The sequence below is a fragment of the Paramisgurnus dabryanus genome, chromosome 10 (genome assembly GCF_030506205.2).
Source record: "Paramisgurnus dabryanus chromosome 10, PD_genome_1.1, whole genome shotgun sequence".
NCBI classification, from domain to species: Eukaryota; Metazoa; Chordata; class Actinopteri; order Cypriniformes; family Cobitidae; genus Paramisgurnus; species Paramisgurnus dabryanus.
The window spans coordinates 40,154,407-40,226,495 of NC_133346.1; the positions used below are offsets into that span (position 1 = coordinate 40,154,407).

Sequence of the window (72,089 nt, forward strand, 5' to 3'; positions counted from 1 at the left end):
TGACGTTATAAGTTATATTTTGGTCTCATCTGACCACATGACTTTCTCCCATGACTCCTCTGGATCATCAAAATGATCATTGGCAAACTTAAGACAGGCCTGGACATGTGCTGGTTTTAGCAGGGGAACCTTCCGTGCCATGCATGATTTCAAACCATGATGTCTTAGTGTATTACCAACAGTAACCTTGGAAACGGTGGTCCCAGCTCTTTTTAGGTAATTGATCAGCTCCTCCCGTGTAGTTCTGGGATGATTTCTCACCTTTCTTAGGATCATTCAGAACCCACGAGGTGAGATCTTGCATGGAGCCCCAGTCCGAGGGAGATTGACAGTCATGTTTACACTGCATGAAAAGTGGAATTTTCGTCAGAATGTGGCACTGTAGATTGTTGTGAAACTCCAAGTTTACAACAGCGCACGACAATTTGCAGCCAACACCGAAAACTGCCGTAAGTTGTCAGAAGTTGACGTGGGTCTTGCTTGGAAGTTGTCCCCCTTCCCCTAATTCTAGGGGAGGCTTTAACATGTAAATGAACATGGCCTTCGTCCAATTACGTGTGAGGTCATGGCCACGACCATTACAGCAGTACAAGACGAGCACATAGAGACGTTTGGTGTTTGTAACTCCAAGAACAGAAGACGGGTGCACAATCCCAAGATTACGGTAAGAATAATTTTATGTATGGGCCATTCTACCGAATTCATGCAAATTGCTGTCCCGGAACCAAAAAACTAATTTAAAAAGCATTAACGTAGGAATTTTTTTGATAATATAAAAATATAAGCAAATAGCAATCAAAACCCAGAGTAATATTTGAGGTAGCTGCAGGCTTTATAAAATATCATCATTTATATGGGTCTTTCAATTGAGAGGTGGTTGTCCCAAACCCCAAGGTCTGAATTTCACCATAGAAAAAAAAATATGAAATAAATTTTTTTATAATTTTTTATAATTTTTTTAAAGAAGTATCATTTTGAATACTTTTGTTAATTAAAACCAAAAATATATTTTTTGGATATTTTCAGTAAAAATCATGAATAATCATGTAAAAAAACACTGTCCCGCATTTTCACGTCACTACCGAAACATTGCATAGTTTGGTCAATAATATAATACTGCATTAAGCCACTCCCCTCAATTTTTAACCAGAAACTTTGTCTGTGCCTCACCCCCTCGGGGTGGCATGGTGATTAGATCAGTCCCATGGTTTTGAAGTAAATGTGATCAAAAGTTTGGAAATCAGTGTGTGACGTTTATGAATGTCACTACCGATCACACATTTTCAATGATTAACAATTTTTTTTTTTCTACTGGTCATTTAGGTTTTACTCATGTTTCAATGTCGAGAACTGTGCTGGCTAACTACGTACTAATTAGCATCTTGGCAGTAGGATCAAAGTTAGCTTAAATTGTCACTACCGAAACAGTCACAACCGAAACATGTGTTGACTTTTCGGTTGTGACGTGATTGTTTCGGTAGTGACAAAATGACACTTATTTCTTTATTTTAATAAATAAATAGAAACTTTCAAGTGCACATATATTCTTTTTCAGTACAAATAATTTGTCAGTCAAATTTCTGTAATGTTGTATGTGATTTGTCTAGGACTACAAACTAAGATAAAATGAACTAGGCCAGATTAATTTAATTAATTCATAGTAGCTTGACTCATTATTGAGATAAATGAAGGCTATATGATTCTACCTCTGGTCTCTAGGAAAACTTTCTGCGCTAATTTAGCGGGACTTTGACTGATTGCTTTATATAATTGATATAACAGATAGCACTTATCAGTATCATTGTAAATTGACATGTCATTGTTAAGTTTAGACAGGGCAGGCTCACACTAATAATGTAAATGTAAATATCTTTGGTTAATTTGTAGAGATAGCTACAGAGGGAGAGGAATTGCCAATATGCATAGACGGAAAGATAAAAGTAGAGCAGACAGACTGAGAAAATACAGACAAAGATTGAGGGAGGACCCAGAAAGGTACCAAGAATACTTAAAAAAGGAAAGATAACAAAATCAGAAACGCAGGGAAGAAGGGATGCTGAAAAGTATCAAAGAATTATCTGACAGGGAGCAAAGAAATGTCAGAAAAGAATGGAGGAAAAGACAGGACAAACACAGGAAGATGGTTAAAAGACAGTTCTGTGTGTATAGTTATTTTTAGGGATCGACCCATATGGATTTTTTTTTGTGCCAATACCTATACAGGCTGCCGATTTTCTTGAGCCGATACTTGGAGCCGATACTGCTTTTGCTCACTCAGTTTACATTATAAATGTCTCAATTTAAAAAAGTAACATTTATTGAACTTAAAAAACTATATTTAACAAATAGTAAAAAAAGGTGATGGTTCTATGGAACCATGAACTGCACTCCCCACAATGATGAGGAACTATCAGCAAAGGATATTGATTTCAAGCACTTTACTACTACAAATATATATAAATAAAAAAATTATATAGAAATAAAAACCCGCTTTGTCCAGTTATGATCAGCTGTTAGGCCGAGCTTTCAATGTTGTCACGGAAAGGTTGTTTGTTTTTAGTCACATGACCTGCAATCGCTTGTGGCTTCCAGCACTCTGTCTGTAAATAATGCCAGTGATAAGGTCGGTGAACACAGCAGCCACATATTGGCTAAAATACACATAAACACATAAAATATACACGATACACACAAAACTCGCAAAGACTATCTTGCACCCCTTTAAGGTCTGAACTATCCGCCATCTCTTCAGCGTAATGTCCGTGCAAAGTGCTTTTATGTGGTGTTGCTTTAGATATTTTTTGTGCTGTATGTTTTGACTTCATAATGCCAATCATTTTTGACTAACTAATTACTTTTTTTTACACAAAATATGGACAATCCAATATGGATGTCACTACCGAAACATTACTGTCACGACCGAAACAAATAATGTTTTAGAAAAATAAAATAGGTTTTGTTATCAGAAAAGATGACATAATTTTATTTAGTTAGATATTTAGATAAAGAATTAGATAAAACTTTTAACTAATGAATCCTTGAATTTCAAATCTGTATCAGTGCATGTATGGCAATTACAGAGAAATACTGCTTTCAAAATGCATTTCATTTGATAAACCACTCTTATTGTTTTGTTAAAATTATATTTCCAAAAACAAAAAAATAAAAAATATATATATTTAGAAGGTTAATGTACAGAAAATCAGAATAGGCTATTAAAAACCTATTTTTTATATCAAATGTTGTTGTGTTTCGGTAGTGACACATTTTGGGAGAGAGAAAACATTTTGAAACTGTAAAAACATGCTAAGAAACTAAAGTGTCCAATCAGTAGATTAGTGTTCCTTAGATGTTCTACTATGTTTATGACTACAAAGCTTGCAGGAAAAAACACACTTTTTTCAAGAAGTTTTGAAGTGTCAATTTGCACCAATTCGGTAGAATGGCCCGTATAAGCATATTTTTAAGTAGCCCAAGCTAAAAGCCCAAGCTGTGTGTTTTATAACTTAGAGGTGTTTTTTGTCTTGTAATTAATAGGAGGCTGTACGGCGTCTCTGAAGCACACTGCAGGCACTATGAAACAGAGGCAGGGTAACGTTACGTTACGATTTAAAGAATATATTTTTATTCTTGTTTAAGGAAATAGATACGTTAATAGATCCGAGCTTAAACCCGCACATTTTGTTTTCACAGACTAACGTCGCCTCATGACGAAGCCGTGACCTCCTATTTGCTTGGGGCTATTTCAGCAAGTCCAGATTTAACTGGTGAGAATGACGACATTGTTTGTAAGTATAACTTCTAATGTTTTTCTTCATTTCTTGTTTAATTGTACCGTGACTCTTTTTATTAATACCAGTCTCATTCAATTGTTTTCCAGCTGCCTGTAAGACGTATTATGAGTCGGTACGCCGGAGTTTCAGATACAAACAACCTGAACTCGCATCGCAGGCGGAAAATGCGAAAAGTTTAGCTCGGAGTCGATCAAGAAGAAAAATGGTAAGATTTATTATATTAGATCAGTTTTTTGTCAGTGTGAGTATTTTTCAGGTCACTTATTGTCTTTATTGATTGAATTACAGTTGCTGAAAGCGAGACGAAGTGTGCTGGCTGAGGATAAGATGGACATTTGGAAGTGCGCCAGCCTGGAACTCTCCGAGCTCTGTGCCACGCTGCAATCCAGATTAAAGGCGATACCAAAGTACAGGGCAACTCCCCATATATGCCTGCAAAAGTGACTTTTTTACAACGTTTTTGAGGGGTTTTTTTCCAACACTTTGATCACTTTAAAAAATATTTTTAGGGATCTTTCCCGAATGTCTTGGGCACCTTTTGACGTGTTTGGAGGACAACATAAGAGACATTATGCTGCTTTGTACATAGTTGTGTGTTTCTAATTAAAGAGTAACTAAACCCTAAACCAACTTTTTTTAGTTAGTGATCTGTAAGAATGATGCTTTATTAGTGCTGTTCATTGATTTTAGTAACTTTTTTGCCATTTGGATATAAAGTGTTTTAATACTGCAATATATGGTGTAAAAACGTCTGAGTGCTGCCCTCTTCAGGTTGAACGGTGGCTACTGCAGTTGAATTTTCCTATTGGGTCCAAAAAATGACTCGTGACGTAAGCAGGTTTAAGCTCACCACGCCCTTGTTACGATCTCACCACACACTTGATACGAGCTTAGTTCGTCCACTCTATCTCCGTTGGGATCTTCCCACTTTTCTTGCATTTTTCAAATATTGCCAGTGGGCGGAGGCAGGCTCTGACCAGGGGTTTAGTTACGCTTTAAAGCTCTTTCTTTGAATAAACAGCTGTGTGTTTATAAATAAACCTCTTTGTTTTCTCTTATATTCCTTGATGGTGTGAATAGTGTAGTACATAGCACACTGACATTAATATATAATAAATTATTATGACATAAATTATATATTTATTATTATTATTATTATTATTGGGGTTTACATTTATAATGAGCCAGGGTGCCCAATAACCCCCCTCTTTAGAGTAACGGCCCGACTTGAATGTACTCACTCAGTATTGGCTGAATCCACTACTTTTAAACAAGAAAAATCCCTTGTGATTGGTTTGAAGTGATCTGCCAACCATTCACGGGGGATTTTACTTGTTTAAAAGTAGTGGCTTCAGCCAATACTGAGTGAGTACATTCAAGTGGGCCGTTACTCTAGTTTCGCTGCTATTCACATGCTTATTAGACCAGAGACGCTCTACCTGGCCGGCAGAGGTTTCGCTGCCATTCATATGCTAATTAGAGGCATCGCACCCGCGTGGGGCTCTCCACCTACGTCATGGTTCGTTAACGACAATTTGTGACACAGACGAACGCGACGCTCGCTGCCTGTAAATTGAGGAAAGCTGCCGAAAATTAGGGAAATTTTCGGGAGCCTACAGGCGCTTACGGGGATGAAAATCCTACTTTTCATGCAGTGTTAGCTTCTTCCATTTTCTAGTGATTGCTCCAACAGTGGACCTTTTTTTCACCAAGCTGCTTGGCAATTTCCCCATAGCCCTTTGCAGCCTTGCGGAGGTGTGCAATTTTGTCTCTAGTCTCTTTTGACAGCTCTTTGGTCTTGGCAATGTTAGTAGTTGGATTCTTACTGATTGCATGGGGTGGACAGGTGTCTTTATGCAGCTAACGACCTCAAACAGGCGCATCTAATTTAGGATAATAAATGGAGTGGAGATGGACTTATTTTAAAAAAACAGACTAACAGGTCTTTGAGGGTCAAAATTCTAGCTGATAGACAGGTGTTTAAATTAGGGATCAGGGCTGACATTAAGGCTTGTCCGCGGACAAGTTAAATTTCAAACAATGTTACTTAACGTTATGTGCCGTTAACGACAGAGCAGAACGCGCAGCGCAAACACAGAGCGGAATATTGAACAGAAAGCGGAGCGCGCCGACACACACACACGTTTACACCTTACTGTTTATTGTTACTAAACAAACCTGATCGCCGAACACGGAGGGGCGGGACGGCATGGAGCGGAGTTGAGAGTGATGTTTCTTTAGGCTCCGGCGTGAATATAAATGACAAGACACTTCAACCGCGTTTTCATCCCTGTGTGTCAAAAAAAGCCGATTTAAGTCCGTATTTTTTTCTCTTCCAAAGTTCGGTAAAAACACATAATGGGGTTTAAATCTTGTTTAAGAATCTTTTTTATAATGAGAATCTCTTTTTCAGCGCCCCCTAGGTGTGTGTGCACCTCGTGACAGCCGATCTGACAGAGTTCGTCACTTCAAGAATCCCACACAAACATTACAGCGTAAATGCTAGGATTAAGATTGATTTTATTTATAAACGATAATCTAGATACATTTACCCTAATACGTTTTTTAAAACATGGTAATTTTTTTAATGTTTTGCTTTAGTGTTTTAAAGTCAGACAATCATTGAAATGTGGGAAAATGAAGAGAGAGGCAGCAGATATAGCATCCTTCTTCAGAAAGAGTAGCAAGAAGCAGCCAGATGAATCTTAGTAAAATACATTTCAGTAGCCTACAAAATTCACATGATTTTCTGGTCTCTATAGTTTTTTTCAGCAATGAGAGATATAAATTCTGGTTTCAAAGTAAATTTAAAAAGTTTTATTTGATTAAATAGTTTAAAAAAACATGAGGTTGAATTATGACTATAAATTGTATGTTAATCTCAATTCATTTTAATTAAAATTAAAGTATTGTAGCAATTGTATGTTATACATCATTGTGATTAACGCACCTATAATACTTAATAGTATTTTAAGGTTGGATGATAGAGATTTTATGTGCCACCCCAGAGTAACTGCTGGCCCCTGCCTGGCCACCCCTATAAAAAATCCCTGGCTCTGCCACTGATTAGCAAAACCCAAAAAATACATTATATTATAAACCTTTACCCGGGCAAGTGACTTTTGTGCATGGACAAGTGAAACATAAATTTACTTGTCCGAAGGACAAGTTCCTCAAAAAGTTTATGTCAAGCCCTGGGGATGCACCAAATCCAGATTTTTTGGGTTCGGCCGAATACCGAATCCACTGTTTAAGATTCGGCCGAATACCGAACCCTATTCGTATCCTTATTCCATTAACACAGTAAAACACATTAATGAAGTAAACAACGTCCACAGCAGTGTATTTTTATTTTATTTATTTTAACTGTAAAAAAAAGGATAGGCAACATTATGCCAGGATGACAAGTGGGAAAAACTATTTTGACAATTACCATAAGCCTATGCATAATGAAAGCTGTGAGGGTTTGGAGGACAAATGAACCCAAGAGCAGACGATGTCGGGGAAAAAACAGAAAACACTTTATTCTTACAAACAAAAACCCACGAGGGGGTGCACAACATGAAACATTTAACTGACAGATAACACTAAGACTTTGTCTAGATAGCTTGACTAGATAGCTAAACTGGAACGAACACGAAACACGAGAACACGACACAACACAATGATCCTGCACAGACCTAAAGATACACTGACATTAAATAGAAGAAAAAAGATAACGAGCGGGAACAGGTGATGGGAGAAAACCAATGATTACTAATAAGCAGGAGAACGAGGGGGCGGGGTCACAGGACAAGACACCGGAGGCACATGCCAAACACAAAAACAAGGCATAAACCTCCACACAAGGCCAGGGACTGCCAGGACTCTGCCACCATGACAAAATACAAATATAACAAGACTTCAAGGCAGAGTCCTGACAGAAAGCGATGCGGTGCGACACGCTCGCGTCCGCGAAATGTGACCCGCCCCTAAGGCTCACCGAAAGAAAAAGCTTATCTCCATGTCAGCACCCGATGTGTGTAATCAACGGCCCGCGTGAAGTCGACCAGCGTAGTGCAAGCCTAGGATTCGGTTCGGTGGAAAAAAAATCTAGGATTCGTCCGAACCCGAACCCCGTCAAAAAGCCCAGTATTCGGCCGAATCCGAATCCTGGATTCAGTGCATCCCTAATTTAAATACTTATTTGCAGCTGTATCATACAAATAAATAGTAAAAAAAATCATACATTGTGATTTTTGGATTTTTTTTTAGATTATGTCTCTCACAGTGGACATGCACCTACGATGACAATTTCAGACCCCTCCATGATTTCTAAGTGGGAGAACTTGCAAAATAGCAGGGTGTTCAAATACTTATTTTCCGCACTGTATATGGTAGTTACTGAACCTGTGTATTCAGTTGGGCTGGTGGGTGGGTATTGCTTTCCAAAAAATGCCTGGGGGGAATGAGTTAAGCGTGTCAGAAGTTATTCGAAATCACCAAATATGTTAGTCAGTGATTGTAAATTAGTTCTTCACACATTTGTGTGCAAATCATTTTGTAATTTCAAGGAACGAATCGATTGTATATGCAACTGCATTAAGTGCTACACTGAAGTGCTCCTCTGTCTGAACTGTGAAGACTGCACGAGCCAAAATAAAGCAATAGAACAATGCCTTCCGCCACTGACAAGAGTTCAATATGATTTTTTTTAGGGGAAATTCCTATAAATCTAGGGAACCAAATAGTACATCTTGTTCACCCACCAAGTTGTAGATGGTCCAGGGGTTTAAGCATCTCCACCTCTCTGGAGCTGAGAGGTTCATCGAGCCAGGCGTTGAGGCCGGTTAGATGAGCCTCATCCAGGAACTTCCGGGCGAAGGACAGAACTTTCCGCACCCTTCTGCTGCATGCCAAACAGCCGGTGGACGTAGCAGCTGCGGTGGGCAACAAAGGACAAATCCATAAATTTTACTGGGTTCTGAGCTGCTATGTTTTTTCTGTGAGAAATAGTTCGGAACAAACCCAAGCATGGGACACTTTCATTAGGGCTCTTGACTTCTGTCTAACACCAGGCTTAGCAGGTTGTACGGTTGTACATGGGGTGACCAGACTTAATGATATAAGTTAACCCTGCAACCTTTGATTAAGATCAGGCTGACAATTAAAGCCTTGATTAGTATTAAATTGTCATAACATTCCTTTAGATGGAGCAGCATTTAATACACAAAAAGTTAATTTACAAGAAAACATGCCAGACGCACTTAGAGGGTTTTGCATCTGAGCTCATGATTACAAATATCTATAAAGGAAAAGGTAAAAACAATGTTGCATCAGAGTGGAATGAAAAAATAATATCCATTGAAAAACAATGTTGCATCATAGTGGGTGGTGAATGGGTTGGTCAGTCTGATTTAGATACTGTATAAATTAAAGAACAGTAAGGAGATCAGATCAAACTCTTGACAGGAGGAGACTTTACTTATGGCCATTGAGACAGAAGATCATAAGACTCAATACTGCTTTCCTGCCATTAACTCATCATGCATCAAGACAAAACGCTCCACATATGAACACAACATCATGTATGTGTTTTTTTCATTGCTGTCAATATGCACTGTGTTTATGAATTTGCTGGTGATCATCTCCATCTCTCACTTCAAGAAGCTTCACACTCCAACCAACATGCTCATTCTCTCTCTGGCTGTGGCAGACCTGTTGGTAGGACTTATTGTCATGCCATTGGAGGCGATTAGGTTGATTGAAACATGTTGGTACTTTGGAGACATTATCTGTAAACTATTTTTATTTATCTTGGGATTACTTCTCTCTACATCTCTGAGTAATTTAGTTTTAATAGCTATTGACCGTTATGTGGCTGTGTGTCACCCTCTGCTGTACCCACAGAAAATAACAACAACTAGAACAATAATTATTATCTGTGTTTTCTGGTTCTGCTCTTCAGCTTATAGCATTCCATTTATTGTAATTACCTCACAAAGAAAATACACATGTTATGGAGAATGTACATTTATGCCTACTTTTGCCTGGGCAATCACTGACCTGTTTGTGTCTTTCCTGTTTCCTTGTACGGTCATCATAACTTTATATTTAAGAATTTTTTATGTTGCATATCAGCAGGTTAAAGTTATAAACTCTCTGTTGAGAAGTGGAAAACATCTAACAGAAGGTTCAGTGAGGAGGAAATCTGAGAGCAAAGCCGCTCTGACATTAGGAATCATTGTGACGGTTTATCTGTTTTGCTGGATTCCCTATTATAGCTTAATTTTAACAGCAGACACAAGAATGATTTCTGTTATAGCCTATTTCATGTTATGGATGTTGTATATTAATTCAGCTCTGAATCCTCTCATCTATGCTATATTTTACCCCTGGTTTAGAACGTCAGTTAAACACATCCTAAATCTATCCAAAATATTTAAAACAGCATAACTGCTATTGGACTTGTTCATTATAATAATTAAGGTTCTGGATTTACTAGCATTGTTTAAAACAGTCAATGATGGGTTTAACACAAAATATTATGTTCACATTTGTGAGAATGTTTTGCCATATTACTAATAAATGTGTAGTTAAGTTCATGCAAATGTCAACCTTATTATAAAATGTTGTTATCCATAGTTTTTAACCATACTGAGACCCATAACGTTACTTCTTTTTATTTATTAATGCACATACAAAAACTAAAATAAATATTACATGTTTTTTAAGGGATATCCTTTCTTCATTTGCTGGGTATTATTGCATCTGGTTTGCCTCCATGACGCTTCATAATGTTTCCCTCATCAAAAATAAAAAACATGGGTATAGACTGATATTTTTCTAATGTCTGAACTTTTTCATCAGGGGTGTAAGAAAAAAATAAACAGATGGTAATAAAATTCTTTGTGAATTTATATTTCAAGTTCTAACTAAAAATGTCACATCCATAATGCTCAGTTTGAACTAAGGGAACACACATACTGTTATATAATTATAGACTACATGTGTAAAGATGTATACCAATAAAAACAGCCTATAATGTTTAGCCTTACTACTTAAGCACAATAATGCCATTTTATAAAATGTCTTATTTAGTTTGATTAGTAAAAGTTGATAAATTATTTAATGTATTATTTTTATGTGCATAAATGACTGTTGGCTTACTGAACATTTCTCACATGACCGTGCAAGACATGACACAGACCTGCATGAAGAGCAACTATTGCAAAAGTCTGTCAATCTACTTGCATGTGAATTTGTTTCATATTTTGAATGATGCTTTGGTGGATTATCTTTGGATGCAGCATATAGGTGTTTACAAGACCCTTAAGACCCTTTGAACATCTCAGATGTAAACTTATTCGCTGACAAAGTGACCAAAAACAGCAGGTGGGGGTCCGCTAATCAATGGCGACGGCCAGGGAAGCTTCAATAAAATATGAAACCCTGCCCCCCTGACGTTTACATGGTGTAAATAGAAAGTATCACTATTTGCACTTAGTTCATATAGCTGTTTTGATGAAAATTATTGATTTTCTCTGTAAAAATACATAAATGTTTTTAATCTCTCTTTCTCTCTCTCTAATGCAAAAGATGCAAAACTTTAACATCTTCAGTTGTGCAGGCAGTAGTGTGGAAGCCTCATAGATCTGCCCCTGGTCTAAATACAGCTTTTGCCAAGCTTGCATCACATATCACATCAAAATATATTAATTTTCAACAAAAATGTTAAAAAAGTGAAAGTAAAGTGCATAACAAGTGTAGAGACCAGTATAGAGAGGCCTTTTATTCTCTCAGTAAGCAGCATCCATTTAATAATTTTAATAATTATAATCATTGACATTCTATGTTAACCCTCTGGGGTCTAAGGGTTTTAAGTTTTGACCTGCACTGACATTTGTGATTTTTTCAGTTGCTTAAAAACATAATAATGGCAAAAGTCTCATAACACTGCATTCAGCACAAACTGTATGTACATGTTTGGATTTTTGAGAGAAAAATGTTTATGCGTGGTTTTTAAAAAAGCTAAATTTTTAAGTGACCACAAAACTCATTCTAAAAATGTTTTCCCAAGACTTTTCAAAACAGAATCTAGTAGTCTAGAGTTTTTCTGTAAAATGATGTGACAATCATTCTGCCTAGTCATTCACAAATAACAATATATTGATTTACAATTTCTAAGTCACTTTTTGGTTAGGAAGGCAATATGCAAGGAGGTTGGAAGCTCTGGAATAATCTTTGATTGACAGCTGAGGAAACAAAAGACCTGCATAATGAGCCTTTAGGCAGTAATGTAAGAAGACGCCATTATTGTTACGCGTTTGTTTGTGAAAGCAACAGAAAATTAATGCCTTTGCATGCCTGATCCTGCGTTAAATAAACTTAATGTGCAGAGATATATATGAATAACCAAGGTATAAGATGTGTTTAGATGCGTCTTAATATCACAAAGCGTGTCAAATATGAGGCATCATGTGTTTGTGTGTGCGTTTGGCCATTGATCGAGTCACACTGTCTGATGAAGCACACACATTCGCGTCTGTCTGGAGATAACTTTCAGTGACAGGTGCAAGGAAACAATTTAGATGTCATGTTTCCAGCACTCGGATTAAAACTCAACACAGCACTGAATGGTTGCAGAGATGGAGTCTCCATTGACTGTGGGGTTGACTAATGAATATGGATGATCTCTGCTCTTCTCTTTAATGGAGCGGGCATGGCTCATTATAGATAATGCAGTTACAGGAGAAAGATGGTACGTCTCCTAATACTGTTAACAACAAATGACAATATTTGTTTTATCGATTTCACTTAAATCATTTAAAAGTAGACGTTCCAAGCATTATGTAGACATTTGTCTTTCGTTTGTCTGACAAGTATTTGTTAAGTTACAGTTAATTTTTCTGACACGTTTCTGAAAGGAGTTTACTGAGGGAGAGAGAACTGAACGTGCATCATGTTTATTTTCTTAATTTTGCGAAAAGCACAACATTTTGTTTTTATTAGGTGTGGACACAAAAAATAGACACTTTACCATTTTAAATGATGTATAAATCATATATGTATGCAAAAAATCAGAGTAATCTAAGTCTTTTTTTAATCTAAGAGTTTAAGGCGCGACCCCAGAGAGTTAATGTAATGTTGTGGCTTAATCAGTCAGAGGCAGAGGATCCAAGTGCAGTATTTAATATAAAAGTAAATCCAAACAGGCAGGTATAAACATAATCCGGAACAGGAAACAAAAACACAGACAAAGACACAATCACCGACATTAGACAAAGCAAACACTGGGATTAAATACACTGGGAAATTAGAAACACCTGGGGGAACAATAAGCACACAGACCAATGAAACAAAAGAACTACAAAGAACTAGAAAACATAGCAGACACAACTTCAAAATAAGAGACATAAACCCCATTCACACAGACCTTTGGTCCCAGAAAATACCCGCAAAATTGCCAGACAAGCGTCTGTGTGAACACAAACTCGTCCCGTTAATCTTCTGGGATCGTTGCTGGAAAGAGGACCTAATCAGATATACGGAAAACCCTCTGTGTGAACAAGAAGCCGAAAGAATGCCGTAATGGGCGTGTCGTAGTGAGGACGCTTGCGTAATCACAACAAAAAGTATGGTTCAGCTCCTTAAAACGAGAGATAACATGCATAGAAACATTCACCACGAGAAATGTTGCAAACTAGATTGAAGCAGTTATCAGGAAATAATAAATGAGATGTATAAACAATGACAAACGTGCTGTAGTGAGGACGCGCGTGTCATGGCAACATGAAGTTGGTTCAACTCTTTAAAATGAGGGATTTACAACATTCACGACGAGAAATGTCAGCAAACTGGACTGAAGCAGATATCAGGTAAGTTAGCTCGTTACTTACTGCATTGAAACGGAGATCATTCAGCAGCATAAAAGAATATCGCGTCACATGCTCATTTGAGCTATAATAAACGAAAATACCCGTGCGTCATTCCAACAAGATATATCGTTCAGCTGCTCAAAATGCGGATTTTAAATGCATATAAACAATCACAATGAGAAATGTCTGAAAACTGTATTAAAGCAGGGAGCTCGTCAAATATCCACTCTGAAGCTGAGATCATTCACCAGCACAGAACTGTGCGTTCACGCGCTCCTTTATAGTCTTATCATAAACAAAATGCATGTGAGTGGTTTCTGGAGAGAGAAATAATAAATAATTAGCAAACTTCATACGCTGCGTAGAAGAGAGGGCGGGACTTTCAACAGGTCACGTGTCTTTTCCGGGACCATCAGGGGCCTGTTTCAATAAGGAGGTTCAACCAACTCTGAGTTTAAACTTGAACTCTGAGTTGATTTACCCTGAGATTGGAAACACTGAGTTTTCGGTTTCAAAGCAGCTGATCTGAGTTAGTTCAATCAACTCTGAGTAGACTGACTCTGAGTTAAGCGCGCACACAACGACTATAAGAAGCCATTATCAATGGAGCACAGATATTATGAGTCACAATGGCAACTTTGGAAAAAAAGAAGTCCGCTTTTTTTCTCTCCTGCTGAACTTGATATTTTGATGCAGACTTATCGAGAGTATGAGCATATTTTTCAAAAACGGAGCAACACCGCTGCATCAGCAAAACAGAGACAGTTAGCGTGGGAAAACATAGCTAATCAAGTAAATGCGTAAGTTTACATTTACATGAAGTATTGAGTGTAATAACTTTTTACGTAATGTGTGAAATTATTTACTTTTCATTTGGATAAAGTAGGGGATTGGGCATAATTATTTAAGTTGAAATGACTTCTGATGTAATTACATTGCATAAAATACTGCATGATACAACAAATCTGTGTAAAGCAAGCATCAATTTAACCTCATTAATGTTCTAAGGAAAATTTTAATTGAACCTTCTCTCACACAGTCAGTTTACGATTGTATAAGTTAATAGTGTTTTTAAAAGAATGAAAAGAATGTTAAATTTAGAAAGAAGGCAATACTATGAATTCCCATTTTAGATTATTATTACATTAAGCTAACTGAAGGTCACTGATTTGTAGATAATTCATTATGTTCAGTTTCATCTCATATTACCGCAAAATTTATTAATTGAATCTAATGATAATTTTCCTGTAGGTGCAATCCTGCAGGCATAAAAACAACATGGCATCAGCTTAAAATGAAATATAAAAACATAATTCAAACAGGTAAGGCTTGACCACATCATTGGTGTAGGCTTTCTTACTTTACAAACATTTGACATTAAATGTCTAAAAAGCATTCAGTGTCTAGTGGTGCAGGATGCTTAACATGGGTCTAATTAATGTTTGTCCTCAATTGACTTCTTTTTAGCCAACAGAAAGAAGGCAGAAGCTCGGAAAACAGGGGGAGGCCCTGCACCACCACCTCTGACAACTGCTGAGGAAATGGCCTTGAGCCTTAATTCTGGAAGGCCAATGGCTGAGGGCATTCCTGGGGGGAGCTCATCAGAGCCAGTAACTCCCCAGGACACCAGTGCCTTCATACAATGTAAGAGGCCTACGTGTGTGTGTGTGTGTGTGTGTGTGTGTGTGTGTGTGTGTGTGTGTGTGTGTGTGTGTGTGTGTGTGTGTGTGTTCTTGTTTTTCTATCTTGGTGGGGACTTCAACCTGAATGCACACAGACTCGTGGGGACTCGTGTCACCGTGGGGACCTAAATTGAGGTCCCCACGGGCAAACCACCACAAGCTCCTCCCAAACAGTGTTTGGACACGCCCTGTGGTTTTTTTTTAAAGTCCTCATGAGGACCATTTCAAGACAAAAATCTGTGTGACTGTGTTTCTATGCGCCCCTAGTGTTCACACATAATATTGCGGTCCCCACAAGTTACATTGTTCTGGAAAAGTGCGTCACTTTCGCCCTACTCTCTAGTGCCAACTATTGGTGAATAATAAAATTAAAATTGAATTTAAATGTTTTAGTTCATTTTAATTTAAATAAGTATACAATAAAATTATATATTATTATGCATAGACATATACATGTATATTACTAAATTTACTGTTGATGCACCAGGATGAAATTCTGAATGCAAAAAAACAACAACTTTTGAATCATATTCTTTATGTTATATTATATCATAAGGCATCAAAGTATTACAGTATAATAGATCTGTTAACTTTTTATTATAATTATTAATTATTATTATAATTATTATTATAAAAAGAATTATTATTATTATAAGTATTAAATACATTAGTATTACTGTTCTAAAAGATTCTTATTATTTAATTATAATGTTATTAAATCATGATCAGTAGATAATAACACATTTTTTTCCCTCTGGGATACCCTTCTGGCTGAGCTGTTCTGCATAAATTAAACAGAATTCAAAGAGTTTCTTTTAAACAGATCACAAATAAACTTGGAAAAAAGATTAGGCCCTGATAATAATTCAATCTCTTTTACTGTTATTATCATTCCGGTGTGTTAGAGGAATCTATTGTCTCCAGGACTGCTTTACAGTTGCAAAGATTGGTATGTGTTACATATATAATATGCTATGAATGTAATTTTTAGCCACTCTCAAATGAGTTGTTCGAAGATTTATCTTGCCAACCCCCTTCTTGCATGATGCTGCTCTCTCATTGGTCGCAGTTGCACATTACTCTTGTGTTTACAGTGGAAAGGGACTACAGTGTGTGGTGCTCGCATCTTTCTCATTCTTTATAATAATGAAACATTGTTATATTAATAAAGCCTTAAAAGGAAAAAGTTGCTTAACACATACGTTAATGAACCGGGCCCACAGCCTGGTAGTAAACACCCAAACAATAACGACATGGGTTAGCCAAACAGACACAGAGATAAAATATTGTAGTTTGTAAACCAAATTATTGCTCTATCTTTCATCATAAGTCCAAGTAATTAGAATGGTAGACATTCTAAATTAATCAATACATTTATAGACAATAACAGATTAGCAGAACTATAAACGTGAGTTAGCCTCTTAGCTTGAGGCTGAGTTAGCAGGTTAGCTTGAGTGCACACAACACAAGGTACAAAACTCATATTTAGCAGACCCTAAAAGCAACACTTATTAATCATACTTATAGGTTGTGATTCAGATGAGCAATCTGGTCCAAATAAACTAGGCACTAACCCATCTTTCATATTTAACCCCATTTTCAGATTAGAGAAGCAGTCATCAGTGAAAGATGAATTTTATGTTCACAGCCTCCTCCTTTGGAGGTGAAAATTAACCAGATTCATATTGGCGGTACAAACTACATTGAGCGTATTGCCCCTTACGAAAATTAACCATGGTTTTATTGTGGTAAAAGTGTAGTAAGCATGGTTTTTTGGTGTATTGATTACTATCAGCAAAACCATGGTTTTACTACACTAACCCTAGTCTAGCCGGTTGTCAAAACCATGGCTATTTTGTGGTTACCATGGTTTTACTACAGTAACCATGGTTTTTTGGTTTTAACTGTAGTAAAACCATGGTTAATTTTCGTAAAGGGCAGGTTGTGAGGTAGCAACTTTATGGAAAAGGGATTCGAACTATGGACAGATCGTTCCAGTCTACTCTTTTTTTTGAAAGCCAATAACTTGAGTTATGGTTCACTTTTAGGTTTGTAGCTTTTGCAGACTGTTAACATTCACTTAACACATTACACACTACATAAAAGGTAATTTTCGCAATAGTATAATGTGCTCTTTAATAATTTGTATGAGACCAGGACACTGAAGAAGGCAGAGTTAATTATGAGAGATCCAAGCCATTGCAGCCATCTACTCGTGGATATTATCTGCCATTATGTCAGACTAGATTAAAAAATTCTTTTGAACTAGCTGTCATAAGTTTTTTAATTATTCTAGGTAAATTAATTATGAAAGTCATTTTTTTGTCTGTGTGTTGTGTGTCTGTCTTGTTGATTGCATGGTTTAGGCCTACTGCAGGCTAGGAGACAAATAGCCACATAATACAGTAGACCTTACCTTAAAGGTAGGGTAACACATTTTGAAAAATGCTAACGCCGCCTAGCAATGAAATTGCGATCCCGCCCTCAAGTCAAATAGCCATCCAAAGTCACGCCTCTTTCAAAACACATGAACACGCACAGATCAGACGGTCACATCTCATGTCTCATTCACCAGTGAGAAAACTTTGCAGTACAAAGTGAATAACACTTCCAAAATAACCAACATAAACAACTGGTTTACATCAGAATTAGTATAAGCACACATTCGGTTGTGTAGACGTAGTAACTATATTGTTACGCTAATCCGTAAACGAACACAAATTTCATAAGCAACACAATGTTTCATCAAAGTAGAACATCTGAATCCATCTCAATACAAACATATCGCGTACCTACCTTACCAAAATAAACAGTGCGACCCTTTCAGACCCTTTGCCTCCTGCAGCTGTTTGCATCTCGTTACCACGAATTACATAAGCAGTAAAGTTACCGATGTTCATTTGGGTTTTTGCTCTTTGCTGATCCAGGCAGTTTTTGCTGTTGTTGTTATAAAATATGCCTTTAGTTTTGTGGCTCCTGTACAGGTTGTCAATTCAGCAGAAAAGTTTGCTGTTCTCGCTGTTTACAGACAGAGCGCACGTGAACGCGCCGATGACGTATGGTGTCTGCGTGGACTCGCTGCGCGGTGGGCATTCAAATTACGCTTACGTATGAGGGATAAAAAAAGGAAACGTCCGTTCGGACCGAAATCTATGATTGGTTGAACATTTTTTGGTCCTACGCCTTTCACAGATGACATAAATTTCTACAAATACATTTAAACAACTTAACACAGTGATTGCTATCAGGATGTGAGGAGACTTTTAACCAGCATAAATAAAAATGTTTTAGGATCAAATTTGTTACCCTACCTTTAAGCAAACAGAGCAATCCATTATACCCCCAGCTCATGACTCACAGTCTCTCAGTAGTCTTCCTATACTTTATGGGCTAGTATAGTGATGCCATAAGATAACATAGATTGTGCCATATTGCTTTATCATAATGACAAGTGCTCATTGTGGGAGAATGGGGCCAAATACATCTCTATTTATGAAGCTAAATGAGGTGAACAGTACAGAAATTGAGGTAAACAGATCTGGATCAAAAGTTACAAAATCTACTAATCCAGCATCAAGTTGTTAGTGCTGCTATTGAAGTACAGGGGCAATGATTGGTTGCTAACAACATAGCTAATGTAATGCCTGTGAGTTGGCATATGCTCTCCAGTTCACACAGTTTATAGAGTGCCGCATGGGTGATGTAGCTTGTAGACTAACCGGTAGTTAGCAGGACACTGATTCCCTAACCAAAAAGCCCATTCATTTTTCCCATAGACTTTTGGATTATAGCAATTAACAAACTCTCTGATTAACAAAAGTTTATGACACTTACATGTTTTGTTCAATAAAATAATCTTTACACATGAACACAACTTTTATGCATTTTGAAGTCTAAATTTGTTTACTAGAAATGAAAAGCTTATCTCTACACCACAGTCTCTCTACATCAACGTCATCAGTATTAAGGAAATACTCTGTGGATGAATTTTTATTGGGAATTATGCCCATGTTGTATTGTTTTTGAAATCTTCATGTGTGATGGCATTCAATGTCTGTAGTCCATAGCAACTTGTTAGCAACCGCCCTTTTAAAGACACTTAAAAGCTTTAAAAAGTCTTTGTGGGGGTATTACTGTTGTGTTTTATGTTATAGAATGAAACGTGAAAAAATATCCTATGTTAACACAAAACCCCATTCACAAAACGTATTGACTTTGGGACGATGGATCCGGAAGTGCTAAAATGCTAACTCGTTTCTGGGTTTTACCTACAAAAATATGCATGTGGCACTCTAGACCATTACCTCTCAGAGCAGTTACCTGGGCCATGATGGGCATCTGCTCTAACTGTAGCAGCACACTTATTTATTGACTTCTTTTATTATTATTATTCACAATGTTGAGTGACAACAGAGGCCAAATCATAATGGTAACTCAAATCCTGGAAATGATGAACAATTTATCATAATGACTAGTCTAATGTATGGATGTATGCATGTACGTACGGTAAATATACAACATAAATGTACACAAAACTTTTACCTTTGTTTTATTGGTATATTTAGCATTATTGTATGTAGTTTCAGATCATGTTGGGAGGATCTGAACTAGTGGCTAAGCCAGAAGGGTTTCCCAGTATGGAAAAACCGCACCATTGTGCACTGTATTATACTTTTACCATTATTTAAATTGTGTTAGGCTATAATATATATATTTTTTACATTAATTGACAATTAATTGATGTAGTTTGCAAATATAGGCTTCTGCCATTCTCCTCTACCAGCTAAACTGCTACATAGGTGAGTGCATTTACAATTATTCATTTAGTTTTTGTCCGATTTAAATTAGAAATGAGGAATACAAGCAATTTGGCTTAGGAGGAGGCAATAGCAGCAATACATGGTTTGAATCATTGTCTAGAACTTTAAAAGCAAGGAGAGGAGTAGATGTGAAAGAAAGATATTTTGCTTTTATTTTAGAAATAGTTAGGAGGATGCAGTTAAAGAGTTTCAGAATGAATGTAGACAGTGTCTAAGAACTGAAATGAAATTCTTGTTGACGTTCTAATAATCCACTTTGAACTTCTAAGAATCAAACATTTTGATAACATTCGTGAAAGTCATTTTAATATTAGCTACAACTTAAACTGCTTTTGGTTTTGTGTTAAAATAGTTTAAAACAAGCAGGTTCATGAATCTATGACACCACAGTTTTGAAATGGTTTAGTCACTATAGTTTATATGCAAGAAACCATCTGAAAATAAGGAATCTGGCAGGCCTCAAGTAGAGGCCTTCTTTGGTCTCAGTCAAGGCAAGCCACTTGTTTCAAACTTATTTTATTTCCTCTCAGAGGGTAAACTAATATAGGTTTTGTTGATTACAAGGCATTGTAATCGTTACTTTTTACTTTTTTTTGTGAATTGTTTAATAGTTCTAAATTTGATCAATTCATTCATGTTTTTTAATATAAATTGAAATATAAATATCTTTTTACATCCACATTATGGTGAGTTTTTATAAATGGAAATAATATTATTTGCTAATAAATATATTACTAAGCACAAAGCCTCAGTAATTACTGACGTTACATAGAACGTAACATTTTACGTCCCCACCGTGACTATCCCCTCCCCCACCCCGCTGGATTCACACCTGCGACACGGGCTGCGAGATACTCCAGACACAGCGCGCTGCAGAGGAGAGAAGATGTCTAAGGATAATGTAAGTTTTTGACTTCTTTTACAAGGCTCTCAATATAAATTCGTGTTGTTTATTCAACTTACGTATTGTTTGTACATATATCGTAAAATGTCACGTCATTTTATTTCTATAGCGCTTTTCATAATCAGCGTAATCTTAAAGCAGCTTTGCAAAACGTGTAGATTAATGTACCAAAATGAAAATAATGTCAATAATAATACTTAAATTAGGGTTTAAGGGAGTTTTAAGATCATGTTTTAAGGCCACAGTTAGAATAGCGAAGGTTAACATACTGTCTTTTTAGCGTTAATCCACCTATGAACTTTGTTTAATTTCAAATGTTGTCTTAATTTTCATATTTAAAGACATATTTTCTAAATTTAATATCTTAAAGTGTTTAGATACGTTTTAATGGTCAGTAGTTGCAGCTAATTAGCTGTCTGCAAGTGCAGCCATGTTGGGCTCTGAGGCCCAAACACGTGTACATATAGACATAAAAAGGGGCTAGAGAGCACGTGCCTTGAAAGAAAATGCCTTTTTGGGAGGTGTTATTTTAATAAATGAATATATGTGTATATATTACGAGTGTAACGGTGTCTGTATTAATCCTGAACCGTCACGGAACGGACGTCATGGTGCGCGCAGTGTTTACACGTGTTCGACTGCATGCGCAGACCAATCGCCCTATGACATCACAGTTCCGCATTCTCGTGTTATATTGATGTCATGTATTGATCGATCTGCGCAGCATGCAGTCAATCGCATGTAAACACTGCGCGGACTATGACGTCCGTTCCGTGACGGTTCAGGGCAGACACCGTTACACTCGTAATATTAACCAAGATATTTACAGTAAAAGTATAATAAAACTTAACCAAAATAACTACTTCTATAATAAATCGTGTTTGATTTTCATAAGGGTTACTTGTGACAATAGAACAAAATATGAAATTCAAGTTTCAAGTTAAATAACTTGAAACTAAATCAATAAACTTGAAATTAATCATGTGTATAAAATAAAGTAAATAACAAATCAATTATAAGAACTTTCAGTTTTATTCCTTATTTAAATTTATGTACAAAACAAATTGCCAGTAGTTTCTAAATCATATGTAAATGAATTCTTATTATAACTATTACATTTTCTATACTTTGTAAGCATTAAATAAAGACACTATATTGTTCTGCATTGATGGATCATAGAGATGCCTGTTTTATCAGCTCTATAAAAATGGCCTATATGCTATTAGTGCTTAATACACTAAAGGAGGTTGTATGACGTATCTCAGAGAACTAAATGCTGCCTGATGGAACAAACTGTTATTTGCACTACAATCTGGTCAAAATAAATGAAAACACCTAAAGCATTTGGTATTTTTGAGCTTTGTCTTGTTATACTGAACCTAAATCTATTACTTTTATATATTCCCAAATTGCAGTTTAAAATACAATGTCATGTCCAGTTCGCGGCCCCCCCCCCTCCCAGAATGTTTTAGATGTCTCCTTATATGAAACACCTGATTCCACTCATCAGGCTCTTGCCAGAACGGCTGTTTATCAATATGCATTCTTCAGCGATCTTGCGTCCTTATGTCCTCACTCTACGTCAGTATTAACTGTCAAAGTTTGATTCTCAAGAAAGCAAGTATAGAGGATGCATGGATGTGTTCTCGATATCGAGGATGAATCAGGTGTTTTATATATAGAGACATCTAAAATGTTCTGGGAGGCGGGGCTTGAGGACTGGACTTGAGAACCACTGTGTTAGACCATGATATTTGACTGACTGTACTGAACTTTTGTTTGCAGGAAGATGAAACTAGTTACAAGTCATCTACGTATGGCAGCTCTGGATGTACAGGTAAGATAATGAATTATAGGGTCTCATATTACTTAAAATAATTCAAATTTTTATGTTGTATACATGTTGCACATCACTTAAAACAGTATTAGCTGTCACAAATGATATTACAAAGTGGGTTATTTTTGTTATCAGTTTAAAAAGTAAAAAAAAAATTTTAAGCCACGTCATACCATGGGACGTAAATGCCAGTGATTTGAGTGTTTATTGGCTGCCATGGCTGCACAAAACGAATGCAAACACTATTTTTTTATTATTATTCATGAGAAGGACTTCAATCACTGGAATCCAATCACTGCACCGTGATTTGCAAGATCGCAGTATTTTTTCATGCAAGTTATCACTCGAGACATCACTCGTTGTTGTTGTTTAGAGTCATGATTCATGTTTGTGCGTAGTTAAGTGCAACAACACAAATGTTGTTTTCGTTTCCCCGTGACATGACCAGAGCTGAAATTTGGGTGCAGGTTGCTGGTTTGCGGTGGCCTACAAACACATTGTAAATATGCTTGTAAGAAAAAGTTTTACCGAACAGTTTTGTGAATTGGGAATTAGTGCAATCCGGTTCCTCAGATTGTTATGTTTTGGAAGACGCCATACAGGTAATTTATTTATTTATTGAACTGTTAAGTAGGCATGGGCCGGTTACCGGTTTCGAGGTATACTGCGGTTTTAAAGAGTCAAGGTTTCAAAACCACTAAGGGCGCACTCACATTATCCAAACCAAACCGCGCTCGGACGCGTTTGACCCCCAAAGCCTGGTTTGTTTGACTAGTGTGATCGCTTCGTTCTGCGCCCGGGCGCGGATTGTTTAATCGCGCCGCGGCCGGGTTGCAGAGGTGGGCCGGAGCGCGGTTCACTTGGGCTCAGGCGCGGAAGGCTGTGGTGTGAGCGCAATCACGCCTGAGCGCGATTCAAAAGGTGAAGACGTCAGTTGCGCGACCACTCACCTTCATCTGCCTCCGTAAAAACCTTTTGATGCGCGCAGCGGGGTTACGTGAATGTCCGAGCTGCGCACGTGACAGATCAACTAAGCAATATGATGACATGTGAGAGGGCTGTCTGTAATCGCGTACCAAACGACTCCGAATAAAAAAACACAGACTTATCATTACGGTGGGTTCCAGTGTTAAGATAGTGCTTTACTTCCTGCTTTTTCGAAACAATCGCATCTTAATGACGAAAGCGCGCCCGGACTCGGATCGATAAGAAGTACAGTGTGAGTGCGTGCACCTGGGGGAGTAGGGAGGGGTGGCAATCGCGCCCAGGCATGGTTTGGTTTGGTTGGGATAATGTGAGTGCGCCCTCATGTTCTGTGATACAGTTTTCGAGGTATGAACTGTGTTTAAACAAAATTAATGTTTACATTTTAATTACATATTTTTGAAAGAATATTATCATTTAAAGGCTTTATTTTTACCTGGCATAAATGTTGTATGTTGAAAACCCATAAACTCTTTAAAAATAAAGATGCTTAAAAGGTTCTTTACAGCGATGCCATAGGAAAGCCATTCTGTCAAAGGTTTTTCAGGGAACCATTTCTTACCTTTTCACTTTTATAAAACAGAAAGGTTCTTTAGATGTAAACGGTTCTTTATGGAACCACTCAGCCAATAATGGTTGTTCTGTGGCATTGTGAAACGCCTTTATTTTTTACGAGTTTAGCATGTTCACTTCTATCATATGAGACTTATCGTATTACCGTGAGAATGAGGGACTTTTGTCAAACAATGTCTACAAATTGTTATTGTGTTGTCCACATTTTTACTATTGTTGCTTTGAGCTGTTAGACCGCAAACTTTTGGCGGCAACTGCTTGTCACATGCAGTTTCATGATGTAATTGACATACAGTGCAGTTGATTTGACAGCTTTACTCTGTGATGAACTTGAGACACGACACTCTGTATCTTCAGAGTCATGCAGGGCATTAGAGCAGCTCAGCCTGTTCTAGTCTTCTTTACCAAAACATTTGTTATAGATGTGTTGATGAACCGTAGGACAAATGCATGTTAAACCGAGGGAGGTGGACTGCTTTCAATGTAGTCTGTGTTCGTAAATGCTATGCTATTTATGAAATGCAGGAGTAAAATTATATGACAACATTTCAGACTGTTTTATACAGTCTTTGATTGGGCATTTTAACATGGGAAGTCTATGGGATTGACTCCCTTTTGGAGCCAGTCTCTATCTATCTATCTATCTATCTATCTATCTATCTATCTATCTATCTATCTATCTATCTATCTATCTATCTATCTATCTAAAGTTGGCATTGTTCGAACCTTTATAACATTTTTGTCTTCTATTAATTATATTGCAGTGGATGATCTGACAGATGGTCCTGAAAAGACGACTACGATAGATGGTCCTGAAAAGAAGACAAAGGTAGGCAGCCACTAGTGATTCACAGGTCTGGATTTTTCAACACTCAAACTCACCTAAACCATTACAAAAGCCAGTCTGCAACACCAAGCCTTCAAAAGTATTTCGTACCCAACCATCTACCAGACAAACACAATTTTGTTGCAGGATACTGTACCCATAACTAAGACATTTCTATTTTAACTCTTAAGTTGTTTAGTGGAATATAGGGAATCCCCTGTGGTTCACCTGGTTGACTGTCTGCTGTCAACAATAAGCCATGATTTAAAGGTTCATTTCTAAAAGTTGCATAAATAGCAAAAGAAAACGTATGGCTTCTAAAAAAACATTTTTTTTTGTTTTTGTTATATAGTTTCAAAGCCATCACCTGAGTCGCCTCCAAAAACTTAGAGCGCATCACAATGTTTGTGAAGATCGATACTTGAAGGCGCAAATTTTTTTTTAAAAGATGAACGTGAAAAGACTTTATTTTTACATCAGCGCATGACAACAAAGGTTAGTTGTATTAAATCTTTTGTATGGCTTTGTTTGCTAGGTCAGTCTTGTGTTTGTTGTCTTTGTTTCGCGCAGGTTTAATGCTCAGTCATTTGATTTAAAGTCTTCAGTCTACTAAACCTCTCTCGTCCTCACCGAGCAAGCAAGGCCGCTGGGCCCAAATTTCGCATCCTACAGCTTCAACCCTACTCCGCCGAGCACCGGGTTTTTTCATTTGCGTCTCACCACCGGTGGCAGGCCCTCGGCAGGTCTTGGCCGCGTCCTAGAGCGCCGGCTTCAATCAGTTCCCCATCCGCATAACCGCGGATCCTGCTACCATTCCACCAAATATTTCTGTTATATCCACCATCGATTCGTTGTTCATTTTCCCTAATCTGTAATATTCTCTATCCTAAGCCGTTAACTTCAGGTGCTTCCTAGCATGAGTTTGCCTCCATTAGCGGCTCAAGCCCTGACGACACACTTATATCTAATATTGTCTTTTTTCAACCTGTTCTATCACCAAATCTAGCGTGAGATTGCCTACGCAGCAGTGTTGTTTTCGTCAACGATGACGATAACGAAATGATTTCGTTGACGCACCTATTTTTTATGACGCTAACGCGACGATGACTAGATAAAATTGTCTTTAAGGTGACGAAAACATGACGAGACGCTTTCGAATTTTCGTTGACGAGACGAGACGGAACGAAAATTATTATAAGTCTGACGTTCATAATGCATGTCATTTCGTCCTATTTTGTGTGAAATCTGTCTGTTTTTAGCTAAAAAGTATCAGCAATGCTGCCGCTTTCTATCCTTGTTTTGGGTCAACACTCAACACAGTCTCACTCATGCCCACCATCCGGCTGCCGCCATGCCGCCCACCAGATTTCAAACAACAACAACAACACACCTGCGGCTGTGGCAAGTTCGAAGGACCGTAGCGGTGACGCTAATAAACGGAAACGACAAGATGATTTATGTACATACTTTCGGTATAATCCATCAGACAGAAAAACCGAATGCATATTGGGAGACGACGGTAAATGTGGCCACAAACTAGGTGGAAAGAATACCACCAAACTCAAGCGGCACCTGAAGGCTCATCACGCTAATATTTTTTAAAGGTAACTAACAAGTCACGCTGTTAACATGTCATATACATTCAATTTTACTCGGCAATCGGCTTGTGACACATTTCATGGTAAGCTTAAGGTTTTACATGTATCTGCTTGTCAAACCTGAGCCAATTTCCAGTACTTTTTGTGGTGTATTTAAATAAGGCAAGGCACACGTTTTTCAACTTTATAAGCGAGGTCTCAGCGTAACACACAAACTCAACATGAGGGTATATTAGGCCAGTGCTTCCCAATCCTGGTCCTCAAGGCCCCCCAGACAGAAAGTTTTAGATGTCTCCTTATTTAAAACACCTGATTCAACTTATCAGCCTCTTTCCAAAATTATAAACATGTCTCCCTAACAAGCTGATGAGTTAAATCAGGTGTGTTAAATAAGGAGACATCTAAAACTTTCTGGGACGGGGGCCTCAAGGACCAGGATTGGGAAACACTGTATTAGGCTAAACTTTATTCTTCATAACTTTTTGTTATGACATGCGCAGAAGGCACACCAACTAAAACAACGGCAAGCCCTCAGGGACAACCTTAATGCACATTTTAATTGTATTAAATACACACTTTTTAACCTAAATTCATTGGTTAAAAAATACTTTTTTTACTAAAATTGACTTAAACTTGACTAACACCTTTTTGCGTTTTCGTCGACTAAAACTTGACTAAAACTATCAATTTTACAAGTGACTAAAATGTGACTAAAACTAAAAGCATTTTCGTCCAAAAGACTAAGACTAAAACTAAAAGGGCTGCCAAAAACAACACTGTTACGCAGACCACCCAGCCCCACTTCCCTCCAGTATTTTTTATTTTCCTTGAAAATAAAATAAAATCCTTATTCTCTCAGTAACTCCTGTTGAATGCAATCGTTTTGAAACACAATGATTATTAACAAAGGGGCCACATTTTTTCTTTCTCGGACGCAAACATCGGTTTAAGTTCATATAGCCTACGCTTTATCAATATTTTCTCCGCTACTCTTTTCGCGATGTAGACCGTGTTGATTTTTCTTTCCATGTTAGCCTACTCTTAAATGTATTGTACATTCATCATAAGTTTTACAGAGTTTCGTATTGATTTCGCCACTATACTGAAATAATTAGCTCTTTTTTTCCCCCTAATTGGTGCAAACTTAAGCAACCGCTCACGCATTCATCACAGCGTCAGTCTTTGCGCTATATCACCACCTGCCCAGATAATAACCAGACTAAATCTGTCAGTCAGGTCTGTTATTATTTTTGAGTCTCGTGATCATACATTTGCCATTGTGTATCTGGAAGCGGCGACGTCTCCGGCTGCTGTTGGAGATATGCTATTAGGCGGATTAACTCACTTTTTACAAACTCTTTTAAAGCACATTGTGTTTCTCGACACATACACTAAATACAAACTCAAGTATTTTAACAAATGTTCTTTCCACTATTAAACGATAAGTCACTGCCGTCACCTATTCTCTATTCTGTCTGGCTTTAAATTGTCGGCTCATCCTTCGTTCTTCAGGACTGTGTTCGAACCCAAAGTAGTGCACTAACTAGCTCCAACTCTTGCTGCCGACTTTAAACGCTGTTCCTTGTTTTTATCAAACCCTGATGGGTAAATACAGCCTTACCAGGGTTTTCAGCACTCGCAGTGGCGCACTCCGCCCGTTTCCTTCACGTGAAGTCAAATTCACGGGTCATTTATGAATTTCAAAACTAACGTTGAATATACGTCACCTGCCAGACGATTCGTTTTGCCAGTTGATGGTGGAGCCATGACACTGATTTTACAAATTATTAGGGCTGGGCAAAAAAATCTATTTTTTGATTAATCGTTTTTTAAAACTTGGTCGATTCAGAATCGATTCTCAAAGAGCAGAATCGATTTTTTTCCCCCATATTTTTTCTGCAAACATTGAACATAAGATTAACGTTAATCAAATTATTAGTCTTCTTCACTAGTTGTCACCCTCTTTTTTTGCCTTGCGCGATGTTACCAAGGAGCCTGTCATTCTTTCATTCAGTGCTTAAAATGGCGGTTTTAGGTGCTTCATCGACGTTGATGCCACCTTCACATAAAAAGTAAGAGGTATGGAAGCATTTTAGATTTCGCAAGCAAGACGACAACGTTAGTGTTGTGGCTTTTAATTTCTTTTTATTAATTACCCACTTTTAAACTGCTGTTTACTGTTCTTTTTTTATTAATATAGTATTTGTATTAAATCTACAAATTATGTCTGAAATTAATCATGGCTTAATTCTGTCCCAGGATCCCTGCATACTCTAAATATTTCTTTATGATCCCTAGTCTGCTACTCTAGATTCCCTTATAGTCGATCTGTTTAAAAGGGTGCTGCACCAGGTAATTTATTAATCTTTTAAGCGTTTTTATTAGCCCATAAAATAAAAAATCCTGCTAGGAATGGACCTGGCAAAGTTGACATCAAACTATGCCCACTTACTGATTCACAGCATTTTTGATGCCCGCTGGCCTATTATACCGCCTTCAAACCCGTATCGCTGTTTGTTTAGCTTCCTGTGGGAAAAAATCAGACGCAAATTTAGTTTCGACTCGCAGTCTGAAATATGTTGGTTTTTGTTTTCACAATTCTTTCTACTTTTACTGAAAATGTTTAATCTAACCACCCGATGCTATTCCAGCAGTGCATCACCCTGCAGTTCAAAAAGTTTTAAAGATTATTGCATTCTGATCACTGAGTGCAAATCATTGCACTTTTTGGGGAGTTTCTTGGGTTTTTACTTAAATTTTCTCGAGCATTCTCATTTGACTGCAGGCGGGACCTACCCGTCCGATGCCGTGAGCATCTCGGCTAAAGCGCACTTCAGATGCTTCGTCAAACGCCTAATTCGAATGCCTCGTTTCGCTATTTAAATTTCTTACTGTCCACAACAGCATTTCCCCGCTCGACTGCACGCAGAGCCGTCCCGTCCGGTGTTGCAAGCATCTTAACCAAAGCTACCATCTGAAGCTGCCTGCGACGGCCTCCCAGTCAGTTTGCCTAAACTCGTTTAATACCGCACCTTGTTCTAGTTTGCGAAAGCGCTCCCCGTTTGACTGCCGGCAGGGCTTTCCCGTTCAATGCTGCAAGCATCTCAGCCAAAGCCCCCGTCAGATGCCGCGAGAGCCCTCCCAGTCAAACCACTAGTTTTCCCACTGCTTTCCGTAGGTCCCGTGACAGGGACAGAGGTGAGGAGATTTTTTGCAGCATCCCTCCTCCAATTGGCTTTAAAGCGTCAAAAGCCATGCCCTCCCTTTCCTACAGTATATACTGTACAAAGACATCAACTACCGGTGCTCATACAGTATACTGCGCTTCTCCTCTTGTCATGCGTGCTCCAGTGAGGAACTGAATGGCAGTGAATGATCAGATACGGCAGCGCTTCGTGAGAAATGCGTCGACACATCTTGTTCGTTATATCACAATATCTGAGCATCACAATATTTCCTGTCACACTGCACCGTTAATCGATACAATAGATTGTTTTAACTGATAGTCATGATGTTTTTATTTTGAATCAGCCCTTTAAATTACCGTATGTATGTAGGTAGTGATTTATAATACATAAATAAAATTTCATTTGCCTGCTTACCTTTTTAAATGACAACGTCAACATTGTTGCTGTATAATTACACTGGCAAATTCATCATGGCAGACAAAATAAATGGCAGATGAAGGGTTTAATTAATACAGGTTAAAGTTTTAATCTTTTGTGTTTAAATTTAAGTGATGCAACTCGAATTAGAATTAAAGTAAGAGCTCACAAACCATTAGCTCTAAACTCTGCTTAATTTAATCCTTGTTGGTGCAACCCACCCATTGTTTCTGTGCTTTTTTCTGTTCTGTGCAGTGCAAGTTATAGACACATCAAAGTCCATTGTGCGTTCTGTTGCTCTGAAGCTTATGATAAAAGATAAGGGTTCCCTCAGTAATTGACAGAACAATGCGACTGTATTCCCAACCAAGGTATACAATATAAGCAATAAACATGTAATTTTATTGGTTTATTTGAAGATTATAAAACTGAATGTGCAATTTACATTTAATTCAGTAATTCCTCTGTGTACCACACTTTGAGAACCACTGTTTTAAGCCATCAAAGAGCAAGACAGCATGAAAAATATTTCAGTGCAGTACTCGCATGCAATGATGTTTCTGATGATGCAGCTCGTACAGCACACAAGTACCAATATTAGTTCTTTTTCGCATCTGCTTTTGCAAATGCACACAAAATTATGTCAGAATGACTGCTTGGATGAGTTTCTATGTAAACAAGTATTGTTTCCGACCCACTCTTCACCCCAAACCAGCAGGTTCATGATTTCCTCATTCTGTATTCGTATTACTGCTTGGTCCCCTCACCCTATCAGCTCAAATGCAAGATTTAGTTGCATATGTGAGTGATTTACTCACAAGCCGTTTATCTGAGTAGTACACAGAGCCATAGTTCACTGACAATCGGGGCAATTCCGCATTCTTAATTCACATAATTGTGGATGATTCACCTGCAAAATAGCTTTTCAGTGAACTACCGCTTTGTGTAGTAAATGCTAGGGCTGTGACGGTGGCAAATTTTTACCACCGCGGTGGAACCATCAACAACAACCGCTGGTGTTGCAGTGGTGGGGTCCATGGGGGGGTTAGGGTGGTTTAAATGGTGAAAGAAAATAAAGTTTCACTAAATGCGCTTCCTGATGCGCGCGACTTTAACCTGGTAAAATTTTTATTTCACAACAAAAGACAAACGTGATGTGTATGTATCACTGTCACTGGAGACCAAAAGAAACTAAAGCAGACGCACAACACAGTGACATGGCTAAACTCCAACGTGCTGAGTTATGCTAAAATCCACCAGTTTAGTGGAAACGCCATACATGGTAATGTAGCGGAGATTTGTGTATTAACATAAAACAATGTTATAAATTTGTATCTTAGGCTTTAAATTACTGTAGAACTTTTGTTATTATTATTTCACGTGTAAAAAAAACCTGCAATTTTTACTTATTATTTTGTTTAATCATTCACTTGATATGTGACGTCACACAACCGCCGGTGGCACTTCACCACTGCGGTGGCATTGCACCACCGCGGTGGTGCGGTGGTCATGACAACCGTCCCACCCCTAGTAAATGCCGCTCCACCTGAAAGATGATGGCGATTTACTACTAATCAAGAAAACTGCTTTACTGGCGAGATGCTCATGACAATCCCCTCAAATATTTCGCCCAGCCCTAGTTGTTCATTTAGGACACTTTATTGTTTTAACATGTTGACATTTTTGGTATTTCTAATCAAGACTTCTAACTGGTTGCTTTTATTCACAGCTCAACACACGCACAACAGAAGAATCTCCTTCAAATTCAGAGTTGAGCGAGGATGAATATATACCAGAGACAGAGGAAGAATCAGACTCTGAATCAGACAATAAATGGAGTGAGTGTGTGTCATCTCAGGCACTCCGAAATTTGAGCGAGGCAAAATGGAACTGTCCACAACTTCTTCCCTTTGCTGACGATGTGAAAAAAATGCACCAGTATCTTGACAGACAGAGTAAGGAATACCAAGCAAAACTTGAAGAAGAACCAAGTAACAAGCACTGGGCAGAACTTGCAAAAGTGACACTCTGTCAGGTGATACTATTCAATTGTAGAAGGGAAGGAGAGGTATCCAAGATGGCCCTTAATGCTTTTATATTGAGGAATACCTCATCGACTCATCCAGATGTAGAGCTTGCTCTGTCAGACCTTGAGAAAAGACTTTGTAAGCACTTCCAGAGAATCGAGATAAGAGGCAAACGTGGACGAAAGGTCCCCATTCTACTTACACCTGAAATGATGAAATCATTGGAGTTACTGGTGAACCATCGCCGCGAGTGTGATGTGCTTGATGAGAATGCATTTGTGTTCGCGAGACCACAAGCCCTCAGCCACTTCAGAGGTTCAGAAGCTATTCGTGAAATTGCTCGAAGCTGTGGGGCTAAACATCCAGAGGCATTGTCCTCTACTAAACTGAGAAAGCACATGGCCACCATGTCCAAGGTCCTCAACTTGAAGGATAATGAAATGGATGACCTTGCTGACTTTTTAGGACATGACATCAGGGTGCATCGGCAGTTCTACAGGCTACCTGAAGGTACCTTACAGCTGGCGAAAATCAGCAAAGTTCTAATGGCCATGGAACGAGGTCAGATAGTAGACTTCAAAGGAAAAAATCTCGATGAGATCCAGATTGATCCAAAAGGTATAACAGGCCTGAGTAAATAAAGTAAATTAATTTACACATTTTCTCCATAGATTTATTTGGCAGATGCATGTTATGTTCAGCAAGTAACACAACCGTTGGTTATAGACAATTGTTGAATGTAGCCTTCAAAAAATTAGTTGCTAGCTAATCATTTTGTCTTATGTGGTTGCTGTTTTTTTTAGAGCTGGTACTGATGGACAGTGATGTATCAGACTCTGAAAATGAGAAAGCGATGACTGGAAATTATCCTTCAAGTTCAGCAGGTATGTAGTCAGTGTTGCATCTTCTACACCAGGGGTCTCCAACACGTCGCTCGCGAGCTACTGGTAGCTCTTGTCTTAATTGCAGGTAGCTCGCTGGTGGGTTTGATTATTTATTTATTTATTTATTTTCTGTGGTTATGGCGCATTTGGATGTCTGGTTAGTGTTACAAGCGCCAGTGGTACTTAAACTGGGTGCGTGTTGGACGTCGCGTTGTAGACCGGTGTTGTATATGACATCAGTATTTTAACATGTATGATCCAAAAACAAACAGATAAATCCGCGCATCCGTGCCGCTGCAACCGGCCGATGCGCGCAACGCAGTGAAGCCCGCGCCATGGCAACCGGCCGATCCGCGTGACGCTTTGAAGCCAAACACACCTCGAGTCGAGGCACTATGGTTAAAAAGGATGCCGTGATTTTCGGATTCACTTTTGGTAAAACGAAAATACAGTCGTCGTCACAAGTTCAATGGGTTATTATCTCATATTTAAACATCAAATGTCAAGAAATACCAAAGACTCAAACTAGCATTACATCTTGACTGAGAACAGGTGAGAGGACGGCATGACACAGCTAACGTTAATCGCTAAAATGATAGCAAAAGACTTAAAGCTGCATAATATTATGGAGCTTGTGCTTTGACTGAATGTGTCTAAAAGCATGCTGATGATGCGCATCCACGACAGGAGTTAAACTTTCTGTCCAGTACATAACTTAGTTTTGCATTTACATAAGTTTTGCATTTTGTGCAGATGCACGTTGTATAATACATTTATGTTGTATCAAGGCTTAATATTATGTAGAGTGCGTCATACAGTATAAAGCGCATCAGTTTGTGTTTATTAACCCCTTAGTTTCACTTCATCACGCAGCTTTTCCTGTTAGAGGTTTCTGTTAAAAAACATTACTATTTCATTAATAATCTAGAATGTGTTTATTTTTCTGTCATAGTTTCTTCAAAATTAAGTTTTATTTGAGTGTTTTTAATAAAAATATTTTCATTTCCACAATAACGCCCTTTCCATTGCCCGCCCTCAGTTAATCCAGTCATCGTTTTTTAGACCTATGGATTAATCGAAATGAAAAAACGACATACATGCACTTCCCTAATATGAATCCAAAAGCAGTAAATAGTCTATGTATGTTTGGATCATCTTTCTAAATCTGATCATTAATAAATGATTTGTTTTATTCAAAATGTGTTTTTTTTTGGAAGACCCATACATAAGAGGTGATAAAAAGTATAAATACACAACATTAAAGTTTTTTTGTTGTTGTTGTTTAAGAGGATCTGTTCTTTCATTTGATGTATGGTTTATGTATAAAGAAAAGCATTTTCTGGAAGGTATTACAATTTTGTGAAAAATATAAAAAAAAAAAAATGCTGGCACTGGGTGGCAACTTTAAAAAAAAAAATGCTGTAGGGGAAAGAGTTCAAATCACAGTGGGTTAATAGATCGTTATCTATTAACTAAATTTAGGTATTACGTGACACAAGTAGCTCTCGACCACTTTTATTTTTTAGAATAAAAAACATTGAAAAAAGGTTGGAGACCCCTGTTCTACACTTAGCAGGCAATAATTATCATTGACGACTTGAATTAAAAACAAAAGAACTTGTTTATTGTAGATTCATGCAGTGTTATACAAGAAGAAATGCACTTCTTCCTTCCAGCCTAGCATTCCAGCAAAGAAATATGGGCAATGTATTCTTATGGAGAACAGTACAATTTTTAAACTGTTACTGTTGTCATTTTTGGAAAACAATTAATTAAACATTATATTAAACATTCTCACTTTTACAAATTTAATTTAATTCACAACCATCAGCTACTAATAGGGAATGATGGAAAAGTTAGAAATAGCTAAGTATTACTGGAAGAAAAATTGAGAGTGCTTACGGATTTTTAGGAGTTTTATTCAATAATCTTTTAATAAAAGAGAGCTGTTGTGTGTCCAGACTACAGATAAATCGAGAAGGTTAGAGTTGTTTTTGTTGTTTCACATGTTAATCTTGGTTTAAAACATGTGACACAATTACTGGTTACTAAATTGTCAATATTCTGTGTGATTATTGAATATTGCATATTTTGAAAGTCTTCTCACTTGTGCTCATATGTTTATAACAGGCAAGAACGATAAAAAAGTGCATCCGATTGGCAAGGACTTGAGGAAACCACACGCAGCAAAGAGTAAGCTGGTTTTTAATTATCTTATGAAATGGGTCACACTTTACATTTTTCTGTGAAAGTTCAGTCAAAATCAAGTAATTTCAGTTTGAAATGGCCAAATAGATAGTGTGTGTTTTTCAGTGATTTGTGTTGGTGGAGCGTTGTTAACAGCAGCATAGAAGATATAAAATGAACGGAGTGCTCTAAAAAGAAACTGCATGGAGAGAATTTAATTCAAATTTATTTGTATAGCGCTTTTCACAGTTTACACTGTTGCGAAGCAGCTTTACAAAAGGACAGAATGTGGAATACACATAAAACACAACATTTTAGAAAAAAAATTATGGATCAATTTGTAGTCCAAAGTTGGCATCGACTGAAGTCCTTGCAAGGGCAGATGTCATCTTTCCATATGTGTTAAGTCATCTGAAGGATGCAGGATTCTCACTGGAGCTGGCGTAATCGCTACCCAGATAGCACACGTACGTCTCAGATACGTCTTGTAAAGATCTTTACATCTGCTGACGATCGTCTTTGAATAATACGTCTTCCATATCTCTACAAGACGTATTTAAGATCTTAAAAAATTCTAAATCCTACCTGCCTGCAATGCATCTCCGTTTGGTCTTGAATCCGATCAAACGCAGACGAATCAGCAAAGACCTCCAACTCATTTCATTTTTTTAATAAATGTCTTGTTTAATTGTTTTAAAAATATAGTCAACATGTTTTTAAGGGTTGGCATTAATTTTGAAGCAAAAAATATAATTAAATATAATTAATAAAAGCCCATATCACGTATAATAAAAAACAATGTAGACATTTTGCGTTTAATCCAAAACGTTAAAAAGGCACTTACCGTAGATAAAGCACCATGCACAAGAAAAGGTGATCTCATACTCTTTCTGACTACAAAATATTAACAAATACAAAACACACAAGAACATCATTGCCAACAGCCACTGCCCCTCTGACTGTTTTATCAGTCTGAAATGAAAAAAGTTATACATTTAATTAAATAAAACAATTGCCAACAAGCTGATTATCTTAAGGTGACCCTGCTTACTGCAATTCCTGCTTATTATAATTACTGGGTGTGACTCACATTAAGTGTGTTTGTCAACAGTTATATATCTAAGCTTGAAACTTTTGATAGTTTTTGACCCCACGCCATCCATTGAAATTGTGTAACACACCTTGCATTTTTACAACATTTAGTTTTAAAAAATCATCTGAACAAACTCTGAGCAAACCAAAGGTGATATTAAGAATGTTTATATAGATGAAGAAACCTCATAAAAAATTGAAAACACAATACACAATCATTTGACCAGGTTTAATCCAGCATCACAGCATGAATTATATTGACTAGTTTGTTTACCAAATTTGAATAAAATGTTTAACCTATGTGTTAATATGATTACAGCCACAGTGTAACAAAATACTGCAAAGCTATTGATCAAGTTCTCATTACATTACTTCAGAAGACCCAAAGCTGATCAGGACACTTTAAGAGCACTGTAACGTAGTAACCGCTGAAAGAACCATGTAATACTGTGAATATAATGACAAACTGTTCCATAACACTTAGATGTGACTTTAATTACAATACAACATACTCTCTCTCATACTCAGGGTTTTTAAACTGTGGGTGAAGACCCACCTGTGGGTCGCACCGTAAGATAGTGAGTGTTGCATTGTAGTAATGGTTTGTCCAATTAATTATTAGCAATGGTTTTGATATACTATAAGATTACACCTGTCTAAAGCCCATAATACACGGCACGATTTTTGGCTGTCCCAGATGAAAGATTACCAATCGTGAAACAATCGTGGAGATTTCTGTGATCGTGGCTCTTAATTGGTGGTCCTATCTCATACAGTGTGAGAGGTTTAAAGACGTCTGTTTTCCCAGTCCTGGGACCAAAGACACCTACGATAGTTTTATGACAGTGTAAGAAGTTCAGCATGATCATCGCACATCAACAATGTGTTTGCTTCTACGATCTGCAAACCTGTATTTGTTTACCACTAGCGCATGCTGATGACGGATGTCGCAGCTTCAGATGCAATAGGTGTCTTCATCGACAGTCTACTGCTGAAGTTTAAACAATCCTTGTCACACAGTGTGATAAGGTCTTATTGGATTGCAAAAATCCTGCTGTGTATCCTGGGCTTAATATGTTGTGGAATGAAAAGTTTGGAAACCCCTGCTTAACACAAAGTCTCATTTAAAGTTTATAAGAACTTTTGCAATAGACCGACTCTAAACGAAACTGATGGCAGATGAGGTGTTGGGATGACAATGGGCCAGAGTTGAATCTTTGCATCTTAGCAGATCACAGGCAGGTTTCTCCTGAAATGCTGCATTAAGAAAAGAAAGGAAAAGATGTTAGAACATTTTTAAGGAAATTTAAATAATTCTCACAATCAATATTGGACTATAAACAATAAATTATTACCAATGCAATAACATGCAAACAGACCTGTCAACCACCTTAATAATAGATACTACGCGGTAGGCATGGGCTGGTTACCAGTTTTAAGGTACACCGTGGTTTTAAACAGTCAAGGTTACAAAACCACTAAAATGGTCTGTGAAACCGTCTCCAAGGTATGAACTGTATTTATACAAAATTCATTAAGTCATGTGATTGATTTGATGTTTACATGTAATATACATTTCGAAAATATTATATATAATATTATTTAAAGGCTTTATTTTTACCTGCCATTTAAAAATAAAAAAATTTAGTGTAGCAATGGGAATACCGCAACACTGTGAAACCGTGGTATTTTTGCTAAAGGTAATCATACCGCCAGAATCTTATACTGGCCCATGCCTACTAAGCGGTTGTACCATGTGTTAGAAACATCAAGATTCTCAAATTTTTAGGGCTAGCGCAATACCACAGTTTTGGCTATTCTTCATGTTCTCTAGGGCAGTTATTTTGCCCCAGTGACAGAAACAGCGACAGTAATCAAATAATTCATCACCTTATCTACATGTGGGTAGAGGCCCACAGGTGAAGGAAGATTTTTGGCCTGCACTTTCACAGCTGGTAAACATGGATTGTGGTGGGCTAGTGACAGAATGAAGAAGATCAGTTTAAAATGTGCTTTACAACCAGAGGTTGCATTATTTTGACAGACAAGGGCTGTAAAAAAATTGTCAAAATCAATAATAATATGAGCCAACAGCCAAACAATAACAACTAAACTCAATCAACTATCTTAATCTGCCTGAACTCAAATCTTGTGGTCTATAAAGTGGGAGTTTATCTGTGTGTAATTCAACCATCATGTTAGACTGAAGGAATTGCAGTTATCATTAGATTTCCCGACAGCACTGGACAAATGACTTCTCACACTCAGTGTGACTTGAGACAAAGGATAAACAAAGACATTGAGTATGTTTACATGCACATAAGAGGACAATTATCTTATTATGATATTATAAAAATCAGCTTATTACATTAACATGTTTCAAGCGTTTTAATTTACTTTTATTTGTGCAGTTTATCTATCACAGGTGGAGACATACGCACATACGAAACGGCAAAAAAGACGTTAAAATCTGGTTTAAGAGCAAAAAAACTACCTGTGCCAATCAGTTTTTGCCATTTATGGGCTTTACCCTATAAAAGAAAACCATTTTATGCATTTAAATGACCTTACACGTTATCAGTTTATTAAGCGTTTAGACTATGTAGACACACTCACTGTGCACTAAAATTAAAAAAATTGGTTAACACGACCACTCGTAGTGGCTTCACTCAGAGGTTGGAGAAGACAACCGGTGGACTAAACATCAAGCCTCTGCACGATTCAGGTAAGTGGAATAAAATACATTGTAAATAAACATTATTAAAACAGATTGTGAAGTCATTCATTCAAAACTTGCTATGACCTAAGCCTAAATGACTTAATTTCTTTTTAGAATTAAGACAACCTTAGCAGGAGAGCCCCAGCAGTAACTTTCTCTCAAGCAGATGAGCAATAAGTTGCTTTGTATGAACACCACCCTAACAATCAAGGTAAAAGAGCATTAAACATTAAAGGTATTGCGGAGAATTTAGGTTTTCCGGGTGGATCATCAAGACTATTGGTCCTCCTAGTTGTCAATCTGGAGTGTTGGGCAATTGCATTTTTTTTAAAAAGCGGAGACGGCGTTTCTTTTCTAAAATTCGAGAAAATCCTCCGCTACACCTTTAAGTGGAACATTTCTATAGCATGCTGCTTATAGCTAGTGAGAAAGATAATCTAATTGATCTACCATGCATATTCTTCAAATAACTTAACAGAATAACTGATGTATAATATAATTTAATATGTACATTATTAATAATAATTGTTAATAATATTTAATATTTGTGAAATTATATACTTGTGAATTCATTATATTTGCAATGTTTATACATTACCTGTTTTTAGGTAAACAGATTATCCATCAGTGGGTGCCTCAAGGTCGGCTCTGTAAATACTGTATTCTGTATGTTTCCGAGCACACGTTTTCCAGGACACACTAATATTAAACAGAAAAACAACATAAATCAGTGTTAAACACAAACAAATTTTAGGTAAATTAAATAAGGTTTTCATTTTCAATCAATATAAAAGAAATAAACGCAATAAAAAACAATGTCAGTGACGTAATAAATATGTGTAAATTTACACGCATCATTTATTAAGCATTATAAAAAAATCCAGCAATATGATTAAACTTTGGTTATTTTTTATTATCCCTGCATTCAAATGGTTGCAGGTTGGAGCAGGAAGTTAACCCTTCTGTCGCGCAAGCGCGAGCATAGACAGTGGTCGCGAGGCCATTCGTACGTCACGTGAGCGCCATTTTCATGATATGACCGTTTTTCCTCAGGCACACTTCAACATTTTCTTCGCATTTAACATCATTATTAACATGTAAATAATATAATTCGTAATGATAACGTTTATGTTAATTTATAATATGTTTTTTTTTTTATTGTTGGCTTTAAGTTAATTTGTCTGTCAGACTCAGTTTGTTCGTGTTGGTAAGTAACTTAACGTACGTTATTAACGTTACGCTAGCCTTTTGTCATGTATGTGTTGTTAGAAACTGATAAAAATACGAATTAATTTACAGATATAAATAACTTTATAGCTAATACAACTGATAAAATATATTAACTTAATTATCAAACCACTTCGCTATAAAACTTTAAGGCTTCTTGTGAATACCGGTCGTTTACATAACGTTAACTTACTCCAAGCAAGTCGGACGGGAAGATTGATACATTTTATAACTCAAGTAACTTTAAGTTAAACAGGGGCTGGTCTAGGCTAACTTAGCAAATGTTTACCCCACCACCGCTGAGAAAACGGTTACATGTTCAACGTGCCTTGCCTTCAGGATTTGCAGCTCGATTTTGGCTTGCATTGATAAACGTTACAAACAAACAAACCAAAAAAAGAATGATCATATACGACAATCAATCTTTAGATCCACTACATGCATAACATGTTGGTTACTTACCTCTACTGATGAAACTCCTTCGTCAGCGTTGTAACTTCACATGTTGGTTTTGGTAAATCACACGAGGCCAAAGATCGAGGTGAAAAAGAGAAATAAATCGTTCTGCGATCGTTTAACGCGATGAGACACGAAGCCTTAAAAGCCACAGGCTACTCCAGCCCAAAGATTAGTGTAGCCCTTGTGTCCGGCTTCACGTGGCTTAGCCTTAACCAGTATGACATCACAGTACCGCGTGATTACACTGTTTCGTGGGCTTTTGAATCACTCTCGCGGTACTTCAATGTCTGCGCATGTGTGCCTGAAGTCAATCACTCATGCTTGTAACAGGGGTAGCGTTTGTGCGCTCAGTGATTTAGGGTGTTACAAAACAATATTATTACATGAATATTATCAATTAGTATTGTAATAAAGCTTTTTAAATGTTTGTTAATGATTAAGTGTCATTAACAAACTCTGATTTAAAACATCAATATATATGCTACGTAAATTTTCCTTAAATCATCAAAACATCCAAATTCAATGAAACAAAAACAACAACAATGTATTTAAGATGAGACACATTCAGCATTTATAATTTTTTCTCTCTTTTTTGTTTGACTTTGTTTTCTACAGTAGCCTGTTAACAGTAGACCAAAGGTATGATGATCAATTATAAATGCAATATGGTTGAAAGGTCAGTAAACAAACAACAAAAAGGTAATTTCTTAATAGAATGTCTATACATTTTTTGCTTTTGTTACATATTTCATACATCAAAATCATTAAACGTTAATAATTATGTATTCCAACTTGTTGCAGCTTGACAAAAATGTAGCTTGAAGGAGAAGGGACTGCTGAGTAACAAAGTCCTGGTATGCAGACGACGATACTATTACACTGACAAGAGTGTAATGATGATGGAGACACAAGCCAGAGAAAGGGGGGACCAAACACCAGGCCAGAATTCTGCATGAGTCAGGTAAGCATAATGAGTTACAGCAGTGGTTCTCAATTCTGTTCATGGAGTCCCACTGCTCTGTGCATTCTGTATGTCTCTTTGATTTGACAGACTGAGGCTGCGTCCAAATATCACTTTGTGCATCCTATCGTGCATCATGTTCTGGATGTAAAGCATGAGACTTTTAATTGTATGTTAACATTTCTATGGTGTTCACTGCATTATTGTTATGCATTTTGTGAAACATCTGCAACATTGTGTCGTTTATTTAGGGACTACTGAATAAATAATACACTTTAATAAAGCTACATACTCAAAACAAAGAGCTTTTTTACAGGAGCAAAGAATTCTGCATCTAAAAGTTTGATATAAGCAAATGTTCATTTCAGAGTGTTCATTTTATTTACAGAAAAACTTAAAAATGTTAAATATAAATTAAAAGTAGTAAATAAAACACAAATACGTTTTGGTGCAAATTGCTGGCACTACCTGGATTGAAATTTTTACCCATGCTAAGTGTGTCCCATCGGATGAATAATTCTACATGCACGCTTGGGATCTTCACGCCCACTAGAATACTTAGGCCAAATACAAAAAAAACCGTAATGTAAGTAGTCTAGTGCAAAGACAACAAGTGTGAACATTTGGACACAGCCTCAGTTCAGTTCATGAAGATCTCTACTAATGAGCTGATGATTTGAATAAGGTGTGTTAAATAAGGAAGACATACAAAATGTAAATAGCAGAGGACCTCAAGGAACAATGTTTAGGTACAGTTACACTGTATAAAACATTAACTAAACAGACAAATTATTTGTCATAGCTTCAATAAACAAAAGAATGTCACCTGCATAGTAGTGTACCCCACTACACTTGGTCTCTGCAACAGTCCAGTTTAGTTCATGGTAGGGGGCATATTTAGAAACATAAATATTTTCAAATTATCTGCGACCCTTACAAAGACACTAATTTCCCACAGCCAGCAACAGCACAATGTTTGTCTGACATCACAATCTTACTGTTATTAAAACTTTATGATTGTCAACAACTACTACTTTAGACTGAACACCAGTGGGCGGAGCCAACGATATAATGATGTGCTGTGTCTTTCTGTGGGGGAGGTCAAATGAAAATTAATTTAGCTAGTGACATCACTACTCCAGCCATTTTACATTCATAAAAGAAGAATGCTGTCTGCGATTCACTTAGTTTCCATGATTGCAAAAACCTTTATCGAAGTACATATACAATTGTTTAAGTGTCATAATTAAAACATGCCTAAATTGGCAGTGACCCTGGCTTAAGTCGATACAAAACTCAAGTGCAAATCATGACACTCATATTAACTGTAGTTTTGCAAATTATTGTAACACCGATATCAGATATGAATAGAGTGTCTTATGTAAATATAAAAAGATCAGAACAAAAAATGAATATAGTCAAAAAAATATGATCTGTGCATTAAGATTTGCATTGTAAATGCAGTCTTATTGTTACAAAAAAACTTGGTTATTGCTGGAATCATGAATGGTCTGAATAGGATTTGAGTTTGTTTACTTGTGAAACTTACCTGCACCACCATTTACAGATCCAGTGGGTGCAGATCATCATACAGATGGTTCAAGTGTGGATCCACCTAATATTCAAGGTAAAAGAGCATTTGTTCACAGCATTATCTAAGAAAACATATCACTAGATATTACATATTAGATGTTAATGTCTGACTCTGATCCATACGAAACAGATTTTCTGTCCTGGGACACTCGGCTAACCATCAAGAAAGAACACAGTAGGTTAACAAGAATCTGACCTCACGTTTGATCATTACAAAATTATGGCAGTACATTACACATTTAAGGACTGTTATTCCTCTGGCTGATTTAAAAATACCCAAAAGTTCTTAAAAAGAAGCAGCCCTAGTTATTTTGGCTTGTTAAACATAAACTATATAGACATAACTATTGCGACACCTCCTTCTAATAAACAGGTTTAAATACTTTACTTATTTCCATGAGCACAAATCTTAATGCTACAGCATATGATATTCTAGAAAAACCGTTTGATGCTAAATTTATAGCAAGAGTTTTGGCAGGGCCCTTTTCAATACCAACTTAAGAATGACCCTACAAACTAAGTAAGGTTCAAACAGAAAATTAGTGATTCAGTCTGGTGTGGAAGAACTTTGACTGCTCTGAATAGACCTTAACTCAGCTAACACCTTTGATATGACTCAAAGGTTTTTAGCCAAAAACTCATCACCTAAACCTATCAATGACTTGTACAAGAAGCTGTAGTCATTTCGGAACAGAAAAAGGCACTTACAAAACTGTTGCAACAAAAATCAAAATTCTTTGTAGTGGTATTATATGGTATAGCATTTTTATTTGTTTTGATTGGACATACTGGAATAAATAAACATGTTTATTAGAATGAGGCCTCCCAATACTTTTGTCTAGTGTTTTTGCCACAGACAGGGTAACGCAATCCTTAGAGTGTGCTTCTTTGTAAATGTGACAAATGAAAATGACCTGATCCATCATTTCCAGCTCCAGTGGGCATCCTTTATCCATCCAGACCCTCATACAGATGGTTGGAGTTTTGATTCACCTAAAGTACCATGCAAGGTAAGAGAGCATTTGTTGACATAATTAGGAAGAAAACATAAACGCATTGTTCATGGCATTTAAATACAACATAACACTGTTTAATACTACCTTTTCTGTTCAATCCATAGAGCACTCATTTTCCCTCTTGAGACCATGGTGTGACCTGCAAGGTCGAATGGAGAGTAAGTTGCCTAAAAAAAAATAAAAATAAATGTATTTAAAATTGTCATTAGCTAAACATCAACATGTCTGAGGCAGATGCAGGTCTGATAATCTGTCCAACATTCAAAACCTCACAGTAAATCTACAGTCTTGAGTACTGTTTTAAATCAATGTATACATATGCTCATTATGAATTTTAATAAAAAATACTAAATGTATATAAAAAGCCTCAATTCAATTATTTTTTTGATATTGCAGCTGTAAGCGAGACAATCTTGGAGTCACCTGCATTCACTGGTCCAGTTGTTAGTCCAATTACAGATGGAGATTATAGAAGAGGATGATGTCTTTTCTCCAACATCTTTCTAGACTGATAAAAGATCTAGACAGGCTTGAACAAAAGTTAACAGACAGAGGGGCTTATATAGAGAATGGTAAGAACCATTTTATCCGTCAAACTTTTTACCAATTATTGTAAACATAAACAATATTATAGGGCTTAATTTGTTTTAAACATTACTTCAATGTACTGTATCTGTTTAAGGTGAGCAGCTACACATAAAAGAAGAACATGGAGAATCTGCCCAGAGGTGTTAACCAGCAATGCAGCTATACAACTAAAGTGATGCAGGCGGAAACAATGTGTGTATGTTATGTCCAAATGTTGTTATGTTCAAATGTTTTACAATATACTTAAACAGATGGACCTGTCATTATTGCATTAGTCAAGTACAACTGAGTAGGTTAAGTTTACATATCAACGTCAATAAATATATATAAATAAATATCAGTCTTGACAGCAAACATAATAATGTTAAATAAAATAATAATTACAGCTTTTTAAGAAATTTACACGGGCTCAAACTATCAGTGAAATTAACTATCAAAAACCTAAAATAACCACAGACACGTGAATAAAATATCTAACGTGAACTAGCTAGTTACTGTACATACATTGCTAATTATCAACGAAATTTCTAGTTAACTGATCCCACACCCAGCATTATTAAAATGTATTATTACTACATACCTTAAACAAATGTCCCCTTAAATCGCCAGACCAGGACAGGTTTCTTTCTTGCCCTTCTTCTTTTGCATTGCGACGTCGATATAAGTGCATGGTGTGGTGTAGCACGAATTTAACACAAAGACGCTCATATTAATAATATACACGATATTGACGATTAATACGGATGATTTTCTCTTTGTTTGACATTCTAATCAGAGTTATATTGAGGAAACAAAGAAAACATATGACATAGTTTGTAAAATTCATTTTTCCTTATTTTTGTAATGGTTTCTTTTAGAATGCAGCTGCTGCAGATGAAGAATCCGTCCGTCTACCACTGAAGGAGACACGGAAAATCGGGAAAAGATGTTCTTTGCCCGAGGAAGCATTTGATTAATTTAAAGATATTGTGTTTCTTTGTATGTTATAGAAAAACGTTGCTTTTTTTGCATACACTCGTGTAAATATGCATCTTATGAATGTTTTCCATTGTCTAATTTTAATAAATTTTACGCAATCAACTGCCTGTTTTATTGAAAATACTGTTTTAATTGTTGTCAATGTTGATATATTGTAATAATGTGTATAACTGTGTAGAAGATGTAGTTTAGAGCAATTTATTTTTAATGATCTTTTAATCGTCTTTTAAAGCTCTCAGAAACATCTTAGAAAGAGCTCAATTAAAGCTCTTATAAAGATCTTTTAAAGATCTAAGAAACATCTTGGAAATATCTTAGAAACATCTGCTAACCATCATTCTAAATATCAAGCGTCTTGAAAAGATCTTAAAAGCGTCTTCAAAACGGCTGGGCTCGTACGTCTCAGATATGTAATTCATATGGGCAAACGACCTTTATAATACGTTTTCCAGACGGAATGGAAATCTGAGTGATTACCTCGCAGATACGTATCTGAGACGTACGTGTGCTATCTGGGTAGTTACCTCAGGTTAAGTATCCCAACGTAGAAACAGAAAAGCAAATACAAAAAATAAGCAAAGCTGCTGTTCATAGCTTGTTTTAGGAAGTGACTAGTTAATAAGTTATTTATGACTAAATGCAAAATTACAAGATGCAAGTATGTCTGTTACTGTTTTGCTTGACCCCAAAGGAGTTCAAGAAGTCTGTCAACATAAGTCCTAAAGCATCATTTTCACCAAAAGTTTTCTGTTTTGATTTATTTTGGATTGTTTAACTCACAGTATCGAATTGGTTATGTACCATCTCTGTATAAAAATAATATTACTGCTCTATGTGTAACTGCATAGCAAGCAACATGATGATATACTTATTATACACTTATATTGAGATTAGTGAGTTGCATACATAGTAGGGATGGGCATTCGATTAAGTTTTCTTTGTCGATCGTCGGGAGAATTAACGATCGACTATCGATTAATCATTAATATTTTTATAATAAAATTTGTTATTTAACTTTTATACTTAAAAAATGCAATGAATACAAATATACAGCGTGCTTTTCCTCGATGAGACCTTTATTACAAGATCAACTTGTGGCAGACAGTTAAACTATGTTTCAAACATATATGTGCATGCATGTGCGGTGCTCTAAAGCAGCGGAACCTGCAGCTGCGAGCCAGCGTTCTTAAACAGAGACCTCATTAGTTCCAAAAAAAAAAACAGATTCATGTTTAACATTAAATTAAACAAAAAACATAATACTTAGATCTGAAAGGTTTTGTCAAAATGTAACTCAAAATTATTCAAGCCAGAAGAAAGTGCAAGATATTAGCCTTCCTAACATTAGGCAGGGATGTGATTTTTCCGGATTAATCCGGAATTCCGGATTTTCCGACCTGAAAATGTGACCTACGTGAATCATGCAGATATGTAAAAAAATAATAATAAGGGGGGAGGGGGGTATCTCACAGCCGTCGCCATGGTAACCCGGGACGGAACCACAATCGCCGTCCCCGCACAACAGGGCCACACCGGTGGCAGATGACAAAGAGATGCATTTTCCTTCCTTTCCAAGTATCAACAAGGACGTGTTTCTGACCGTTCGCAAATGGCGGATGGCGAAGTATGATTGTATTCACCAATCAGACCCGATCGTTTATCTCCTCTCTTCTCCTCATTTGCGACGTTTGGCTGTCACTCGTAGTGATGGTCAACCCGGATCTTTTAAAGGATTCGGGTTATTCTGAGTCACTCACTAATATGATCCGGGTTGTGCGAGTCACTCGAGTCACTTGAGTCACTTCCAATTCCAATCGCTAAATCATACTAATGCCAACCAAGCAACTCAGATCACGCATGCAGCTACGAGTCTACGACTCCTCTGCTCGCAAAAAACGGCTGGGGAACTCGTAAAAAACATGCATGTCCATGGTAACATTATCAATAACATAATTGTAAAAGTTCGGTGTGTTTAGTTTCATTTCATAATGACAAATATATCAACACCACGTTTAGAAGATGTCATGCTTTTTTGACTTGGATGTGAGAGGAACGTGTCCTGTTTCAGATTGACTTAAAAGATCCACGATAGGTTTCGGTTAATGCAGCCACACAGTCACTCATCCACGCAAGAACATGATCTTGTGATTGAGTCCCAGACAGAGACGCCCGCTCCTGCACGGGTCCTGTGAGTGAACCACTCGCGTCACTCTGAGTGACTCAGTCAACAAGAGGAGCTGTGTATGTTCAATTCAATTCAATTCAATTTTATTTATATAGCGCTTTTCACAATTGTTAATTGTTGCAAAGCAGCTTTACATGAGTAGATGTAGAGGAGAACATTGAAAATCAATACATAGTATAAGAAGTAGAATATAGCGGCTAAGGATAAAAAACCGTGTAAGCGAGCATATTAATAATGTAACGTATACAGTAAAGTGCTAAGTTAAGCCAAAGTTGGCTGACTCTCCCTGGGACTAAAAAACCCCCTAGGAGAAAACCCAATGGGAAAAAATCCTAAAAGGACAAAAAACCCTAGGGAGAGATTAATATTTATATTTATAATATATAGACACGGTAGGGATAGGAAGCGTGTAAGCGGATTAAACTGGTTCAGCCGGTGGCCGTTGGTCGCGCATCGGTTGGGCGTCACGTTGAAGGACAGCCAGTTGATCAGTGGTGCGATGACCTTCACAGCAACAGGAACTGGGTCTGTTTGTCTCATTGTCCTCAGAGTCGAGGACGAGACAGGGAGACAAAAACAGAATTCTATTAGCGTAGGGGCCGTTCGCATGTAATGCAAGTGTCATACATTATAGTGGTTTAATTCAGCTCGGTTCCAGACAGGCTAACTATTGCGGCAAGAGTAAATTACCCGTATGAGGTATGTGAGTGCTTTGTTCTAGACAAAATAACTACTGCGGGAAAAGTACATTTACTGGACATTCTATGTGAATGCTTTGTTAAAGAAGAATGTCTTAAGTTTAGATTTAAATTGATCGACTGTGTCTGATACTCGAACATTATTTGGTAAATCATTCCAGAGCTTAGGGGCTAAGTAGGAAAAGGATCTACCACCTTTAGACACTTTTGATATTCTAGGGATAATTAAGTAACCCGAATTTTGTGATCGCAGTTTACGTGGTGGATTGTATTCTGATAGTAATTCTTTTATATACGAGGGCGCTAGGCCATTTAAGGCTTTGTAGGTGATTAGTAGTATTTTAAATTGTATGCGATATTTAACTGGTAGCCAGTGTAAAGATGCCAGAATTGGACTAATGTGGTCATACTTTTTAGATCGAGTAAGCACTCTTGCGGCGGCGTTTTGAACCAGCTGTAGCTTGTTTACCTGATTTGCATGGCATCCCCCGAGTAACGAGTTACAATAGTCTAATCTAGAGGTCATAAAAGCATGGATAAGCTTTTCTGCATCTGATGCAGACAGCATATGGCGTATTTTTGAGATATTTCTAAGATGGAAAAATGCTGTGCGGCAGACGTTGGAGATATGACTATCGAAAGATAGATTGCTGTCAAACATTACGCCTAAATTCTTAACCGTGGAAGATGGCACCACCGTGCAGCCATCTATGGGCAACTTGTAATCTGACATATTATGTTTGGAGCGATTTGGTTCAATAATAAGTATCTCTGTCTTATTGGAGTTTAGCATAAGAAAGTTATGTGCCATCCAGTCCCTAATATCACTAATGCAGTCTGTTAGCTTAGCAAACTGGTGGGTTTCGCTAGGATGTGACGAGATGTAAAGCTGGGTATCATCCGCATAGCAGTGAAAACTTATGTTATGTTTCCTGATAATGTCTCCTAGAGGTAACATATATAACGAGAATAGGATAGGGCCTAGAACTGATCCCTGAGGTACGCCGTATTTAACGGGGGAGTGATGTGACTCTTCCTCATTTACATAAACAAAGTGATATCGATTGGTTAGATACGATCTAAACCAGGCTAACGCCTGACCACTGATGCCAACATAGTTTTCTAGTCTATTGAGTAGGATTCTGTGATCTATTGTGTCAAAGGCTGCACTAAGGTCTAGTAATATAAGGATTGAGATTTCACCACGATCGGATGTTAATAGGAGGTCATTTGTAACTCTAAGCAGCGCTGTCTCTGTGCTATGGTGGGGCCTGAATCCTGATTGGAACTTTTCATATGTATTATTATTCGCTATGAATGTGCGTAGCTGGCTTGCCACTATTTTTTCTAATATTTTAGAAAGAAAAGGTAGATTTGAGATTGGTCTAAAGTTATTAAGATCTCCCTGGTCAAGGTTTGGTTTTTTAATGAGCGGTCTAATAACTGCTAGTTTGAAAGCTGTTGGAACGTATCCTAATTCTAGCGATGAGTTAAAGATATTTAGTACCGAGTCGGACACTACATGAAATACCTCTTTTAGTTAATTTGTGGGAATGGGGTCTAATATACAGGACGATGATTTAGATGACGTTACTAATTTAGAGAGCTCTTCTATTGTAGTAGGTTTAAATGACTCAAGATGTTCGTATGATAATCTAGTGGTAAATGTACTATTGGGTTGAGTGGTGGCTGCTTGCGTAGTTTCTATGTTTTCCCTAATAGAAATAATTTTGTTAGTAAAGAAGTTCATGAAGTCGTTACTATTGTGTTGGAATTTACTATTGGTTTCTGTTTGTTCTTTGTTTCTAGTCAGTTTCGCAACTGTGCTAAAGAGGAAACGAGGGTTGTTATGATTTTCTTTAATAAGCGTACTGAGATAGGTAGATCTGGCGGTTTTAATAGCCTGTCTGTAGTGTTGAACACTCTCTTTCCATGCTGAACGCCATACTTCTAACTTTGTGTTTCGGTAGTTTCTTTCCATTTTTCTAGCTACTTTTTTAAGGGCTGCAGTATGATGGTCATACCATGGAGCTGGCGTTTTTCCTTTGATTCTCTTTTTTCGTATGGGAGCAACGGCATCCATCGTGCTAGAGCAAACGTTGTTCAGGTTTTCTATTATAATATCCAGATCTTCACGGTTATCTGCTACATGTTTCATTTGAGACAGGTCTGGAAGAGTGCTAATAAAGCTATCTTTAGTGGTGGAAATTATTGTTCTGGCTAATCTGTAGCATGTTGTAGACTGAGCGGTCCTATCTAGAAGTATTGTGTATGACACAAGGCAATGGTCTGAAACGGCATCGCTCTGGGGTGATATTTCGATGTCATTAATATTGAGTCCGAGTGACAGAATTAAGTCTAATGTGTGCTTACGAGTATGCGTGGGTCCAGACACGTTTTGTTTAATACCGAGAGAATTTAGAACATCCATAAACGCACGTCCTAATGCATCTGTTGAGTTATCCACATGGATGTTAAAATCACCAACGATAAGAGCTTTGTCTACAGTGACTGTAAGCTCAGATAGGAAGTCTGCTATTTCTTTAAGAAAATCTGTGTGGTGGCCCGGAGGCCTATATATGGTAGCTAAAATGAACGAAAGCTGTTTGTTGTTACGATCAGTTATTTCCATGTTTAACAGTATTATTTCAAATGAATTAAATTTTAGTTCTGATTTATGGTTTACTTTGAACATTTTGTTGTATATTGTAGCTACACCACCCCCTCTCCCTTTTAGGCGAGGAACGTGTTTATAATAATAGTCTTGTGGGGTGGATTCGTTTAAACTGATGTAATCGTCTGCTTTAAGCCAGGTCTCTGTTAAACAGAGTGCATCTAAGTTTTGGTCAGTAATTATTTCATTGATAATAGGTTCTTTATTGGTAAGCGATCTAATGTTAAGAAGGCCGAATTTTAACATTTGAGTTTCATCTTTTAGTGTATTGTGTTCTAATTTTATGTTAATAAGATTTGTACGAGACGAGGTAGACGGTGCTCTGTATTTATTTGTTCGAGGAACAGACACAGTCGAGATGTGTTGGTACTCTGGTAAAAAAGGCTCTATGTGCTGGGATATATGTGATCTTGACATGTCAAGGCAGCTAACAGACTGATGGGTAGGCCGATCTGTCTGTTTCCTGACCTGGGCCCTGGATAGTCAGACTATATCAAAAGTAAGACTATTGGTCAGATTTCTAGAGAGTATAGCACTACCTTCCGGAGACGGATGGAGGCCATCTCTCTTTAGCAGGTCAGGTCTTCCCCGGAAATGCTTCCAATTGTCTATAAACCCTACGTTATGCTGAGGGCACCACTTTGACATCCAGCCATGAAGAGACACTAATCTACTGTAAGTTTCATCTCCCCGGTAGGCGGGGAGGGGACCAGAGCAAATTACATTGTCTGACATTGTTTTTGCAATTTCACACACCTCTTTAATAGTATCTTTGGTGATCTCCGACTGGCGGAGTCTGGTGTCATTCGTGCCGGCGTGAATAACAATCTTAGAAAACTTACGTTTAGCATTAGCCAGCACTTTTAATTTGGATCTAATGTCAGACGCTCTGGCTCCCGGTATACAATCGACTATGGTGGCTGGTGCCTCAATGTCAACGTTCCTGAGTATAGAATCTCCAATAACCAGGGCACTTTTAACAGACGTCTCAGCCGGTGTATTGCTGAGTGGAGAAAATCTGTTTGATATTAAAACAGGAGCGTGATTTGGGTGCCGAATGTGACTATGCCGCCTGACAGTCACCCAGTTAGTCAGCCGCCTTGACTCTGAAGTCGGAACCGAGCCATGTGTATTACGCTTAACACTAGGCGCACCCGAAACAGTGTTTGTAACAATAACATTAGCGGTCTTACTGTCCTCAACTAGCGTTCGGATGCGCGCTTCTAGTTCAGCAACCTTCTCCGTCAGCCTTACTACTTCAATACACTTAGCACATGTAAACCCCTCTATGCTGACGGAAGAAGCTAAACTGTACATGTGGCAAGTAGTGCAGGTTACAATGACAAGCGGAGTCTTACCGTGTTCATGCTGGGCGATGGCGTCTCCGTTCGCCTGAACGCGGTCCGTGAAGCTGCATCGAGACGGGTGCTGGCTCGCAGTACGCCTCGGCCGCCTACGAGTGTCTGTGGTCAGGGTGATGTGAGGCACGCTGACTCTGCGAAGGCCGGGCAGCACCTCCTTCACAGTTTCCCGATCTGGTGTGGAGAGATCAGAAAAGCATACCTCGGATGAATCCGCCATTAGATCGCCAAAGAAGGCAGGTTTAAGTAAACAGACGGTAAGAAATGCTAGAGGGCTATATGCTAAAACTGGGTGTTACAAGTGATAAAATCGTTTCGCTTAGTAATACAATTCAGTAATCGTCAAGGTAAAGTATTCCTAAGATAAACTAATAAGTTATATTATATAGATAGGAATAAGATAGTGAAAAAATAGGATTTAGCTGATAAGCTCAACGGAGCTTCGGGCTTGCGACTCCTCTCTTCGTCTTTCTCTCAGCGTCTCTATGTCCGTCGGTGGCGGATCTTTCCAGCAGCACTGCTGCAGCAGTCCTCGGATTTAAAATGTTTAAACATTTGCAGCTTCTACCCAAAACATTGTGCCAGTCAAATATTGCAACAGATTAGCCTACATGAGTCAGTGGGTTAATAACACGAGCAAGGCTCATTTTTCCTAGTCCAGGATTCAAGCTCTATGAGTTGAGTCACTCTCTGTGTGAATCCCCGAGCTGCCGACCAACTCATTGTCGCGCGCACGCATCCCTTTGTACTCGGACTCGGAGCTGCAGGAAATTACGATCCGGAATAGCAGCTTTTTGCTCACTCCGTACCCCCAGTTGACATTTGGAGATGTAAATTAACTTGTTGTTGCAATTAGAGATCGACCGATACTCATTTTTTTAAACCGATGCCGATAACAAATATTTGGATGCTTATGTGCCCGATAACCGATATGCTGAACCGATTTTTATTTACTGTTATACTTCTGTTTTTGACATAATAACTACAAAACTACTGAACTGAACAAACCCTTATAATAATAATAATAATAATAATAATAATCACAATCACTTCCTCTTTGCATACAAAGTCATAAATAGAGGGGTCTGAAAGAGTGAAGAATAATATTAATTTAATGAATCATGTAGAAACTATATTCCCAATACATGGACCATTCCAAACACCCCTATCATTTCGTCAGAAATGGACTGATCCAAAGTTCGCGCTCCGGTTGCCAGGTTACGGAGCGGGAGAGAGAGAAAAGTATAGCAGAGTTGGCTGCTTGTTATACATAGTTTATAGAGTAAAACAGGTGGATTAAGTCTCTTTTTTGGGATATAATATCGTTGTTTTGACCAGCAACCTGTAGCCTTCAGCAGTCCAACAAGTAGTTAGCAAAGAGATTTTACAAATAATATCACTGACTGCAATACATTCAGGAAAGTAACAATCAAAACGGCTTATATATCACTGAATTTCTTAACTGGTGACGTTATTTGATGTCAGAATAATTAATATTTTGTTGTTATAGCTTATGAAATGGCTGTTGACAGCGCTGTTTATCTATGCATTTACTCGCGCATTAACTGTATTAAACTGTGACCGCTTGCGGAGGTAATAAATAATTAATTAATATCCACAGACATTTATTTAGATATTTTAGCAAAATAATGTCTATCTGGCAAATGTTAATATAACTTAGGGTAAATCTTGTTAAAAAATGTGGCTGTGCTTTAGCCTTCAACCCCGGTAAGTTAACAGCAATATGAACGTGATTTTACGATGCTAATGATAAGCATAAATAACAGAAAAACACATTTAATTTAGCGTTTTTAATTCCACAAAGAATTAATTCATGGCTGTTTTATTCATGCAAAGCTACGTCGTTATAGGGACCGGATTTTATGGATCAGCCAGCGTGACTCTGTGAGTTCGTCTCTATTCTTGGACAAGCTGCATACATTGCTTTTAATATATCAACTTATTTAACATAACACACATTAATGCACAAATAAGATGTGTTATAAATGCCTCATATGCAAAGTAGGTATACTCAAAGACCTTTTAATGAAGTCGGGTCACTCCGCCGTCATATGTGCTGTGCACGCTGCTTCTGCTGCTGTGAGCTCCTCTCCTCAGGATGCGTCCGGCGCGCAATTCTCAATTCTCTCGTTTATCGGTCAATCCGATATTACAAAACCGATATCCGATCATCGGAAAATGCTCAAATATCGGGGAAAATATCGGAAAACAGATATATCGGTCGATCTCTAGTTGCAATTTATAGAACCTATGGCAGCTTATGTAGAGTTATTTGTTGTAATTCTGTTGTAAACATTTGAAGAGCTTTGTGTTTTATACAATTTCTCATTCTTAATGCAAAATCTGAGAGGACTCAACTGACTCGGGTTAATGGTCACTAGGACTCATGGTTCTCGAGTCATTTTAGGGATCGGGTTAAATGATCCGAGTTTCGAGTGACTCGCTCATCACACTCGCGTGACGCGAAACAAAGCGGCAAACATATACACGTCGGTTTACTTGGTGGATTTGGAGCAGCAATTTTCACAGAAATGAGAGGAAAAACGAGCGCCATTGCAGAATATCCTGACTGAGAGAGGGACGATGCAACAATATTGGTTCCGAAAAAAGGCAAGGAAATAAGTTACCTCATCGAGCCTGGTTTAACCTAACTGAGCATTACATTCGTGCATGAAACCTGATCGACGAACACGGAGGGGCGGGAATCGCGGGACGGAGTGTTTCTTCAGGCTCCGGCGTGAATATAAATTTCTCTTCTAAAGTTCGGTAAAAACACATAAATGGCTTAAAATCTTGTTTAAGAATCTGTTTTATAATGAGAATCTCTCTTTCAGCGCGCCTACGTGTGTTTGCGCCGCGTGACAGCCGATTTGAATCTGACAGAGTTCGTCACTGTACATTAAAAAATCCCACACAGACATTACAGCGTAAATGCTAGGATTAAGATTGATTTTATATATAACAGATAATCTAGATACATTTACCCTAATAAGTTTTTAAAAACATGGTAATGTTTTAATGTTTTGCTTTAGTGTTTTAATGCCAGACAATCATTGAAATGAGGGAAAAATGAAGAGAAAGGCAGCAGATATAGCATCCTTCTTCAGAAAGAGTAGCAAGAAGCAGCCAAACAAATCTTAGTAAAATACATTAAAGTAGCCTTCAAAATTCACATGATTCACATGAAAAAACATGGAGGTTGAATTATGACTATAAATTGTATGTTAATCTCAATTCATTTTAATAAAAATTAAATTATTGTAGCAATTGTATGTTACATTATTCTGATTAACACACTATAATACTTTAAGTATTTTAAGGTTGGATGATAGAGATTTTATATGCCACCCCAGAGTAACTGCTGGCCCCTGCCTGGCCACCCCTATGAAAAAATCCCTTGGTCTGCCACTGATTAGCAAAACTCAAAAAATACATTATATTATAAATCTTTACCCGGACAAGTGACTTTTGTGCATGGACAAGTGAAACACAAATTTACTTGTCCGAAGGACAAGTTCCTCAAAAAGTTAATGTCAAGCCCTGATAAACATATTACAACAATTTACGATTAACTAAGAATAATAGTAAACTTCATTATTGTTAATATTGTGACTCTTGATGAGTCTTGATGACGTATGCAGCTTAGAAATGCGACCTCCGGAAGGCTGCAGACTTAGGATTGAGAAACGGCCTCTGTATCATCGTTTGTTTCAAAGGTTTCGTGTGTTTAAAGTTTTAAGGTTGACCAGTTTGATTAAAATAAATAGCACCTGCACTTTTTTGTACAATTACTTCTATTTATTAGTGTCAACCTTCTATTGTTCATGTTTAACAGCTAACAAAGTTACTCATCTACAGGGGTCTAAAATTAGAAAAAGAGACCTTTAAGACACTTTATTATAACTAATGGTCCTGTGTAGCACATTTTACAGATATTTGTATTAAAAAAAAATACTCTGGTAAAAATAGAAGTACTGATTTAACTTCTTTACTCAAGTAAAAGTATCAAAGTACAGGCTTGGAAGTGTATTTAAAGTATAAAATTAAAAGTAGCCATGCCTTTAGTTCTTAAGCCATTGCCTACATTTTATTTGGATGTCGGCAAAATAGGCCTTCTTTTGACATGAACATTTGCATGTTGCACATCTAGCTGTTAAAGTTGGGTAAAAATGCAAAACAAAAATAAGTTAAAACATATTTTTTATCATGGTTGTTGATATAGAGAGAGGTGGTGATGGAGCAGTGGACAAGACACTTGCTTTTGATTCCCACTGTTACACATCCACCAAATAAGTTGTTATGTGTCATACTGTACAAAAAAGTAGCATGTTGCACATCTAGCTGTAAAATGAATTAAAATGTGTTTTTTTGTTAAAATAAGTTGTTATGGGTCCTACTTTACTATCCGTATAGATCCGCCACCAGTTTGATTGGCGTGTGTGTGTGTGGGGGGGGGGGGCTCAATATATTTTCCTGCTTTTTTGTCCTTAGCCAATCACATGCCTGATTAGGCTATAACAAATTAGGCATTAAAGCCTCGTGAAAAATAACTAACTTTAGTAACTCGCATAAAACTTCTGCACCAGTCTACTGATTTTTTTTGAGAAATAAAAGCATGTTTTGGGGTCAGACGCGACCGCAACCCATGGTGACCGTCAGTCCAGCCGCCGCCGAAAACAGCTGCTCAGAGGAGACTGACCGGGATGCACAGGTACCTCAGCGCTAACTTGGCTTATTCCGCATACAGAGTATGTGTGAAACAGCGTGCGTTTTGTGAGCTCCATTCACCATTGTTTAATTATACTAACATATCTTTTAGTTTTTATTTGTTGTAAAACAACAGTAGACACAAATTTACTATGGTCTCCAACTCCACAATATACCATAACCATGGTATTTGTAGTAAAATTGCGGAAATACAAATCGTTTTTAATCTGCAAAAAAAAAAAAAACATTTTCACAATGATAAAATCATGGCTAATTTGCCTAAGGTAGTAATTACAAAATTATATGTGTTTGAAAGACGGAGATGCGCACCTGTCAATCTATTACATAACAGAGCGAGGCCAGAGACAAACGTGCTCATAAACGGGAGTAATATGGAATAATGTGTGCATCTTTGAATAACTGTAAGTATACATTTCTTTAAAATATATTTTGTCATATAAAGTTTTGAGACATGGCCTAATAATGTTTGTTTCACTTTTATTGCTCATTTAGACTTATTGTGCGGGTAACAGCGTTTTTGACGCATTTACCTCAGAGGTTATTTTAGCAATATTGCTTTTTTCCGGTAATAATAATACAATTTATATTTCAATCCTGTTTCATTGTCTGTTTATTCATTTCATTATGCTGTTATGTTAATGTGAGGATATTTATTTGCCATATGAGACGTGCCGTTATATGAATACTTTTGTATAATATTTAAATATATGCGGAATAATGTGTGCGTCTTTGAATAACTGTATGAATACAGTTGCTTACTTTTGTCATAAAGTTTTGAGAAATAATAATATTGTGAGGATTTATTTCCATATGAGACGCTTTTTTGTCGTTGAATACTCTCGTTTATTATTTGGAAATCATATACATACATAGTAGGAAATATATAATGTGGAAGGGTAGACTTGCAAAGTTACTCTGCTTATTTTTATTTATGATATATGTGGAGATAAATAAAGCATTGCAGGGTGCTTGACGGATTCGCCGCACACGTACGCAAACGCACTGCATACGGAGTATTTGTGAAACAGGAGTTAGATAAAAAAAATGCATTCGATTAATTGATAACAAATTAACGTTATCGACGAAATTCTTAACAATCAATTATCGATCGTCGATTAATTATGCCCATCCCTAATACATAGCCATCTTTGATCTTTTGCACGTTTCTCCTAATCTTTGCTTGTGTCGTCAATGTAAGCTGTGACTTAAACTAACGAACCCCTCTGCAGCTGAGTAACAGCTGAGTAAGCCCAGGTTACAGCTCTTCTCTGTCCCGACCAGCTGATCGCATTGTGACAATGATATGATTGACGTGAGGTGCAGATTAAAAATCTGATCACGCATTCCTTATTCTCGCTGTCACAGAAAGCGTGTCTCATGATTGCGTAGCAACGAAAGACGCGCAACCTCTCACGCACTTTTGAAAGAACAAAACAGCGCGTTGACACGTGTTTAACATGCGCTTTTAGACACGACACGTAAACGTTTACATCAATAATCAAACGAATATACAACTAAGTAAATAAAAATCTTTCTGCGGGCCGAATTATGTTTGACAGAAGACTTGCGCTGAACGCGGAGACTTCCGACACTTAATATGTTCGTGTGGAAACGCACGTATTATGTTTCGCACAGGCGCACACAAAAGATTGCATTCGGCCTTTCGGTGCATGTGTGCACCGTGCCGAAAGCCCTGAACCGAAACGGTCCGGTACGAATACACGTACCGTTACACCCCTATTACTCACCCCTAATAATAGATCCATTGATTGCCACCGAGTAGCTGACGGATGTATTCCATCAAAATGGCTGACACGTGGCTAGGGGGTCACGTGACTTGGAGATCCCTATAAGGCATTTTTGTCTTATATATGATAGAGTAACCTTAAGCACAATTATTTAAAATGACTTAAACTTGTATATTGTTTTCTGAGTAATGTTAAAAAATTGTAGATTGTTGCAATGCCACCTCCACGATCAGCCAAACGGGGCTCATGTTTAAAAACTACTGTAGGTGGAGTAGATGTATTTAAACCAATGTAGTCATTCTGTTTAAGCCAGGTCTCAGTTAGTCATAGTACATTAAAACCATTACCTGTGATCATTTAATTTACTATTAAACCCCTAGGTGTGAGCGAGCTTATGTTTTGGAGCCCTAACTTGAATTTTTTTTTTTGTTAACTTTGTTTGATTTTTTTTGTGGATTGATGATAATCTGATTTATTTTTAGATTTTACAGGCAATTTATTGTTTGACCTCACTATCTGGGGAAATACACATGTGCTTTTATCAATTAGGTCGGTATTTTTAAGGATTGGACTTACAAGTCAAATAGTGCGCAGTATCTTTGAGATGATGTCCGATGGCAGATCCGCTCCAATTCTACTGGGGTGCAGCCCATCGGGATGGAAAAGCCTAGGTCACTCCCAGAAAACATCCCAGTTATTTACAAAGAGCAGTTTTTGTTTGTGACACATAGACATGAACCATTTATTGAAAGCAAATAGTCTACTGAACCTTTCGTGTCTTTGTCGGTATGGCAGAGTGGTGTTGACACAACAATACTCATCGTAGAAGATGTACGGCGTATTGTCTAGACCAGGTGTGTCTGCCGGAACACAGCCCACAGAGGTGTCCAATCCGGCCCACAGTCACTGGTAGTTCATATTCAGAAGGAGACATGCAGAAAGCGGCAAACCGCGGACTGTTTCAAAGGCAGAATGTAGGTGGTCCGGACGCGGTGCTTATGCACCCCAAAATCCTGTCATTTATGCAGGCATGGCTCTGTGTGGCAAGTGCAGAGATAAACCGCAGATGCGCGGCGATTCTGACGCGTACAGCCTTAACAAGCCGTGATGGCGACACGTGACAAACTGCAGTGGGTTCTAGTTTAGAAAAGGTTTCACACACACAAACGTCTAGAAATGAGAGTAGCAACTGCCCTGACTGGTGAGATTGATCCGGTGGTCGAAGAAATGTAAAGAAGCACAATTTTAAAGCATAATGTCTGTGTTTTATGACTTCAAACTGTATTAGGTACTGTAATGCTTTACAAAACTAGCACTTTCTTTGCGAAATGACTGTTCTCATTACAGTTAGATCTGTTGCTCACACTGGGCCTATTTAATTCAAGCATTTGTGCAACTTTTAATTAACAAAAATCTATTTCAGACTTATGCGGCTTTCACATAAGACACATGCGCCGCGCGAGGGCGGTTTGTTGTTGCTTCAAGCAAAGCGCGGGCGCAGCGAGTGCAGCTTGCGCTCACGCCGCGGTCAAAGTTCAAAATAGTTTAACTTTTGCGCTGCGCTCTGTGACGATTACCCGCGCGGCCAATAGAAACGGGGCGTCCAAACAAAATGGACGAAGAGCTGCTTATACTCGGGTCTGGCCAGCAGAGCACAAGCGGCGAGCGCAGCGCACACCGCTTCCTATGTGAAAGCCGCATTATATGTAAAATGTATAGCCACTGCTTAAACGTAGCTAAAAGAAAGGGAAAGGTTCTCCGATATACATAAGTTCACTTCACCATTTCCTTATGCAGAAATTGATGATTAAGATTAATAAAATCTTTAAAATATTTAGTTGTTTTTGACTTTGTCCATTTTTGTCTTCGGTTCCAGTACATATCTTAGTCACTAAATTACCAGCAGTTTTTAACATTGTTACTAGGTGCTAACTAGATTATAGCAAAAATGTGTGTATAAACTGTAAAATAATTGAGAGAGAAACTGGAGATCATTTTATCACAATAACTAATTACTTATTCATTTAATTTAGAATCTTCAAAAAACGCACGGAGAAAGTGGTCCACAGAAGAGATCCAGGCTGTGGAAGAAACCCTAATGAACTGCATCAGGTCTGGAAAAGTTCCTGGAAAAGCCCAGTGCATGGAGTGCATTGAAAGGTCCCCATCAGCACTTCAAGGGAGAAGTTGGAAAGGGGTGAAATTTTATGTTAAAAATCGCATTGATTCCATGAAGCGTAAAATGTAAAACGATAGAGCCTTTATCAAGATGTTTTTCCCATGTTTGTGGATAGGATAGCATTGGTTTGTTGAAAACTTAAAATAAAAGGTAAAGGGCCTTTATAGGGCTGGGTGATAATTTTATGTTAAAAATCACATTGATTCCATGAAGCGTAAAATGTAAAACGCTTGAGTCTTTATCAAGATGTTTTTCCCATGTTTGTGGATAGGATCGCATTGGTTTGTTGAAAACTTAAAATAAAAGGTAAAGGGCCTTTATAGGGCTGGGTGATATATCACATGTGATTATTTATGCACATCTCATCAGTAAAGCAGTTTCCATTATTAGTAGTAAATCGCTATCACCTGCTTTCCAAAGATTTTCTTTCAGATGAAGCAGCATTTACTACACAGAGACATAGTTTACTGACAAACTATGCAATATCACATTAATTATTGTAGGTGATACGTCCGTGATAATGAATGTGATATTGCATAGTCTCTGTGTAGTAAATGCTGCTTCATCTGAAAGCTTTACTGATGAGATATGCATGATAATCACATGTGATATGTCACCAAGCCCTAGGCCTTTATCAAGATGTATTTTTCCCATGTTTGTTGTTGGGATGTTAAATCCGTTAAATAAAGAATACTGACTAATCAAGAGATCTATTTTTGTGTACTGTTACAAGCTTATTTATAGAGATGTATTGCAATAGATTGTGCAACCCTGTTGAATGCCAGGGATGCAGTGTTTTATTTTAGGAGTGGTCTCCAGTATGGACAGATCATTTTTATTTAGCAAAGGCCGTGATACCCATGGTGTAATTTCCCCATTGACATTTCCTGTTTGTCATACAACATGTCTGTCTTAGTTATCAAAGTTTGGACCTTTTCAGATTGTCAAAAAGAAAATTAGATGTTAAACAGGAGTGAGGTAAGGCTTTTTTCACTGTTTACATCCCTAGAAATGGTCTTGAAATGCAAAAGTTGATGGTAAATAGTGAAATGTAAGATAAAATAAAAAATGTATTACAATTTAAATAGACATAATTCTCCCTTTAAAACAACTCTTTAATGATTGTCTAAACTTAATCTTTATTTTAGATCATATACAGGTTTATAATTTTATAAAAGTTAAATTTCTAATAGTGACAACTGGTGGTGGTTTGTGGTAAGGCACAATAGCGATGTCCCCACCAGAATAGAAAAACCTGACAGAAATTAAGCTTGCTAAACTTAAGAATTTTTAATAATAAATATGTTTTTTGTTAATAAAAAATTCCCCCTGACACATCTGACTTAAAATTATGGCTTTATTGTATTTAGAAATTGCTGTCCCCACGTGTAACCTCCTAGTCAAGAGTCCCCACCATGTAGCATAAACAAGTATGTGTGTGTGTGTGTGTGTGTGTGTGTGTGTGTGTGTGTGTGTGTACCTGGTAATTATCACGTTGTGGGGACCAATTGTCCCCACAAAGATAGGAATACCAGTGTTTTTGTGACCTTGTGGGGACATTTTGATGTCCCCATGAGGAAACAAGCTTATAAATCAAACAGAATGATGTTTATTGAAAATGTGAAGTAGCTGAAAGGTTTCTGTGATGGTTGGGGTTAGGGAATGGGACAGGTAAGGGGAATAGAATATACAGTTTGTACAGTATAAAATGCATTACGTCTATGGAATGTCCCCACAAAACATGGAAACCAGAATGTGTGTGTGTGTGTGTGTGTGTGTGTGTGTGTTTTATTTATATATATATATATATATATATATATATATATCCTGTTATTTAACTGTGTGATTTTTCATTGGTCTCAAAAGATTCTGATGGGAAAATCTGCCTTTTGGCCCTTCCAATTTCAGCAGAACCCCAGGCAGTTGTAAGTAGCCTACGCAATACCAGAAATTATGACAAGTTGTATTATAAAGTGTGCTAAACCAAATGCTCATCTTCTCAGGATGGTGGGGATGATGAAACCCTTTCTGCAGGCACAGAGAGGCCTATAGAGGTAATGTTAATCTGTGTGTACACCAAGCAGTTTACACATTCACATGTCTTTACATTTTTGTGTAGAGTAAGCTATATAATCTTAATTTATACCAAAGTATAAATTCACATTATTTTCTTCCCCATCCATACCCCCCAAGAGTGTGGAGGAACAGGAGGAGGAGGAGGATCGCCCATCAAATTCTTCTGCACACATGAACACAGTTCAGTGATGTACATTAAATTCCAGACTATAATTGTGTTGAATTTAGGTTGAACATTATCTAATTGTAATGCATTTTCAGTTGCCAGCAAAGGAGATGTATAGGATTCATCTTCTAAAACAAATAGAGAAGACTAACAAAGAAATGATGTACTTGGATCGCCAGATCCTAAAATCAGATCTGGAAATTGAAATCCTAAAACACAAGCTAGAGGTGAGTGTATGGTTAGGGGTAAATTGTAGGAAGTGTTGGAAGAACACTGTAATCTAATGGTTGCTTTTGAATTTGTAGGAAATAAAGAAGCCCAAATAAATTGTGATTTGTCTTTATTCTTTTTTTTGGAATGTTGGTGGTTAATTTAAGAGAAAGAATTGCAGCATATTAGGTCTCGAAGTACCCTTCCATCCTGAAAATCTGCAGGATTGATGGGGTCTTCCTCCGGGTCTTGTATGTGTAGGGCAGGGTGTTGTTCCCCTCTAATTATAGCAATATTATGGAGAACTACACATGCCACAATTATGTCGCAGGCCCTTTCAGGGGTGACCCTAAGGTGACGTAGGCACTGGAAACGTGCTTTCAACAGGCCTATGGTCATCTCCACCCGGGCTCTCGTCCTGCAGTGTGCCACATTAAAGCGCTGCTGTGGGCCTTGGTCAGGTTTTGGGTAAGGGGTTATAAGTGTTGGCTGGCATGGGTAACCCCTATCTCCCAGGAGAAAGCCATCAATCTCTCCTGTTAAAAAGTTCAAATTGCTTTAGTATTGCATAGAAGTGCTTAAGTACATGTGCATTGCATACATTGAAATATGTCTATAGGGCATACATTTACTTACCACGTTCCAGTCTGTTGCTCAGGCTTGACTCACGATACATTTGTGAGTCATGAACTGAGCCGGGCCACTTTGCCTCAACGTTGGTAATGTTGAATGTAGCATCACATATGATCTTTACAGTGGAAAGAATGAGACATGAGTTTACAGTATTGCTATGTAGTGTTTAACCATCAGAGGCGGTCACTACTTAAGTATTTTTACTTTCTACATAAAAGTACATTTTCAAGTATTTGTATTTTTTCAGTGTTTTTCTTTTGAAGACATACATTCCAAAGCATATGATCATAATTGTTACTCAACTTTAAGTATTTGGCTCATATTTAAGTACATTAAACATCAAGTTTTTTTTTTACTTTAAAAAGTACTTTTGTACTTTTACTCAAAAAAAGTTAAAGTACACAATTTTTATGTGATTAGGTATTTAATCAATTTTAAAATGCAGTATAAAGGAATACACAGTATGATTCTATGCTTTAGAATGTAGTGAACATTTTTTTAGTAAAGTAAATTTTTCCCCCCAAGACAAACACTCTGATAAAGCACAGATGCTTGGAAAATTTACTCAAAGTACTCCATTAGTGTCCGCCTCTGTAAACCATAAACTCAGTGTAATTTAATGTGTACCTGCACATTAATACTGTGGATTGACTTTTTGTTCACATAGTCTGCCTCATTTTCAGTTGGTGGAATGATGGGTATATGTGTACCATCAATGCACCCAACCACATTGGGAAATCCTGCAGGTAATTTTAATTATTACGTTCAGAGCATGGTTATTAACTGAACATAATTTGTCATAATAAAAAGATTTAAACTGATTACAACAGTACTAACCAGCAATCCTGTGAAACTCCTCTTTGATGGTTCTCAGGGGTTTATGTCCAGGAAACAGGACAAAAATGGGAAGAAAGCGCTTGAGAGCGAGACACACTTTTCTTACTGCTCTGCATACAGTAGCCTTACTCATATGCTCCGCATCCCCGATATTATACAAAAAACTTCCATTTGCAAAAAAAACGTAAAGCTGCACAAAGTGTCTGCTGGGATGTAAGAGCACGGCCACGGTGGGTGATATTAGTAATGTGAGGATGGATGAGACTATGAATATATTTAATTGACTGCAACGAAAAACGGTAACACTTAAACAAAAATGTATGAGGATATGACAAAAAAAACCACTCTGGGTCTCAAAATCCTTGCCCAACGTAAATTTAATTCTCTACGAATTAATGCAGCCTCCTCATCAATAGGATCTTCCATGAATGGACATGCCATTTTAGCGTGTTGAATCGTGTCAGAAATGTGCGCAATGAATAATGAGCTAAATACCGCTTCCACTTTAAAAGAGGGGAGGAGACCTAAATTAAGTTTGCAGAATAAAACCTGCTCCCGACCAGGTTAGGTTCAGAGAGTATGTTACTCCGGAAACAGACTCTGAGTATAAGTTACCTCTCCTTCTGAAACAGGCTTGACTTACCCCGCTGTCTCAGGTTTAACCTACCTCTCATTTTGAAACGGAAAACTCTGAGTTTCCCTCATTTCAGGGTTAACAAACTCTGAGTTTTCACTTAACCACCTTTCTGAAACGGGCCCCAGATGCTGAGTAATCATGGCAGTGTGAATGAACAAAAATCTAACGATTCCGGAAAAATCCAGGATGCCTTTCCTGTGTATTTTACGGAATGTCTGTGTGAAAAGGGGTATACACAGGGGAACACAAAACAGAGTCTGTCTGGTAATGAAGAGTTAAAAAAGTAATATTAGTAAAAGTTGTTCAGGAAATCCATAATAAACCTTAAACTTACTTCAATAGAAGAGCTCAACACTAAGATTTTTTGTAGTGATGGTCAACCCGGATCTTTTTAAGAAATCTGAGTCACTCACTAATATGATCCGGGTTGTTCAAGTCACTTTGTCAAAATCACCCAATCGCGTAAATAAACTTGTTCCTAGTCCTGTGTTTCCACTTAACAATGACATTAATAAAAAAAAAACACTAAAAATACACAGGTCATGCGCTCACCTGCTATTTTTGAGCCTATGTTTAGTTAGCCTAAGTGAGTCAGTGTCTCCCATAAATGAAAGAAGAGTGGTTAATAGACCAAAAGATGAGTTCTGAGTCTTATGCTATGATATGCATAACATATTTATTTTAAATGGCACACACACTGACACACATTAATAAGCACACCTTAAATACCACAAATGCAAACAAATGCCATTAAATAGCTAAATGTGCAAATTATATAAATTAAAATGTACAAACTTTAAACTAGCCTCTCTAAGTAAATAATAAATAAAAACAGCACACAACACTTGAACAACAAAATAAACATACAAAATGTGCAAATCCCTCAAGGGCTATAGGCAAGAAAAAAATACAATTGTATTTTTTGTAAAATAAAGTGATCAGCTATGATCAAATAAAATAGCAAAATGTGCAAATTATATAAGTTAGAATGTACAAACTGTACATTTTATAAACATAACAATATGTGCAAATCCCTCAAGGGCTATAGGCAAGAAAAAATACAAAGGTATTTTTTGTAAAATAAAGTGATCAGCTATGATCAAATAAAATAGCAAAATGTGCAAATTATATAAGTTAACATGTACAAACTTTAAACTAGCCTCTCTAAGTAAATAATAAATAAAAAACAGCACAAATCTCTTGAACAACAGATAGAATAAACATACAAAATGTGCAAATCCCTCAAGGTTATAAAATACAATGGTATTTTTGGTAAAATAAAGTAATCAACTAAGAGAGATGCAGAGAGAGAGGGATGCAGAGAGAGAGAGAGACGCAGAGAGAGAGAGAGACGAGTGACGAGGAGTCGCAAGCCCGGAGCTCCGTTGAGCATATTAGCTAAATCCTATTTTTTTCACTTATTTTCATCTTATTCCTATCTATATAAATATAACTTATTCGTCTATCTTAGGAATACTTTATCTTGACAATTACTGAATTGTATTACTAAGCGAAACGATTTTATCACTAGTAACACCCAGTGTTGGCATATAGCCTGCTAGCATCACCAGTCGGTGCCGGCTAAAGCTAGCATTTCTTACCGTCTGTATACTTAAACCTGCCTTCGTTGGCGATCTAATGGCGGATTCATCCGATGTATGCTTTTCTGACCTGTCCACACCAGATCGGGAAGCTGTGGAGGAGGTGCTGCCCGGCCTTCGCAGATTCAGCGTGCCTCACATCACCCTGACCACAGACGTTCGCAGGCGACCGAGGCGTGCTGCGAGCGAGCACCCATTGCGATGCAGCTTTATGGACCACGTTCGGAACAGAGACGCCATCACCCAGCATGAAAATGGCAAGACTCCGCTTGTTATTGTAACCTGCACTACTTGCCACATGATCAGTTTAGCTTCATTCCTTAGCATAGAGGGTTTTACATGTGCTAAGTGTATTGAAGTAGTAAGGCTGACGGAGAAGGTTGCAGAACTAGAAGCGCGCATCCGAACGCTAGTTGAGCACAGTAAGACCGCTAATGTTAATGTTACAAACACTGTTTCGGGTGCGCCTAGTGTTAAGCGTAATACACATGGCTCGGTTCCGACTTCAGAGTCAAGGCGGCTGACTAACTGGGTGACTGTCAGGTGGCATATTCACATTCGGCACCCAAATCACGCTCCTGTTTTAATATCAAACAGATTTTCTCCACTCAGCAATACACCGGCTGAGACATCTGTTAAAGGTTCCCTTGTTATTGGAGATTCTATACTCAGGAACGCGAACATTGAGGCGACAGCCACCATAGTCGATTGTATACCGGGAGCCAGAGCGTCTGACATTAGATCAAAATTTAAAGTGCTGGCTAATGCTAAATGTACGTTTTCTAAGATTGTTATTCATGCCGGCACGAATGACACCAGACTCCGCCAGTCCGAGATCACCAAAGATACTATTAAAGAGGTGTGTGAAATTGCAAAAACAATGTCAGACAATGTAATTTGCTCTGGTCCCCTCCCCGCCTACGGGGGGATGAAACTTACAGCAGATTAGTGTCTCTTTAAGGCTGGATGTCAAAGTGGTGCCCTCAGCATAACGTAGGGTTTATAGACAATTGGAAGCATTTCTGGGGAAGACCTGACCTGCTTAAAAGAGATGGCCTCCATCCGTCTTCGGAAGGAAGTGCTATTCTCTCTAGAAATCTGACCAATAGTCTTACTTTTGATATTGTCTGATTATCCAGGGCCCAGGTCAGGAAACAGACAGATCGGCTTACCCATCAGTCTGTTAGCTGCTTGACATGTCAAGATCACATATATCCCAGCACAAAGAGCCTTTTTTACCAGAGTACCAACACATCTCGACTGTGTCTGTTCCTCGAACAAATAAATATAGAGCACCGTTTACCTTGTCTCATACAAATCTTATTAACATAAAATTAGAACACAGTACATTAACAGATGAAACTCAAATGTTAAAATTCGGCCTTCTTAACATTAGATCGCTTACCAATAAAGAACCTATTATCAATGAAATAATTACGGACCAAAACTTAGATGCACTCTGTTTAACAGAGACCTGGCTTAAAGCAGACGATTACATCAGTTTAAACGAATCCACCCCACAAGACTATTATTATAAACACATTCCTCGTCTAAAAGGGAGAGAGGGCGGTGTAGCTACAATATACAACAAAATATTTAAAGTAAACCATGAATCAAAACTAAAATTTAATTTGTTTGAAATAATACTGTTAAATATGGAATTAACTGATTGTAACAACAGACAGCTTTCATTCATTTTAGCTACCATATATACAGGGCTCTAGACTAACTTTTTGCACTGGTTGCACTGGTGCGCCTAACATTTTTTCTTAGGTGCACCAGCACAAAAGTTAGGTGCACCCTAATTTTTGACCGCATTGGATTTATAATTCACCCAAAAATAAAAATTCTGTCATAATTTACTCACTCTCATGTTGTTACAAACCTGTATAAATGTCTTTGTTCTGGTGAACATGAATGAAAAATTTTTTAGGAATGTTTGTAACCAAACCATTCATGAGCCCCATTCACTTCCATAGTATTATTTTTTCCTACTATAGAAGTGAATGGGGCTCATGCTTGGTTAGGTTATTAACATTCCTCAAAATATCTTGCTTCGTGTTTATCAGAACAAAGAAATTTATACAGGTTTGTGTTACGTGGGAATGCATTTACATGTTGGTTGTGTTGGTCTAGTTTTCCTTTGTGTTTCTCTCTCTCTTCGTACACTCTAACTATCACGACTTGCAGGTGGAGCTGATAACGAGTGACCTGATTGGAGACGGGAGTGATTGCTGCAATTGTCTATTTAAGTCTCCTGGAGCATGGATCTGGAGCTCCCCGCTCTCATGGCTCTCTTTACTGGCAGCTCTGCTGTTGTAAACTGTTGTTAACCATTACTTCTCTAAGTTGATTTATTATGTTGAACTTTTATGTTTATCCTAACTTCTAATTATTTGGAGTATAGTAGGGAGGTGGGTGCCTCTTTTATTTATTATCAGTTTTCTCCTGTTTGTAGTAAGTAGGGAGGTAAGATTTTGTATATTTTGTTTATTATCTGAATTCTAGGTTAGAATTCTTAATTTAGTTAGTTTTGTTTTGTTATTTGTTTTGGCTTTTCCCCCTCCTGAAATGTATATGCTCCTTATTATCTTATGTTTAATAAACTTTCTTTATATACTTTAAAGTATCTTGTGATTTGAAGCCTTGGGGGTGAGAGTGGGGACTCCAGGGGTCTTGTTTGGACCCCTGTTACCTGTTATGAATGTTTCTTCTGTTCTCTTTGAGTAGGGACATTTGTTACTTCGTAACATAATGGGGGCTCGTCCGCTTGTTTTTTTTGTGTTGAGGTTAAATAATGAATTGTTTTGTCTTTTTCTTTTTTTTTATCAAGTGGAAGTGGCCGCTTGTCAAATTGTATGAGGAACAAACAAGTTTAATAATCCATGTACTGCCGTCTTGGTGAGTAAAGTGTACTCTGATTTTTGTCTTGCTGATTTAAAATGAAAGGCAGTAATGATCATTAATAATGGAGTTAGAAGATGTGAGATCATTCATAGAAAAACCTACTATACAGCAGTTTGAGGCATTTAGAAAGAAAGATTGCTGAAATTTTGGATGTTTCTGTATTAAGCTCTTCATCTAAACAAGTAGTTAAATATAAATAAATGAAGTTTATGCTAAACTGGTGGAGCGAGGTTTTTTTTCTGCTGCTATGGATAGCGAAACTGAAAAGAGTGATGTTTTAGAGCCTGCTAAAACTGATTCGAAATCTCAATCAGATACTTTGCTCTTGTTAAGATTAAAAGAAGTGGAGTTACAAATAAAACGTCAAGAACATGAGAATCGTACTTTACAGCTACGTGAATTAGAGATGGTCCACATGGAAAAGGAAAGGGAGCGTGCGTTTACTGCTGTTTCATCTGACATACCTTTACCTACACAGCCTGTTGCTGTTAGTTTGTTTGATCCAAGTAAAAACATTAAGCTTGTGCCTCCTTTTCGTGAGTCAGAAGCTGATGCTTATTTCATTGCATTTGAGCGCATTGCTGTTAAGCTTAACTGGCCAAAAGATATGTGGGGGTTAATGCTACAATGCAGTTTAGTAGGTAAAGCTCAAGAAGTATGTTCTGCTTTGCCCATCGAGGAGTCTCTAAATTATGATTTGGTGAAAGCTGCTGTTTTGCGAGTTTACGAACTTGTGCCTGAAGCGTATAGACAGAAATTTCGTAACTATACTAAATCAGCTAAACAAACTTTTGTTCAGTTTGCACGTGATAAGAGGGCTCTGTTAGAAAAGTGGTGTGCCGCTTCTAAAACGACTACATTTGAGCAACTTCAAGAACTGATTCTGTTGGAGGATTTTAAAAACTGTTTTTCAGACAATTTAGTGATTTACCTTAATGAGCAAAAGGTTAATTCCCTCTCAGCCGCTGCAGTGTTGGCGGATGAATATATTCTGACACACAAGACTTTCTTCTGCTTCTAGCCCGAATCATAGTACTCCAATGCTTCTTTCAAGTGTGGAGAAACCTTTGATGTACACTCGTTCAACGAAACCAATGATGCGCTCTGCAGTGCAGGGGAAGGACCCAAGCAAAAGTGGTGAGACTAAAAGAGTTTGCTTTTATTGCTTGGATCCAAATCATCTTATTGTTGATTGTAATGCTTGGAAGAAAAAGAAT

At 37.5% G+C, this 72,089-nt stretch overlaps 2 protein-coding genes and 2 long non-coding RNA genes across 11 annotated transcripts; 3 read left to right on the top strand and 1 right to left on the bottom strand.

Annotated features, from left to right (window-relative positions):
• The first annotated feature begins 9,359 nt into the window (after positions 1–9,359).
• LOC135718391 (trace amine-associated receptor 5-like) lies at positions 9,360–10,229 on the top strand. Its single transcript, XM_065240722.1, has one exon. It carries the CDS (start codon positions 9,360–9,362, stop codon positions 10,227–10,229), a length of 870 nt encoding a protein of 289 aa, XP_065096794.1.
• Positions 10,230–20,762: 10,533 nt separating this feature from the next.
• LOC135718306 (uncharacterized) lies at positions 20,763–35,945 on the top strand. The gene is made up of 6 exons (XM_065240654.2): positions 20,763–21,054; positions 22,843–22,894; positions 25,216–25,280; positions 32,210–33,125; positions 33,311–33,391; positions 35,522–35,945. The coding sequence occupies exons 1-6, from the start codon at positions 21,040–21,042 to the stop codon at positions 35,638–35,640; spliced, it is 1,248 nt and encodes a 415-aa protein (XP_065096726.1). The 5' UTR covers positions 20,763–21,039; the 3' UTR covers positions 35,641–35,945.
• A 544-nt stretch (positions 35,946–36,489) lies between these two features.
• Positions 36,490–46,151, bottom strand: LOC135718146 (uncharacterized). 3 transcript variants are annotated; one of them, XR_010520591.2, is made up of 9 exons: positions 45,814–46,151; positions 45,069–45,153; positions 44,730–44,812; positions 44,544–44,622; positions 43,586–43,651; positions 41,079–42,023; positions 39,988–40,088; positions 38,561–38,646; positions 36,490–37,927 (listed from the first exon to the last, which is right to left on the bottom strand). It is a non-coding gene; the product is annotated as an uncharacterized lncRNA (long non-coding RNA). The 3 variants fall into 3 exon arrangements; XR_010520590.2 differs by having other exon boundaries at positions 44,730–44,784; positions 45,069–45,174; XR_010520589.2 differs by having other exon boundaries at positions 45,069–45,174.
• LOC135718147 (uncharacterized) lies at positions 39,093–46,724 on the top strand. 6 transcript variants are annotated; one of them, XR_010520592.2, is made up of 10 exons: positions 39,093–39,600; positions 41,691–41,751; positions 41,877–42,036; positions 43,604–43,663; positions 43,760–43,804; positions 44,562–44,639; positions 44,750–44,803; positions 45,042–45,217; positions 45,328–45,429; positions 46,091–46,140. It is a non-coding gene; the product is annotated as an uncharacterized lncRNA (long non-coding RNA). The 6 variants fall into 6 exon arrangements; XR_012337844.1 differs by having other exon boundaries at positions 39,093–39,395; positions 39,504–39,600; positions 41,691–42,036; XR_012337846.1 differs by lacking the exon at positions 39,093–39,600 and adding an exon at positions 40,103–40,596.
• Positions 46,725–72,089: the final 25,365 nt, after the last annotated feature.

What these genes read in the sequence shown, in the direction of transcription:
- LOC135718306 (XM_065240654.2), top strand. An exon ending in GTCCTGAAAAGAAGACAAAG is followed by an intron (nt 25,281 to 32,209) that starts GTAGGCAGCCAC and finishes TTTTATTCACAG; the next exon opens with CTCAACACACGCACAACAGA. An exon ending in GATCCAGATTGATCCAAAAG is followed by an intron (nt 33,126 to 33,310) that starts GTATAACAGGCC and finishes TGTTTTTTTTAG; the next exon opens with AGCTGGTACTGATGGACAGT.
- LOC135718391 (XM_065240722.1), top strand. Translation starts at nt 9,360, where the DNA reads ATGTATGTGTTTTTTTCATTGCTGTCAATATGCACTGTGTTTATGAAT.